This window comes from Rhopalosiphum maidis, chromosome 3 (assembly GCF_003676215.2).
Source record: "Rhopalosiphum maidis isolate BTI-1 chromosome 3, ASM367621v3, whole genome shotgun sequence".
Classification (NCBI taxonomy): domain Eukaryota; kingdom Metazoa; phylum Arthropoda; class Insecta; order Hemiptera; family Aphididae; genus Rhopalosiphum; species Rhopalosiphum maidis.
The window spans coordinates 59,872,272-59,936,453 of NC_040879.1; the positions used below are offsets into that span (position 1 = coordinate 59,872,272).

The 64,182-nt window shown below is 26.3% G+C and overlaps 6 protein-coding genes across 8 annotated transcripts in view; 1 reads left to right on the top strand and 5 right to left on the bottom strand.

Annotated features, from left to right (window-relative positions):
• Positions 1-2,852, bottom strand: part of LOC113558512 (hsp70 nucleotide exchange factor FES1-like) — a 4,783-nt gene extending 1,931 nt beyond the window's left edge. The window contains exons 1-5 of the mRNA XM_026963992.1: positions 2,249-2,852; positions 1,904-2,069; positions 1,604-1,834; positions 1,364-1,522; positions 1,084-1,304 (exon numbers count right to left, since the gene is read on the bottom strand). Coding sequence (XP_026819793.1) covers positions 1,084-1,304; positions 1,364-1,522; positions 1,604-1,834; positions 1,904-2,069; positions 2,249-2,509 — 1,038 coding nt within the window. The 5' untranslated portion in view covers positions 2,510-2,852. The remainder of the gene's footprint in view (positions 1-1,083; positions 1,305-1,363; positions 1,523-1,603; positions 1,835-1,903; positions 2,070-2,248) is intronic.
• Positions 2,853-8,104: 5,252 nt separating this feature from the next.
• Positions 8,105-11,906, bottom strand: LOC113557572. The gene is made up of 6 exons (XM_026963147.1): positions 11,141-11,906; positions 10,901-11,024; positions 10,601-10,831; positions 10,361-10,519; positions 10,081-10,301; positions 8,105-8,152 (listed from the first exon to the last, which is right to left on the bottom strand). Exons 1-6 carry the CDS (start codon positions 11,396-11,398, stop codon positions 8,105-8,107), a joined length of 1,041 nt encoding a protein of 346 aa, XP_026818948.1. The 5' UTR covers positions 11,399-11,906.
• Positions 11,907-24,943: 13,037 nt separating this feature from the next.
• Positions 24,944-28,998, bottom strand: LOC113556874. Its single transcript, XM_026962079.1, has 6 exons — positions 27,961-28,998; positions 27,006-27,171; positions 26,710-26,934; positions 26,473-26,628; positions 26,193-26,413; positions 24,944-25,099 (listed from the first exon to the last, which is right to left on the bottom strand). The coding sequence occupies exons 1-6, from the start codon at positions 28,606-28,608 to the stop codon at positions 25,052-25,054; spliced, it is 1,464 nt and encodes a 487-aa protein (XP_026817880.1). The 5' UTR covers positions 28,609-28,998; the 3' UTR covers positions 24,944-25,051.
• Positions 28,999-30,880: 1,882 nt separating this feature from the next.
• On the top strand, positions 30,881-33,767 carry LOC113557573 (cathepsin B-like cysteine proteinase). Its single transcript, XM_026963148.1, has 7 exons — positions 30,881-30,991; positions 31,986-32,216; positions 32,281-32,481; positions 32,550-32,697; positions 32,763-32,873; positions 32,960-33,170; positions 33,644-33,767. Exons 1-7 carry the CDS (start codon positions 30,887-30,889, stop codon positions 33,765-33,767), a joined length of 1,131 nt encoding a protein of 376 aa, XP_026818949.1. The 5' UTR covers positions 30,881-30,886.
• Positions 33,768-35,253: 1,486 nt separating this feature from the next.
• Positions 35,254-39,722, bottom strand: LOC113559345 (cathepsin B-like). Its single transcript, XM_026965045.1, has 6 exons — positions 39,533-39,722; positions 38,760-38,987; positions 38,487-38,687; positions 36,823-36,970; positions 35,750-35,860; positions 35,254-35,667 (listed from the first exon to the last, which is right to left on the bottom strand). Exons 1-6 carry the CDS (start codon positions 39,650-39,652, stop codon positions 35,456-35,458), a joined length of 1,020 nt encoding a protein of 339 aa, XP_026820846.1. The 5' UTR covers positions 39,653-39,722; the 3' UTR covers positions 35,254-35,455.
• Positions 39,723-44,369: 4,647 nt separating this feature from the next.
• LOC113559198 (cathepsin B-like) lies at positions 44,370-51,462 on the bottom strand. 3 transcript variants are annotated; one of them, XM_026964823.1, is made up of 7 exons: positions 51,189-51,223; positions 50,215-50,293; positions 46,156-46,386; positions 45,843-46,043; positions 45,585-45,732; positions 45,397-45,507; positions 44,370-44,713 (listed from the first exon to the last, which is right to left on the bottom strand). In XM_026964823.1, exons 1-7 carry the CDS (start codon positions 51,206-51,208, stop codon positions 44,502-44,504), a joined length of 1,002 nt encoding a protein of 333 aa, XP_026820624.1. In that variant the 5' UTR covers positions 51,209-51,223; the 3' UTR covers positions 44,370-44,501. The 3 variants fall into 3 exon arrangements, with proteins under 3 accessions (XP_026820624.1, XP_026820626.1, XP_026820625.1); XM_026964825.1 differs by lacking the exon at positions 51,189-51,223 and adding an exon at positions 51,356-51,462 and having other exon boundaries at positions 44,502-44,713; XM_026964824.1 differs by lacking the exon at positions 51,189-51,223 and having other exon boundaries at positions 44,502-44,713; positions 50,215-50,489.
• Positions 51,463-64,182: the final 12,720 nt, after the last annotated feature.

The following is a 64,182-nucleotide window of genomic DNA, read 5'->3' on the forward strand; positions in this document are numbered from 1 at the left end:
CTCAAAAATATTACTTTTTGCTGATAATACTAACAATTATAAGACTATTATTAAATCATTCAATGATACATTAGAAATTTAGAATTTCAATTAGACTTGGATAACATTTTTAATTAATCTTCAGATAATGATTTTGAACTTAATTTAAATTAATGCTCTGTAATGCTTTTTCATATAAAACAAATACAAATCGTAATTCTATTTTTAATTAAAGTAGAATTCATTAATAGATACAACATGTGTCATTAAGTGATATAGTTATTTTCTTTGATACAAAATTAAAATTTAATGAACATAAAAGAAACATTTTAAATAAATCATCCTCGAAACTAGGTTTTCTTAAACACTGTCGCTCAGATTTAATAAACCATTAGCATTGGAAATATAGAAATTTATCTTAATTTTGATTTCAATTAGAAAATGCTTTACTATTATCTAGTTTCCTAGTTCTCTAACATTTACTCAAAATCTCAAATCTATCCAATACTCTATTTATTTTTTTTAAATGAAGAGTAGAAACATAATATTGTAATAGCTATAATGGAATTTTAGGAATTTTCAATATTGCTTTCCTGAAAACTTGTAAAAATATTTAAATTTAAATTGTTTATTCAAACTCTTCAATATGAAATATATTGCTCATTATTAGAAAACATTTTTTTTTAAATTCAATGTTAAAAGCATAGTCAATTATTTATTTTCCTTACAAAACACACATTCTATTTGTTAAATTAATTTACCAAAATATGTTAACTTCATTAAATAATATTCTGCTATATTTTTTTTTACTTTTTTATTTTTGATACAAAACGAACTTGCGATATTATTTCATTTTAAAATGTTATTAATTCTATTACTTTATTATTTATTACAACTGTGCATTTTAATTTCATATTTATATAAATGTATTCATACACTGTATAGAAATAATTAATTCATATAATACCTACAACTATAATATTTAAATATCATTTTTGTTAATGAAATTTCTGAAGTTTTGTTTCAATTATAATTCAAAGATTAATGAAATTTGGGTATAAATATGTATTATATAGTCAAAAAACCATTAACAAAATATCTTACCTGATATACTGGTTGATTAGAATATGCATCTCGTAATGATATCAATGCTTCCATAAAATCCTCTACCGAAGAGCATATTTCTTTGACTCTGACTGGTGACAAATGCATAAATTGATTCAACGTTAATAAAACCATTTCGTGATATAATGATTCAACATTATTTTCCATGTCCATGATTATTGAACAAATAATTTCAACGACTCCATTATCAACATACAGTTCTGTAAATATTATTAATATTCAAAGCTGCATAGCAGTATTAATACCAATCATAACTTACCCAATACATCATTATCCATTTGAGAATTAGTTGAGTAAATGAATATTACCGCTCTAAACTTCAAATTATTAATGGGTGTTTTCAATGAATTAAGAATCAAATCTTTACCTCCGAGTTCAATGAATTTCCAAAACACAGGTATGTTTTGACGAACAAGACCTATAAAATGTAAATATTAAACAATTTATACTATCAAAATACAATTATTAAATTTATCACAACACATTAATTGTGACTCACTGTAAATCGCAGCTAGTGCTTTGACACGCACATCATTATCATTATCGTTTTCCACCATATACATCAATGCTCGAAGTTTAAGACAATTTGTATTTTCCATGAACTTGTTCTGGCAATATGGATTATTCTGAACCAGTTTAGAAATAAATTCGCATGTTTTGATGCGCACAGACGAATGCTCGGAACGAAAGCAAGGTAAAAAGATATAGAAACCGCCAATCTTTACAAAATCTGAAAAATACTTTGTTAGATTCATATGTTCATACGGATAAAAATAAAAATGAAACAGAAAATTGGTACCATTTGCATAATCAATATTGTTAATAAATTTTGTTAAAACATCAAACGCAAATTCGAGTTCCTCCACTTGTTTTTTATTGTCGAACAAAATATTAATGGAATTATTCATTTCCTCGTGCACATTGTCTAACTTATGCGTCATAACATTTAACAAATATTGCTTCCTCTGTAAATATAAACAAAATCAATAAAACCATTCAACTACTAACAGCAACAATATAAACCATACTGAATATTGTATAATAATTTATAAATAGGTTGGAACTCAAATTGGTTAAGTACCTAATGGAACATTTTCAAAACAATTGGAAATATTTTAATCTATTTGAACAGAATAACAAGTACTTTATTGTAATCGTCGTCGTTGTCATTGTCTGAGCCGCTTAAATCGATAAGGGCGTGGTTGGCGTTCAAGCGTAGATGATGTCTGCGATGGATATCTTGGCGACGAAGCATTTTGACTAAATGCTCTTGGGTCGTCACCACCTCGATCATGTCGCTGACCAGCGTGACGCGTCGGCTAGGAGGCGGAGACCTGATTACTTGAAGCGAAGAGAAATCGTCGTTGCACTGCGACAAATTGTCAATGTAGTTCGACTCCGCCATCTGAAACTGTGTTGAAGCTGACGGTGACGGTAGGATGACTAGTGACAACGGGCGTAAGCGCGTGGTTGTAGGTTGTGCGGCCGCGCCGAAATCAATCGTGATTCGTAGACGCGGCTGAGTACCGGACGAAAAATCGATACCGTACGAGAGCCAAAGGCGGCGGTGGCGAATGAAGTTGTGCGCGTCGTTTAAGCGGAGAGAGACGGGTATGCGGCAAGCACGGACCGAAACGCGGGGGGGGCTGATCGGATAATATGGATCGACTCGTAGGTACAACACTGTCGATTGTCGTCGGAATAACAGCTAATAGCTATGTAGACCAGTGTTATAGTGCGCCGCCGACGCCACGATCAACAGGCCGTACTACGCGCGTGCGTTATGACCTCGCCAAACCTCTATCGCAGAATAACCAGAAGGGACACGATTTTAGTCTAACACGGTCTCTTATGGGGCACAAATTTGCTACACCTGTTGGAATATCAGTGTGGCCTGTGGAAAGCTATTTTCCATTATCGGCGCCGTTCCGACGTTTCGTGTGCTTTGTCTGCCGCGTAAATCAGCTCTTTTTTAAATTTTCGTCCTCCAAGTCCCGCCGATAACTTCTTTACCCGCGTTTTTCGGGCCTGCCGACGTTTTACTATCGTCGTGGTGGCTTCGTGGGTACGTGCCGCACGACCCGTGCAATCTACTGTCGACATGTGTGTAAAATCGACGTTCGACTGCAAAGTTACATGGTAAACTATATACATATTTATACTCTAAACCCCCCCCCCACCAAATGTTTCTGGCCACAACCTTGTATCTTACAATACGTTTATTAAATCGTGTGTGTGTACGCGTTGTACGTGAAATTATAATTAGAAACAATTATTACTGTAGACGAATTTTGTTAAAACACACGAATAGAGATTATAATTATGTGTTTCGTTATTTGCGAATTATACGATTCGTTTATGTAAAACGACGTTTAACTCGGAATTCTTAACCGCTTCGAAAAGCCGTAAGTTCTCGAGATTTAACTTTGGTTAACAACTCAAACTGTAGTCGATAGGTGTAACCAGAATTTTTTTAGGGCGGGGGGTGTGTGTATAATAAAATAAAATAAAATATAAATATACTACCGTGGTAAAATAATAAAATAATTGAATGATAATGATTTTTATCACCAATATAGTCGACAACGTGAATACGGCATAACAGAATACATTTTACCACGATCAAATGATTGTATTCCTAGATTATAAACATTATATTTTTAATAAAAATACGGCCAATGGGGGGTCAACACCCTCCACACACCACTGGCAACGCCTCTGCTGTTTAAATTTAAAATGATGCATCTTAGTATCAATTAGTTATCAAAAACCCTGATTTTCTAAAATAAACCCCAGCAAAACAGCAAAATAAATTGACACCAAATTACACTAATCACATAACATTTCGACAGTACCACATGAAATGCAAAAAACACTAATTAGGCAACCAATTCGATCGGTAACATCCTGAGGAAGTATCCAACGACAGAGGCGCCCGTAGAGAGGGCCAGTGGGTGCATAGCACCCACTGAGATTTTTTAATGAATAAAAAATGTCATTGTACACATGGGATTTATAACTTTATTTTATTAAATTTTGGTGTTCATAAAAGTTCTCATTAGTGAATTACCTACTGCACGGAACATAAATAATATTTTTGATCATCGTAGTTCTACTAAAATAAACACAATGTTGTTGCGCTTACGATAATCAGAACCGTGTCGTTAAGATTAGACGCCCAGAGCACAGGGCAAAATTAAAAATATTCGCCCCCTATTTTATTTATCATTATTATGTCAATTCTAACAGTGAACAGTACCTTAATTTTTTTCATAAAATGCCACCTAAAAAGAAAGTACATACATTACATTCACATTTTCTTCAAAATGATGATCAAGAACAGGTAAATGATAACCTTTTTTTCCGTAAAATAATTAACTTCAATAATTATTACAAATATTAAATAACAATTAGGTACTCTTGTAATACATGTAAAGTTGGTAAAAACTTAAAATTTAAATAAATTGTTTAAAATGATTAAAAAATGTTTTTTATAATCAAAACGTCTTTTTTTAAAACGATTTTTCAACTGTTTTAAACATAATTTTATCAAGTTTGAAACAAAGTATGTACAATTATTGTGTACTTAGTAGTAAAAAAAAAAAAATGAATAATGTTTTTAACTATAATCTGTTAGAAACACATTTTAAACATCCCAATCCTGCAATTTAGTCTTATGTATAATACATCATGTCTATTGTAGTATTGTCTGCATATTATGATGTAGCATAATATATGTTTTTTTTATTAATAAATAAAGCAATCTAATGCGTATACCAGTGAAACACAAGAAGTAGCTGATGAACCTGAACTTTTTCATTCAATTTCCTCAGAAAATAATAGTGACCAAATAATTTATGTAAGATTTTAGTAGTGTAGTATTAATATTATAATTTTTGTATAATTTAAATTGGATCATGATAGACTAAAAAAATTGATCAGTGCTAATGAAGTTTTAACCGATGATTTTACTGTTGAAAATATTCCTGGTGCTATTAACAGTTTTTAATTTTGCCATAAATTGCCATAAACTTTTTTTATATTTCTTAATATTTATTATTTACTAATTTATCACATCTTTATCATAATAATTGACATAATTATTTTAACTTTTGACACGGACTATAGCATTTGTCTTTGCTATCGTTTTTTGTTATACCGATAGTACTGTGAATTTAAATTTAAAAACAAGATTTAGTTATCAGTGCTTGAATCGGTAAAAGCAATGAAGGAGACGTCAGATTGTTCTAACGGTTTGTATTACTGTAAAATAAATAGAGCTAATGTAATTTGGACAGTTAGCATTATAGATAGAAAATAATGATATACGACCCACATTGCCAATATTCAAACACTGGTAACCAATAAGGTTTTAGAAGTAGGTAAAAAAATATTGACAAATAAAATGTGTACAATATTACAATATTATACCTCTATAACAATTTCGTTATTTTTCGTTAATTTTTTAAACTCCATGTCATATTTTTTTTCGTCCTTGTGTGAGACGTATCGGATTAGCAGGTGATTCCTGGTGCTATAAAATTATTTTAATTTGCCCATAAATTGTTTACTAATTTATCATATCTTTATCATAATAATTAACATAATTATTTTAATTTCTGACACGGACTAAGATATACTATGTCTGGTACTGGTTATAGTAGATATATCTTAGTCCGTGATTTCTGAATTCTTATCAAGGCTACGAAAAATATACGTGTATAATATGCCTGTATATAATACCAACGTTGTAGTTGCGAATCGAGCTATGTTAAAGGAACTATAAGTTAATCATATTTTAAGTAGGAATAACAAATTAACAAAAAAATAATAATAATAATGACATAGATAAAAATATTAGTTTATTTCTATCATGTTAATGGAGTCATAGACCAATTGCGCGCTTTATATTTAAGGATAAGTATACCAATCGCGCTAATATAACATATACTAAAATGAATGCAAATTAAAACTAATTTATTGATTAATTTATTACTGATTAAAGTGACTGGGTATTTTATAACAGTATCGGGAATCTTATAAAAAGAATTACAATGTAATGTAACTGGTATTTAATTTTGAATAATTGACGATCAAAAAATAACTTGTAAAACGCGAAACAAAATATTTATTTATTTATATTTTATTATTATGTATTAAATATTAATACTCACAAAAAATCGGTTAGTGTTTTCATTTATGATGTAATAATTATACCTAACTAATACTTATTCCTTAGGTTGGTATTGTAAAATGTTATGAGCGGATATGGTCTATCGACCACAAAATGTATATAGAGCGCAACCTGTCTATCAACCCTAAAATATTGCAATTGCCAATTGGTATATAAAAATGTAATTTTTGGCGCAACTTGTAAATTGCCGTTAATGCATTGACGCATTGTATATTAAAATAACTTGTGTTTTTTTTTTATCTCAATATGTATTTTATTTATTAAAATATAAATATTTATGTTAAAATTATAGGAAAAATTAAGTGAAAAAGAATAAAACAAAAATAAAAATATAGAGATTGGATGTTACACTTTTATTTTTTTAAGTTTAAAATAGGTAATAAAATTCATGTGGAGCTTTCAGCCATAAAAATGATTATAGTTATAAAATATATGGCAAATTAGAAATGTTTTAAAAAAAGAATGTAACTAATAAAGATATTATTACAATCATATATTATATATCATCAATTTATGATGGTAAATCTTCATTTTTTTAAATGAAGATACTTATGAAAATCATATTATAAGTAGGTTTATTTAATATCATTATGGATTTTTGATTTATTACCAAATTGTTTTTAAGCAAGAGTTTATGATACAAATGATTTTTTCAATTATATAAAATAGATTAAATTGAATTAAATACTAAATTTTAAATGAATTTCTACTTATCTCTACAATATTTTTGGTATGAATAAATAAATACCTAACTGGAATGAACAAAATTATTTTAAAAATTGTTATTTAATAATAATAGTTATTACATATTATTTTTATTAATTTCTTTTAATATTAAATAAAGTCATAACACCCATACTCCAATAACAAAAGTTCCTTATTTCTTACAACTTAAATACTAGCTGAGAGGTTATTATAAACTAAGTATATCATAAAAATGTATTCATGTGAATAAAAAAGCTTTATTAGACCTTTTAAAACAATTTATAAATGAAAAACACATTTAAATTTGAACTCTTAATCATGATAACAGAGATTATGCTTTATTATACTTTTTTTTAATATTAATATTTTAGTTAAGTTACTTGTGTAAGTACATTTTTGTTATACAAAACTTATTGAAAGTTAAAACAAATTAACAAAATGTATTAATTAAGTTCATTTTGTAGTTTTGTACTAGAATTCAAAATAATTCAGAAGACGTTTTGAAATATACAACAATTATTGTTCATAAGACAATTTAGATATTAAAATATAAATGTTATCAATGTTATGAACAATGCAAAATATTTAAGAATTTTAGTAAATGGCATGAATTTTCTAAGAAAATCTTGTCCTGTTGATATCTAATTTATAAGTCAGATTCATCACAGACAATATTATGAACTATTCATTAATAATATAAAATGTTTTATACATTTTTAATTATGTCATTAGGTTGATAATAAATTTAAAATTATTGAGAAATGGCAACAAATTTTTGGAATAAGTTCAATCTAAATTAAATTTCCTATATTTTAGTTTGTTATTTCTTTGGTTTCCCATAACAAATACATCAATTACACACATACAATAAACATCTTATTATATACACCCATTATATCCAACTGGATTAAATGTAATAATCAACTTTGGTAATAGAATAATTATTTTTAGAATAATATATTATTCTAAAAAAAAATATTAAACAAAGTTAAATTAATAGCGTTATAAACCATAAGTTTAATTTCTTTTAAAAGCAATTACAGATATGAAAAAATTATATTATGATAAAATAAGTAAAATGAAATGTGCCGCTTTATTTTTTCACAATCTTAGTTTTCCCATCAACCACAAAATGTGTTCCTTTTCCTCCTGTAAAATAATTAAAATATATTATAACATTCTAAAAAAATTTTGTATTGAAGTTAGAATAAATTAAAAAATATATATTTTAAAAGAATGAACATTTATGACCATGCATGCAGAATCTAATAACAGTTTTATAAGTGTAATAATAAGTAATTAATTGTAAATCTTAAAGTTTATCAAGAGGATGCCACACTTGTATGTGTTGTTTCCGTCTGACAAATGTAAAACTTAGCACAAACTCTTTTACATAGGAAAGAACCAAGAAGGTTATAATCATAATAACTAGGGTTAGGATTTCTATGCAATAAAAAATTGTAAAATATGCATCATGCATTTTATTTACCAAACTATGCAAAAACAATTTTTTTTTAAATATTAGTTGTTAATATTATTACATGCTATTATTAAATTATGTTTATTTTTAAATTTTCAAATGTGAACAACCGGTGATTAACTCAACGATTTCTATTGGATGAAACTCTTTTCCACATCATACAATGTTGTTGGAGCATATTTAAATGACGTGATTTGTCCCGGATTTAAAGTAATAATAACATCTTTTACTTCCATTTAATATTCACCGTTTATGTTACACTAGAAACTCATCAATTTGTATACCTATATATGCAATTATATGCATTATGTTCAAAATATGTTTAAATATGCAAAACAAAAATTGTACTTCTAAATCAAGAATAAGCCAAATTGTGGACATATCTCTGACAACCAATCAATTTGGACTTAAGTAAAACAATATGCGAAAGCATAAAAATCCTAAACACTAATAAAAATATTATAGTTTTCTTTAAAAACACTGAAAGACTGGAATACTAAAAGGATTTCTTCCATTTTATTTAAATTATTCATAAATTATATTTTTATAATTTTAAAACACTCAAAAATATTACTTTTTGCTAATATAGAAATTTAGAATTTCATTTAGACTTGGATAACATTTTTAATTGATCTTCAGATAATGATTTTGAACTTAATTTAAACTAATGCTCCATAATCCTTTTTTTATAAAAAACAAATACAAATTGTAATTCAATTTTTAATTAAAGTAGGATTAATTTATAGATACAACATGTGTCATTAGGTGATAGTTATTTTCTTTAATACAAAATTAAAATTTAATGAACACAAAAAAAACATTTTAAATAAATCATCCTCGAAACTAGGTTTTCTTAAACACTGTCGCTCAGATTTAATAAACCATTAGCATTGAAAAATATAGAAATTTATCTTAATTTTAATCTCAATCAGAATATAGAATATGCTTTACTATTATCTAGTTTCCTAGTTCTCTAACATTTACTCAAAATCTCAAATCTATCCAATACTCTATTTATTTTTTTTAAATGAAGAGTAGAAACATAATATTGTAATAGCTATAATGGAATTTTAGGAATTTTCAATATTGCTTTCCTGAAAACTTGTAAAAATATTTAAATTTAAATTGTTTATTCAAACTCTTCAATATGAAATATATTGCTCATTATTAGAAAACATTTTTTTTTAAATTCAATGTTAAAAGCATAGTCAATTATTTATTTTCCTTACAAAACACACATTCTATTTGTTAAATTAATTTACCAAAATATGTTAACTTCATTAAATAATATTCTGCTATATTTTTTTTTACTTTTTTATTTTTGATACAAAACGAACTTGCGATATTATTTCATTTTAAAATGTTATTAATTCTATTACTTTATTATTTATTACAACTATGCATTTTAATTTCATATTTATATAAATGTATTCTTATACCGTATACACATATTATTAATTCATATAATACCTACAACTATAGTCATTTTTGTTAATGGTATTTCTGAAGTTTTGTTTCAATTATAACACAAAGATTGATGATAGTTGGCTACAAATATGTATTATTTAGTCAAAAAACTATTAACGAAATATCTTGCCTGATATTTTGATTCATTTGAATATGAATCTCGTAATGATATCAATGCTTCCTTAAAATCCTCTACCGAAGAGCATATTTCTTTGACTCTGGCTGGTGACAAACGGATAAGTTGTTTCAAAGTTAATAAAACCAACTTATTATGAAATGGTTCAACATTTTTTTCCATCCCCATGATTATTGAGCAAATAATTTTAACGACTCCATTATCAAAATACAGTCCTGTAAATATTATTAATATTAAAAGCTGCATAGCACTGTTAATACCAATCATAACTTACCAGCTACTTCATTACCCATATGACAAATAGTTGAGTAAATGAATAATACCGCTTTAAACTTCAATTTAGTAATGGTTGTTTTCAATGAATTAAGAATCAAATCTTTACCTCCATGTGCAATGAATTGCCAAAACACAGGTAAGTTTTTACGAACAAGACCTAAGAAATTTAAATATTAAACAATTGATATTATCAAAATACAATTATTAAATTGATCACAACACATTAATTGTGACTCACTGTAAATCGCAAATAGTGCCTTGGCACGCACTTCATTATCATTATCGTTTTCCACCATATACATCAATGCTTGAAGTTTAAGACAATTTGTATTTTCCATGAACTTGTTCTGGCAATATTGATTATTCTGAACCAGTTTAAAAATAAATTCGCATGTTCTGATGCGCACAGATGGATGCTCGGAACGAAAGCAAGGTAAAAAGATATAGAAACCGCCAAGCTTTACAAAATCTGAAAAATACTTTGTTAGATTCTTATGTTTATACGGATAAGAATAAAAATGAAATAAAAAATTGGTACCATTTGCATAATCAATATTGTCAATAAATTGTTCAATAACATCAAATGCAAATTCGAGTTCCTCCACTTGTTTTTTATTGTCGAACAAAATATTAATGGAATGGTTCATTTTCTCGTGCACACACTAAAAATTGTATAATAATTAATAAATAGGTTGGAACCCAAATTGGTTAAGTACCTAATGGAACATTTCAAAACAATTGGATATATTTTAATCTATTTGAACAGAATAACAAGTACTTGATTGAAATCGCCGTCGTTGTCCTCGTCTGAGCCGCAAAAGTCGATGAGGTCGCCACGATCGGCGTCCGAGCGGTGATGTCTGCGATTGATATCTCGGAGACGAAGCATTTCGACTAAATGGTCTTGGGTCGTTACCACTTCGATCACGTCGCTGACCAGCGTGACGCGTCGGCTAGGAGGCGGAGACCTTATGACTTGGAGCCAAGAGAAATCGTCGTTCAACCGCGACGAACCGCCGATGTAGTTCGACTCCATGTGAAACTTTGTTGAAGCTGTCGGTGACGGTAGGTGAAGCGATGACTAGTGACAACGAGTGTGAGCGCGTGGTTGTAGGTTGTGTGGCCGCGTCGAAATCAATCGCGATTCGTAGACGCGGCTGCGTATCGGACGAAATATCGATACCGAACAAGAGCCAAAGGCGGCCTAACCTAACCTAATGAAGCTGTGCGCGTCGTTTCGGTGGAGAGGGACGGGTACGCGGCAAGGATGTGGTTTGAGTATAATAAAGCGGACCGAAACGCGGGCGGGCTGATCGGATAATACGGATCGACTCGTAGGTACAATACTGTCGATTTTCGTCGGAATAATAGCTAATAGCTATGTAGACCAGTGTTATCGTGCGCCGCCGACGCCGCGATCAACAGGCCGTACTACGCGCGTGCGCTCTAACCTAACCAAACCTCTATCACAGAATAACCAGAAGGGACACGTTTTTAGCCTAACATGGGCTCTTATGGAGCACAGATTTGCTACACCTGTTGGAATATCAGTGTGGCCTGTGGAAAGGTATTTTCCATTATCGGCGCCGTTCCGACGTTTCGTGCGCTTTGTCTGCCGCGTAAATCGGTTTTTTTTTAAATCTTTTATTATATCGAAATTTTTTTTTGAAATAAGATTGAATGAGGTTTAAAAGCCTATTATATTTAAAACTTGTATAATTTAACATATTTATACTTTAAACCACCCCCCCACCAAATGTTTCTGGCTACAGCCTTGTATCTTACGATATGTTTATTAAATCGTGTGTACGTACGCGTTTTACGTGAAATTATAATTATGTAATTCGTTATTTGCGAATTATACGATTCGTTTGTTTGGATTTTTTTAGTGCGGGGGGGGGTTGTAATAAAATAAAATAAAATATAAATACACAACCATGGTAAAATAATAAAATAATTGAATGATAATGATTATTATCACCAGTATAGTTCAACACCCCCACCCACCTCTGGCCATGGCACTGCTGCTTTCTCTAGGTGTTAGTCTTAGGTTCCCATGAATAGGCAGACAGGTTCAAACCCCCCTCCTGCGGCTACAGTGGCGGTGCATCTGATATCACGGCCGCCCAGATTTTATAATTTTTCATTCAATTTTATCACAAAATATTTTTATTTCGAAATTATTTAGAATTATTATAGTATATAATATGATAAATACACGTTTCAATTTACTTCCGTTTATATATTTTTATTTCTATAAATTAATAGAATAAGTAACAAATGATTTTTAATAGTACTCGAATATCACGATGTTTGTTTATATTGTATAATATTCAATACATATACAATGTTACCTATGTACCCATATTGTTCCGTAATCCGAAGCAGTCGGATTGCCTACCCATAGGTTTAGTTGCGTATCAATTCGATTTACATCGTTGATTATTATATTTCCTTTAGTCTTATGAGTTATGACGTAACGTGGTTGTATTTAAGATGTTTAAATTAGTACTACAACAATTAAGTAATTACTCTTTATTATAATACTTTATGTGTAACTTAACTATATAACAGTCTAACACACAGAAATGCTAACAACAGAAATATAGCTAATCAAATATAATAATAATATAAAATAACACAGAGTGATATCTCTATCAGTTATCACACAGATTACTTGTTAGACAGACTTGATTATTTTACGCTTCTTTGAAATTAACTAAATTATCTAAAAAAAAAAGACGGTAAAAACCTAATAAATTGGATTAGGAAAATATAGAATTCGTCTTTGCAATCGTTTTTTGTTATACCGATTGTGAATTTAAATTAAAAATAAGATTTAATTATCAGTGTTCTACTCGTTTTACCTATATTTTATATTATTCTTTCAATTATGTATACCTCTTTTGACTGTTCTAGATCTTTTGACCTGTTGACCATTCCAAATTTTTCCACTAAACACATCAATATAATAATTGTATTAACTTAGAGTTTAAACACATTTCGTTCAAATATATGCTATTTCTAAATCAAAGATTATTGTAATACATTTATAAATAATAAATTTTATAACTAATACATTTTATGTATATTAAAATATAGAATTCGTCTTTGCTATCGTTTTTTGTTATACCGATAGTACTGTGAACTTAAATTTAAAAACAAAATTTAGTTATCAGTACTTGAATCGGTAAAAGTAATGAAGGAGACGTCAAATTGCTCTAACGGTTTGTATTACTGTAAAATCAATAGAGCTAATGTAATTTGGACAATTAGTATCATATACTACGTTTATATATGCAGCAGTTAATACGCATAGAGTGAGTCCAAGACTTAGATGCATTTAATTCGCATTAAACTGATGCCCATTTATTATTTAATTCAATTTGTCAAATAGTACTACTACGTTTATATGCATCAGTTAATGCGCATTAACTCAATGTAAATTGAGTTAGTCCGAGAGTTAGTTGCATATAAATGCATTTTTAATTCACATTAAGCTGATATGCATTTATTATTTAATTCGATTCGTCAAATCAAATTAACTCTTACTCCGGAATTAAACGCTTTAATGCGAATTAATATTTTAACGAGAATTTTAAAATGTCAAATTATAATTATTTTGGTCATGAAATTAAAAGTATAAAGCATAGACTAAAAAACATTCGCAACATTAAATTATAATTTTATTCAACATCTATTCTTGATATTTTAGGTGCTAATAAACCCGCTCTCTAATGCGAATTAACTGCTGCATATAAACGTAGTAATTGATAGAAAATAATGATATACGACCCACATTGCCAATATTCAAATAATGGTAATCAGTAAAGCTTTAGAAGTAGGTAAAAAAATGGTTACAATGTTATACCTCTATAACAATTTCGTTATTTTCCGTTAATTTTTTGAACTCCATATCATATTTTCTTTCGTCCTTGTGTGAGACGTATTGGATTAGCGGTGATTCATGGTGATGTATGCCCGAGGACTGCTATAAACAGTTTTTAATTTTGCCATAAATTGCCATAAACTTTTTTTATATTTCTTAATATTTATTATTTACTAATTTATCACATCTTTATCATAATAATTGACATAATTATTTTAACTTTTGACACGGACTATAGCATTTGTCTTTGCTATCGTTTTTTGTTATACCGATAGTACTGTGAATTTAAATTTAAAAACAAGATTTAGTTATCAGTGCTTGAATCGGTAAAAGCAATGAAGGAGACGTCAGATTGTTCTAACGGTTTGTATTACTGTAAAATAAATAGAGCTAATGTAATTTGGACAGTTAGCATTATAGATAGAAAATAATGATATACGACCCACATTGCCAATATTCAAACACTGGTAACCAATAAGGTTTTAGAAGTAGGTAAAAAAATATTGACAAATAAAATGTGTACAATATTACAATATTATACCTCTATAACAATTTCGTTATTTTTCGTTAATTTTTTGAACTCCATGTCATATTTTTTTTCGTCCTTGTGTGAGACGTATCGGATTAGCGGTGATTCCTGGTGCTATAAAATTATTTTAATTTGCCCATAAATTGTTTACTAATTTATCATATCTTTATCATAATAATTAACATAATTATTTTAATTTCTGACACGGACTAAGATATACTATGTCTGGTACTGGTTATAGTAGATATATCTTAGTCCGTGATTTCTGAATTCTTATCAAGGCTACGAAAAATATACGTGTATAATATGCCTGTATATAATACCAACGTTGTAGTTGCGAATCGAGCTATGTTAAAGGAACTATAAGTTAATCATATTTTAAGTAGGAATAACAAATTAACAAAAAAATAATAATAATAATGACATAGATAAAAATATTAGTTTATTTCTATCATGTTAATGGAGTCATAGACCAATTGCGCGCTTTATATTTAAGGATAAGTATACCAATCGCGCTAATATAACATATACTAAAATGAATGCAAATTAAAACTAATTTATTGATTAATTTATTACTGATTAAAGTGACTGGGTATTTTATAACAGTATCGGGAATCTTATAAAAAGAATTACAATGTAATGTAACTGGTATTTAATTTTGAATAATTGACGATCAAAAAATAACTTGTAAAACGCGAAACAAAATATTTATTTATTTATATTTTATTATTATGTATTAAATATTAATACTCACAAAAAATCGGTTAGTGTTTTCATTTATGATGTAATAATTATACCTAACTAATACTTATTCCTTAGGTTGGTATTGTAAAATGTTATGAGCGGATATGGTCTATCGACCACAAAATGTATATAGAGCGCAACCTGTCTATCAACCCTAAAAGATTGCAATTGCCAATTGGTATATAAAAATGTAATTTTTGGCGCAACTTGTAAATTGCCGTTAATGCATTGACGCATTGTATATTAAAATAACTTGTGTTTTTTTTTTTATCTCAATATGTATTTTATTTATTAAAATATAAATATTTATGTTAAAATTATAGGAAAAATTAAGTGAAAAAGAATTGGATTTATCAATGTTTAAAATACCTAGTGCCCTTGTTTTGGATAGCTGTTTTGAGTTTAAAAATAAGTGCATTATTTAATAAAGAACTCTCGTATTAAATTGTTTTGCTATATTGTTTGTTTGCAAATTTTATTTTAATAAATTTAAAAATCAATTAACAAAATTGTAATTTTTAAAAATGTATATGGGGGGGATTTGATCCATCTATAGCCTTAATAAAATACTAGTAATACTTGTTTTTATGTCTAATATTAGATATTATAATATAGAGGGCTGGTTTAAATACATTTCCCAGGTCGAAAAATTATGCCTATCCGTCCCTGTGTGTCGATTAATATCAAGTATTTCAACCGGAGAAGATGGTAGTACGTTACGGAAACTCATTATTGAATTTATTATAAATTTCCCGGTCTATTCTCTATTCAAAAATTAACATACATATAAAATATAACGTCCATAATTTAACATACTATATTATACTACAGGGTTATTTAAAATTAATATTTTTTTTTCGGATTATTTAATATTTTAATAATTTGATTTTATTATTAATTGTAAGGTTCTTAACTGTATGAGTCGGTGAAGCACACGATTGCAATTTAGTAATTAGTGCGATTGCGCTCGAGCGCCTCGAGCCTATAATGTGCCTTTCCCTTTCCTTTTCTAGACCAATTTTCCAATACATTATCTACAAATACAGTCAGACTTGGTTAACTCAAAATCGAAATTCAGTTAAGTTCAATTGTATACTTTATTAATACATAAACATTTGTCATATCTTTTTTTCATAAACGTATTTTTTTAATATGTTAAAAATATGACAAATGTTTATAATGTCAATACGGCCTACGGGCAATACCTATATTATAGGCACGAGTGCAATTATTGTGGTCTGCTTTTTTCCAGATAAAAAGATAAAACGGGTTCAATCAATCTAATTACTAGATCACAATCGCATTTGGATTTTTGCATACTTTGGTGGGCGGACTGGAGTTGCCCGATTGCGTCTTGAATTCAGGTAGTCGTATTTTATCTCAAATATAAGTATCCCGATTACGTTCAAGCATACATTAGTTCACAAAATAGCTTATAATTAATAAAATAAACAAAACATTTTAAATTTTTTAATCAGTCATAGTAAAAGTATTTATAAAATACATATTTAATTATACATTATTACAGTTATAATACAAATGACTAGGACTGGGATTTTGATGCAAAGGCATCTTTTTTTCTGGTCTTTTGAAATGTTCCACGTTTGTCCGTAAGTATAAAATGTGTTTTATATCGATTCACTCGTATTTTAATAAAAACTTTTATCCTAACTCTTCATCAGTCCTGGTTAAATATTATACGCAATGGTATATGCAATCCACATAGAAACGTATATCAAAATGAATAGCGTTGAAATTCCACTCTCCCCCACCAAAAAAAAAAAAACGAAAGAATACAACGAAAAACTTATACTTTTATATAGATCTGACGAAATTACTAGGTATGAGTTGTGCAGATATTTTAAAAAATAATCATTTTTGTAAATATATTTTGTGATGATTTTAAGTTAATTTTAGTAAGAAAGTAATTTAGTGTAAAATTGTCTAATGTTTTGTTTTTATATTATAACTGTAATAATAATGTTTAATTAAATATGTATTTTATAAAAACTTTTCATATGAATTTTTCTATCGAAACGGGTATCTGGGCAAAACGGGAAAGGTTGATTTTGGGCGAAACAGTCCACGCCCTTTTACATTATACTTATATATAATTTATGGATACTTATCCTTTAATCAACAACCATATAAGTACCTCAGTATTCTTCCCTAGCACAAAAATATAAAGTATAAATTATGAAATATTTTTACTTACTAAAAGCCGGAACAAAGCAGCTAATTGTAACGCCATTAATCCAATTATTTCTATTATAAATAAAACATTATGAATTATTATAAATCAGCAAATATATAATAAAACGTAAAATTGTCAGAAGGGACAGGAGAAGTAGGATAGGGGGGCGTTAACCGACAATATAAGGGGCTCTGGAGGGAACTCCGATAGACGTGATTTACCAGAGTTAGCACGATCACCTTCACGTAAGTCAATATCACTATTCAGTAATTTGGTCTTAGTCTAATTTTCAGGTAATAAAACACTTAGAATCATTTTCAATAAATAAACACTTAGAATTTATTTGCGAAATATTATTTCATTACGATCAGTTGATCGCAGGCCCACAACAGTAAATAGTAAATATAAATAATAATATATAATATTATATAATATTATATATAATATAATATATATATATTATATATTATTATTTTATATAATAATATATAATTTTATTTTATATATAGGAAAAAACGGAGGAATTTCATCATGCTTCAATTAGAATTAGCCATAGAAAGAGAAAAGCATTATTTTTACTATATTGGGGTAGACAAAATATCTAAATGCCTAAAGACATATATAAACATCACTAATCAACAAAAATATAAATAAATGAACCATTTTTAGAATCAGAATTACATGAAATAATTAAAAACCTTATTTTATTCATAACACGACAAAAAGAGCAAATTTTTAAATTACACATTATGTTCAATTTTGGGAGATTTTTTGTGTAGAGAATATAATAGAACCTGATATTCTTTTAGAATATAAAATTATATAAAAACATATGTAAAAAAGGAAAATAGTTAATACATTTTAGAAATAATAATAATATATTCAATTTAGATTAACGACAAATATATCAGACTAGATTCAATTAATTAGTCACTTAAGTGTTTGTGTTATTTTTAATTAGATAAAAAAAAACGAGAAACGAGTATAGAAATTAGAGAAGAAACCAATGATGATGATAGACAATAATATTTTATTATGAGCTATTTATTTATTTTTATATTACTAATCCATTAACTATACATAATATCTATATAAGCATAAGATTAAATTTTTTTTTTAGTATTTATTATTTCATTATTGTATACATTAATTATTCCCAATTCGGAGAAATATAGTGTTTATAATATAAAATACATAGTGCTAGAGTTTGAAAGATTGGTCTTGAGGATATAAATTTTTGTTTGTGAGGAAATTCTACATGCTCTAATGTTCTATATAATACAGGTAACAGACTTACAGATTTCAGTACATAATAAGGGAAAAACTACATTATTTTATATTATACTCATAAATAACTTATGGGTACACTGGGTATGTCCTTTATCAACAACCGTATAAGTAAGTATGAGTACCCTAGCACAAGAATATAAACCATAAAATATTTTTACTTACCAAATAGCCGGAATGAAACAAACAATTGAATCACCGTTGATACAATTATTTCCATTATAAAATAAAACATTATGAGTTATTATAAATTAGCAAATATATAATGAAGCAAATAGGTATTTAATAATTAAAAACAAAATACAAGCAAATTGCCATGACACATGGCTGAGTGTCAACAATTTATAGTAACGAATCACGAATGGCCAGATAATTGTTGAATATAGCTATTTTGATATGTTTATTAAACTATTAATACATAATACATTAAATAATTAATTTGTATTTTTTTATAAAAATTTCAATCGATATGCATCATATTGGTCTATTTTTATAGCCCTATATAATATAAATTATAAAAGTCCCGTTTCAAAACTAAAAGGAGGTCCTTTAGTTTAATTCATTCAGAATTTTAAATATTTCAATATATATTTGATAAATAAATTTAATTTAAATATCACAGTTACCGTACATAAATCACCGATTTCCTCATAAGTTTTCTTATTAAAAATAAAAACAATAATTTGCATTTTTTTTAAGCCCTTGAAAATCAAATTTTGATATTATTGAATATTTAAATGAAAAATAACGATTTGTTCTCAACCTCATACAGTTTTTATTATTTTGTTAAAATAATAATAATAATAATAAAAAAACATTAACCATAGAGACTTGAAACTTTTTGCTACCTAATACTTATCTTATGATTTTCTATGCATCATATAATTTTCATAATATTAATATAAATTTTAAGCTATTGTACAATTGTACCACAAATCTATATTTTTCAACATTCTATATGGCATATCGTGTTTGGTGTCGACTTATTAATTATAATAACAATTAAACAATACCTCTTTAATGATATAATATAAAATACGATGATTCGTTAAGATAAGTTATTAACCAATTGATTAAATTATATAATCAATGTAAAACTTATTGTCAAATATGTATTCTAAAAATGTATATCTTATTTAAAATAAAAATATTTTGTAAACGAGTTTAAGTAACTTATATTTTTACTGAATTATAACTCAACCAGACTTATACTAAAGAGTTTGAAAAATTTTTATATTGAAGATATAAACTTTTTTCGTAGTGAAATGCTACATGTTCAAATGTCTTCTACAATAAAGATACTGTGACGTAGACTTATCACTTATACACATTCTAGAACATGATAAGGAAAAAAGGGGTATAACACGATTGCGCCCGCCCTACTTTTTTACACGCAAAAATCGGACACGATTGTGCTTAAGCCTATAATATAGTTATTGCTTTTATTGACATTATAAATATTTATCAATATTTAAATATTATATTAAAAAAACACTTTTATGAAAAAAAAATATGACAAGTATTTATAATGCAATGTATTAATAATTAATATAGTTGTACTTAAGTACTCAAACTTTTAATTTCAACTTCAAATCCGATTTTATTTTTAAGTAATGTACATTGTTAGAAGGGCATTTCCTATATTATAGGCTTAAACGCAAACATAGTGTTTTTTTTGCAGGTAAAACGGTAAAATGGATTCAATTAGGTACGCTAATTACTAGAGGTAATGAGCTTAATCCATATTTATTGTGTTTTTCACATACAAAAGACAAATCAATTTTAATAGAAACCTTCTCCGTGATATACTCTTTCGTTTAAAATAAAAATAAAAACAAAAAGATTTGATAAATAGTTCTAGAGTTTAGCCTGTACAAATATTTTAATTTCACATTTATATAATTAGAAGGGTAAGCGGTCAGTTTGTACGGCCCATTGTTTAAACTGCATAACGTGAAGTCTTATTTGTAATATTATATACATAAAGTATATATTAATGTATATAGTAATATACCTAAGTGTTATGTGTATATAATGTAAATTATTAAAATGTATAAATTGAATATAAAAAAAGTAAATTTATTAAAAACGTTATAAAATATAGTATATTACTATTAGTCAAAATAATGAGTTTAAACAATACATGGAATTTAAAAATTCAAAATTATTTCTTTATTTTGGTGTTGGACGTTGGTTACATAAAGTTAATATCTTATTATTTTCACCAGAATTAGATTTTTGCTTTTTATGAAGCCTATTGCCATGTTCGTCCAATTGTATTGTCCCCAAAACTGTCCAAAATCTCAAAGAATGTATAAGATACCTACTTAGATTTACCAAATAATATTTAAAATTTTAATTAATTTTAATAAAATTGTACATAATATATACAAATGTATAAAATAATATAAAGTATCCACGTTTTGCAATGTACCTTTTTATCCGTTTAGTGTCCGCGTTTCACACTTTTGATGCTCGACCGTAGAACCAATTAGAAGATTTGTATATCAATTACAGTGCACCAAAAAAATAAAAAAGGATTTTCTCGAAAACTGATTAAAACGTAGTTTCTGGTTTAAGTTTAACGATTATTTTATTAAAGTAGAATAATTATCATAACTAACGTATTTACCATCAAATGTTCGTATTACGAAACATTTAAATATTTAATTAAAATTTTAAAAAGTTCTTCCAATTGTTAACTGTTTACCCTCCTCAATAAGGTTCAACTATATTTGTTTTATTATCAATAAGACAATAAACCATCTTTAAAGCTGGAATCCTTTTTAATGCTTTTAAAAGCGATGAGTGATAACAGACACAAAAATAAATAATAATAATAATAATAATACATAGCTGTCATTGTAAGACCAATATTACCTATAACAATTTGTTACCAGTTATTAAAATAAAATATTATCTACTCCACAAAAATAAATAAATACATTAATTACTCAGAGCTCATGCAATCATTCTTTGTCCGTATTTATATTTTAAATTTTATTTTAATCTTATTCGGAAATCAAATGCTTGTACAATTTTAACTTCAAAGATATAAGCTTAATATTAAATTATATTTAACATTATTAATTCTGACGGAAAATTATAATTGTTTACAATTTCGTTATATTATTCATTAAAACATTTTAAAATAATCTCAAATATTGATAGCTATATACATTTTATAAATGTATCTAAAATACCACTTTACTCAAATATTGTAAATTGAGATAATGATTCAATTCATTCTTGACTTTTGACTTTAAATTTCTAATACTAATATAAAACACTTAATTTATTATGTTTATATAAATTTAAAGCATTACATTTTTACTCAACAATATCAGTCTAGTAATAAATAATAATGCTTTCTTTTTATTCTAACTAACTATTTTGAACTTATCCACCCCAAGTACAAGATTTGTTATCTTTCTGGCGGGGGGGAGGGTGTCAAATATTATATTGTTTATTTACTATTTTATTATAAGCTAATGTTTTATGACAAAATATGTATTATTATTATTTTTATTTAATTATTTGTTTGTGTTCTTGGGTTCACATTGCCGTAACATATATAAAATTAAATTATTTTATGTAATTGGACAATTTCTACTTGACCAACCTACATAATAAATATCTAACACATTCTGATTGAAAAAAATATTTTTTTTCACAAATTCTTTGTTAACTGTTGACAAATCAATGTATGTATATTTATAAATAAAATCTATTAAACAACGCTATTTACAACATTTTGATTTTGTTGAATGTGTACTATCAATAATCACCATGTGTAAAAATTAATAATATATTAAATATACAATTTGATTATTTAATGTTAATAACTAAGGAAATAAGTTTATTCTAATTGATTTTATACCTGTATGTTAAATAAAATAATTATTTTCATTCATTTACTATGAACAATTTTGAATTCATTAAACAATTAATATATGTATATTTTTTTAACTGCGGTTGAAATCTAAATTATGAATAGTTCAATAATTTTTGATATTACAGGGTGCCTATATTTTTTTATGTATAAATTGATTAGACTAATATTTGTATTTTCATTAATTTTAAATAGTTATAATTTAGTATTGACTATACAAATAAGATCTTTGATAGATAGCTGAATCGATGATTATGAATAATAATAAAACACAGTACTAAAATATGCCAATCAATATTGTTATATTTTAAATAAACACCTATATTATTGTATAAAATATGATTTTGAAATTATGTCGGAATGACTAATTTCCATGACTTTTGTTCAAATTAATTTAATATTATAAAATCCCTTTTTATACATCAAATTTAAATTTTGTAATTATAACATAAACAGTGCTTTAATTTAAAAACTGGTGGTCAATAAAAATTTTGATAAATATAATAATATTAAAGTACATTTTTAAAATTAAATTTACCTTAACAGTATGCGGAATTGGACAGTGATCCTCACACAAACAAAAAAAAGAACAATTCTTAAGAATTATTTTCAAAACTTAAAATTGGAATATGTTACAGACTAAATGCATAGATTAGAGATACACATAAAACAAAAATAAAAATATAGAGATTGGATGTTACACTTTTATTTTTTTAAGTTTAAAATAGGTAATAAAATTCATGTGGAGCTTTCAGTCATAAAAATGATTATAGTTATAAAATATATGGCAAATTAGAAATGTTTTAAAAAAAGAATGTAACTAATAAAGATATTATTACAATCATATATTATATATCATCAATTTATGATGGTAAATCTTCATTTTTTTAAATGAAGATACTTATGAAAATCATATTATAAGTAGGTTTATTTAATATCATTATGGATTTTTGATTTATTACCAAATTGTTTTTAAGCAAGAGTTTATGATACAAATGATTTTTTCAATTATATAAAATAGATTAAATTGAATTAAATACTAAATTTTAAATGAATTTCTACTTATCTCTACAATATTTTTGGTATGAATAAATAAATACCTAACTGGAATGAACAAAATTATTTTAAAAATTGTTATTTAATAATAATAGTTATTACATATTATTTTTATTAATTTCTTTTAATATTAAATAAAGTCATAACACCCATACTCCAATAACAAAAGTTCCTTATTTCTTACAACTTAAATACTAGCTGAGAGGTTATTATAAACTAAGTATATCATAAAAATGTATTTATGTGAATAAAAAAGCTTTATTAGACCTTTTAAAACAATTTATAAATGAAAAACACATTTAAATTTGAACTTTTAATCATGATAACAGAGATTATGCTTTATTATACTTTTTTTTAATATTAATATTTTAGTTAAGTTACTTGTGTAAGTACATTTTTGTTATACAAAACTTATTGAAAGTTAAAACAAATTAACAAAATGTATTAAGTTCATTTTGTAGTTTTGTACTAGAATTCAAAATAATTCAGAAGACGTTTTGAAATATACAACAATTATTGTTCATAAGACAATTTAGATATTAAAATATAAATGTTATCAATGTTATGAACAATGCAAAATATTTAAGAATTTTAGTAAATGGCATGAATTTTCTAAGAAAATCTTGTCCTGTTGATATCTAATTTATAAGTCAGATTCATCACAGACAATATTATGAACTATTCATTAATAATATAAAATGTTTTATACATTTTTAATTATGTCATTAGGTTGATAATAAATTTAAAATTATTGAGAAATGGCAACAAATTTTTGGAATAAGTTCAATCTAAATTAAATTTCCTATATTTTAGTTTGTTATTTCTTTGGTTTCCCATAACAAATATATCAATTACACACATACAATAAACATCTTATTATATACACCCATTATATCCAACTGGATTAAATGTAATAATCAACTTTGGTAATAGAATAATTATTTTTAGAATAATATATTATTCTAAAAAAAAATATTAAACAAAGTTAAATTAATAGCGTTATAAACCATAAGTTTAATTTCTTTTAAAAGCAATTACAGATATGAAAAAATTATATTATGATAAAATAAGTAAAATGAAATGTGCCGCTTTATCTTTTTACAATGTTAGAGTTTCCATCAACCACAAAATTTGATCCTTTTCATCCTGTAAAATAATTAAAACATATAATATTCAAAAAAAATTTTGTATTGAATTCAAAATATTTATATATATTTAATAATAAATTATTAACTATATATATATATGTATATTAAGAGGACGCCACACTTGCATATGTTGTCTTCGTCTTGCAAATGTAAAACTTAGCATAAACTGTTTTACATTGGAAAGAACTGAGAAGGTTACAATCATAATAACTAGGGCTAGGTTTTTTATGTAATGTAGTTGAAGCATATTTAAATGCTGTAATTTATCCCAGATTTAAAGTACGAGTACCTAACATTAACATTGTTTTCTTCTGTTTTATAATCACTGTTTATAATATGTTACACATTTTTAGAAATGTTTTGAATCATCCTTAAAACTAGGTTTTTTTAAACACTGTCGCTCAGATTTAATAATATAGAATATGTTTTACTATTATCTAGTTTCCTAGTTCTCTAACATTTACTAAAGACTGCGAAACTATTTAATACTCACTATTTATTATTTTTGAAAGAAGAGTAAAAACATAATATTGTACTAGTTATAATGGAATTTTAGGAATTTTCAACATTACTTTCCTAAAAACTTATAAAAAATATCTAAATTTAAATTGTTTATTCAAACTATTCAACTATGAAATAGATTGCTCTTTATTAGAAAACATTTCTTTTTAAATTCAATGCTAAAAGCATAGTCAATTATTTATTTTTCTTACAAAACACACATTCTATTTGTTAAATTAATTTACCAAAATATGTTAACTTCATTAAATAATATTCTGCTATATTTTTTTTTACTTTTTTATTTTTAATACAAAACGAACTTGCGATATTATTTCATTTTAAAATGTTATTAATTCTATTACTTTATTATTTATTACAACTATGCATTTTAATTTCATATTTATATAAATGTATTCTTATACCGTATACACATATTATTAATTCATATTGTACCTACAACTATAATATTTCAATATAATTTTTGTTAATGGTATTTCTGAAGTTTTGTTTCAATCATAACACAAAGATTGTTGATATTTGGTTACAAATATGTATTTTTTAGTCAAAAAACTATTAACGAAATATCTTGCCTGATATTTTGATTCATTTGAATATGAATCTCGTAATGATATCAATGCTTGCTTGAAATCCTCCACCGAAGAGCATATTTCTTTGACTTTGACTGGTGACAAACGGATAAGTTGATTCAATGTTGATAAAAACAACTCATGATGAAACGATTCAACATTTTTTTCCATGCCCATGATTATTGAACTAATAATTTCAACGACTCCATTATCAACATACAGTTCTGTAAATATTATTTATATTAAAAGCTGCATAGCAGTATTAATACTAATTATAACTTACCCGCTACATCATTACCCATATGACAAGTTGAGCAAATGATGAATACTGCTTTAATCTTCAATTTATCAATGGGTGATTTCAATGAATTGAGAATCAAATCTTTACCTCCAAGTTCAATGAATTGCCAAAACACAGGTATGTTTTGACGAACAAGACCTATAAAATGTAAATATTAAACAATTTATACTATCAAAATACAATGATTAGATCGATCACAACATATTAATTGTGACTCACTAGAAATCGCAGCTAGTGCCTTGACACGCACTTCATCATCGTTATCATTTTCCACCATAGATATCAAAGCTTTAAGATAATTTGTATTTTCCATGAACTTTTCCTGGCAGTATGGATTATTTTGAACCAAAGTAGAAATCAATTCGCATGTTTTGATGCGTACAGACGGATGTTCGGAACGGATGCAAGGTAAAAATATATGGAAACCGCCAAGCTTTTCAAAATCTGAAAAATACTTTGTTAGATTCATATGTTTATACGGATAAAAAAAAAAAAATGAAATAGAACATTGGTACCATTAGCATAATCAATATTGTCAACATATTCTGCAATAACATCAAACGCGAATTCGTGTTCCTCCACTTGTTTGTTATTGTCGAACAAAATGTTAATGGAATTGTTCATTTCCTCGTGCACATTGACTGACATGGTCGACAAAACATTTGACAGAAATTTCTTTCTCTATAAACATAAAAAAAAAAAACAATAAAACCATTCAACTATTAACAGCATAATTATTAACCATACTGACAATTGTATAATAATTTATAAATAGGTTGGAACCCCAATTAGATAAGTACCTAATGGAAAATTTTTAAACCTAACCTAAATGATACTGTTTAATATCTGAAGATAGTTGCATTTGCATAAGCAATAAAATAACAGAAAAAATATTGGGATAAATGAATTGCATTAAATTTGTAATAAGTAAATGTCCACTTATCGACATCTTATAACAAGCAATTTTATAATCATTCAACCAGATTGTAAACAATTGTAAAGCACAAAAATTAAATAATAACATTAAGGAAAAAAAATGCTTAACCTGTAATGGGTAACTGCTAGATAATGAGTTACGTAGTCTTTAGTCAGTAAAATTTAGATGAAAATTTTTTTTTTTAGAACCCACAATTGCAGTAATATGATTTTTAATACAACTTGATTAGTATAATACATTTAAATCTGGGACCCAACAATAACTCATATACGGGCTCATACAGTTAATCTCAGTATTCTGCAACTATTAGAATTAAAAATAAAAGCAGTAAATACTAAAAAATATCATAATCCTGGGCTAAGATGAATATCAATAGAAAGATAAATGCAGTGTACACAGTTTTCTGTAGTAAACAGTGATTTTTAGGTCATCGGTCATCATTGTAAGTCGGATATAATAACATTGGGTACCCGTTATCGTCGTCACGAGAGATACACTAGGTACCCAAGTGGAAAGTAGACAGATATACTCACTTCTTCAGTAAAACTACGCGCATCAATCTCTTGATGGATAGACATCGGCATTCCGTCAGACAAGTCAGTGGCATACTTGAATATGTCCTTATAGTTGCGCACCCGGTTCGGGTCGCAGATGCCGGACGCCACTCCAGTGCCAGTGACAACGGCAGCGGCAGCAGCGTCGTTGTCGTCGTCGTCATCGTCGTCGTCGTCAAAGATTTCGATAACATCTTCGTTTATATCGTTTATATTATGGGGCTGCATGTTGCGTCGGCTGTTTTCTAAACAGCGCTGCAAGTGGCGTTCGTGCTGAATATTATCCATTAAGTTTTGTGTGTGGTTGTTCATTATGTTCATGAGGCCGTGGTTGGGCCGATTAGCGCGTACTCTGTTTAAGATTTCTTCATCGTTTATGGTGTCGCGTTCGGCCAAGATGTCTTCTGTATTGGTCAGGTCGATGAGGGCGACATTGCCGGAGGTCGAGCGATTATTACTGCGTTGGTTATCGCTGAGACGAGGGATGTGGACGTAGTCCTCGATCGACAACAGCTCGACCACGCTGCCGTCCGGCAAGAGGCGTCGGTGAGGCGGCGGCGGCACGATGACTTGGGGCCCCGAGTCATCGTCGCTGGACGACGACGAACCGCCGATGTGGTCCTCCATGTGTTCACTTGGTTGAAGCTGACGGTGAAGCGACTAGTGACGACGTGCGTGAGCGCGTGACGATCGGCGAGTGACAGCGGTGGTGGTGGTCCGCGTCGGACGTACCGCTGCCGTCGGTGTGTACACCGCGCGTGCCTGTGGGTTGTGCGGCCGCGCCGAAATCAATCGCGATTCGCCGACGCGGCTGAGTATCGGACGAAAAATCGATACCGAACGAGAGCCAAAGGCAGCGGTGGCGAACGAAGCTGTGCGCGCCGTTTCGGCGGAGAGGGTCGCGAACAGCACGCGGTTTGAGCAAAACAGAACGCACCGAAACGCGGGCACGCTGATCGGCGTATGCGGATTGACTCGTACGACACTATCGGTTGTCGTCGAAATAATAGCTGTGCAGTGTTAATGTGTTATCGTGCGCCGCCGCCGCCGCCGCGATCAACAGGCCGGATTACGAGCGCGCGCTCTTTTTCCCGTTATCAACAACAACTACTACGACGTTTGTCGCCCGATAATACTTAGATTGTCGTTGTCGCGTAGAAGCTTAATTAATAAATATAATATATTATTTTTATTATGATGTCGTTGATTTCACGACAAATCAACGTCGATCGTTCGACGACACAGTAAATTTTAATTATTTCAATATTAAATTGAAAATGTGGTTGTCGAAAACTGCTTATCAGCAGCTGCTGCTATACTTCGGCGGCTGCCCGTTTTCGTTTTCGTTTTCGGCGAAGTGGATACTTTTACGTTATCCTTGCGTCCTTGATTTTCGTTTTCTGTCATTCGCGAGTTCGCGACTGCGTACATAAACATTAATATTTACATTAACCGATATTGATCGATGCGTTTTCGTTATTATTCTCAGCCAAGTTAATGGTATTAATTCTTGTCACGGTATCGCTGTATAGTATTTGGTTACCTACCATAAAAATGCCATTGCAATTTTTTTGAAATAAATGTTAGTTCCTCTACTACTAAATTTCATCGATGTAATAAAAAAAACGGAATCCAAATTTTAATTCACGATTATTATTCTAAAATATATATTATAATATTTTATATATTTATTTAATAGTAGTATAGTGGATCGTTTATAAACAAATTGTTCTTTCGAAACGAGTATACAGTGCAAACTAATCGGAACGACTTCGCAAACTAGTACCTATTACCAAAACCAAACTGTTCCATATGTATAATATGATGCACCGAATATTTCAATATATCGAATTGGATTTTGTTCAGTATTCTGTGTTAATCTACACGCTTAGACTCCTCTTTCCAACAGTTGTTCCTTTTTTCTACATATTTTAAACTGCATAATAATGCACAACATACCGAATATCGGATGCTTATTTAAACATGTATATATATTTTTAACTCGTTTATGCTTCTAATAATATTGCAGTAGGTATGTGTAAAGATGTATGTTTATTAAAATGATTAGGAATTTTTGAAATATAGAATTATAGTTGTCTATAATAATATTCACTTATCAATAACTATAATAACTGATACCAGTGATAAGTTGTTTGTTAAATTAATATATATATATTAATTAACTATAAGTTCTTCATTGGTCAGCGATCAGCCAGTATAATTAATGAAATATTAAAATATACATAATATATAATTAATTAAAGGCATTTATATCCGAGCTCTAAGTGATAAATAATGTGTGAATAATAATATACACAATATTAGCATAAAAGTATTTAATTTTCAGTACAATTAAATAATGGAATTGAAGACCGCGATTCAAACTTTCTACATTTTATTTAATATAGACAATTATAAAAATAAAATTATTATATATAAAAGTCAATAACTAACAACAAATTTAAGTTAATGACTACAATACCGTATGAATAAGTCGTTTAACTTCTTCGAAGATTAATACGTGAATAGAAATTATTATATACACATTATTAACATAAAAGTATTCAATTATTTAATTGTTCTGAAAATTAAATAAGTTTTTTACTGACGATGAAATTATTAAAATGAATAAGAAGAATGATACATATAACTTCTAAAACTGTTTAATTTAATTGTGAATACTTTGTACTACTTATGCTACGAGAGTCTATTAAGAAATACTTGAAATAAGTATTTAATCAGAATGTCCTGGGATGTGTATATAAACGTCAAAAGATGAAAAACGAAACTTATATTCTACTATTGTTGTACATACGAGTACAAACGACTAAAATAAACTGTGTATTCGATTCTGTTCTAAAGTAAACTTAAAGCAATATGATTGCAACAATGACTAAGGGTATTGATGTTATTATCTGTGATATTGCTCAGTGTTTATGCGACGGAACAAGCATACTTTTCGCAAAAAGATTTCATTAGCCAAATCAATGAAGAAGCAACTACATGGAAGGCAATTCGTAGATTGTTTGTGTAATTTTCGACAAATACATATTTTTATGTAGAATTAAATACTTCATAATAGTCTTAGTTTAATATCGAATAAAGTTGTACGAGAATAAAAGTATATAAATATTTAATAATTTTATTAGAATTAGAATTTGTGTCTTTATACACGATAAGCAGAGGATAAAATACTTCGGTTTTCAATTTCGAGAGTAAATTTGAATAGCAAATCGGTTCTAATGTTGAAAGTTTAAAATTAAAAACACCCAGTAATATTGTTTATAATCAAGAAAAACATAAAAAAAAAAAATTAAGTAAAAACTAAATTCCCCATAAGTATTTTACACTAAAACACAAAATCTAAAAAATATATAAAGGCAATTATTTTTTCTAAACAGTTTTAGTTCACTTATATTTAAACGATAAACAACAATGTTAATTATTTTGTAATAATTAAAAATCGTTATTCGTACTTGTACTTTTATTATATTATTATGAAATCTATTACTTAAACACAATGATATTTCTTATTTATTTTAAAATAATATACTAATATGCTATTAACTAATTTTACTATTTTTTGGTATTTATTTAGGTTGATAAAATGTTTTAAATATTTATATGTATACTAAACTTACTATAATAACTAAATACTAATAAATAATAATACTATAAAAAATGCAATTTTTTCGGAAAAAAATATATCAACCTATTGTTGTATTACCGAATTACTATAATTAAATAGATGACATTATAGCCATAGATATCCAAATAACATATCATAAAATATACTTAGTAGTTAGTAATATAAGCTGACATACCATATGCGCTTAGAATAGTATTTTTTTGTATACAATTACATATATATATATGATTGAATTCAAATTTAACACACCCATCATAGTTACTCACTCAACGTCTATAATTTAAAACAGAGCGGTATCCACTCGCCTGACTTTTTAATAATTGTTCATACTTATTAAAACATTATACAATTTTAGGCAGGCGTGAACTTCGATCCAAATATGCTAAAGGAACATTTTTTAAAACTTTTGGGATCTAAAGGAGAAGAAATTCCAAACAAAATTAATCATAAAATGTACAAGGTCGATGACAAAGCTTACGACAAATTATCCAGGAGAATTCCAAGGCAATTCGACGCTAGTGAAAAATGGCGAAATTGTAAGACAATTGGAGAAGTTCGTGACAAAGAAAATTGTGGATGGTGTTGGGTAAATTATCAATTGATCTGTGTAAAAGTTTTGAACATAAATTTTAAACAGATTATTTTATTAGGCAATGGCAACGAGCTCGGCGTTTGCCGACCGTTTGTGTGTGGCTACAAACGGAGATTTCAATAATTTTTTATCCGACGTAGAAATCACTTTCTGTTGTCATACGTGTGGTTTCGGATGTTATGGTGGTTATCCGATAAGGGCTTGGAAACATATTAAGACACACGGTTTAGTAACCGGAGGAAATTACAAATCCGAAGAGGTAGACGACTTGTTCGGAGAATAGTATTTATATTAATATTTTGTTAACTGTTCGCACGTTGTTTGTAGGGTTGTGAACCATACCGAGTGCCGCCTTGTCCTTACGACGAAGAAGGAAATAATACGTGTGCAGATCAACCAATGGAATCAAATCATAGATGCACAACAACGTGTTACAGAGATCAGGACCTCGATTACGACCAAGATCACAGATATAGTATGATTTATTTTGAAAATTGATTGCTCGTGGTCAAATGTGATGGATTTATTTAAGGTTTATAGCACGTAACTACTACCACCTAACTTACGGCAGCATTCAAAAAGACGTAATGACTTACGGGCCAATTGAAGCATCGTTTGATGTATACGACGATTTTCCCAGTGACGAGTCAGGTAAAATATAAAAAATCAGTATTCATCATTATCTACAACATTTTGCGTGTGAATTTACTTTCATACATTTGACGGGGTTTTTTTAGGCGCTTACGAGAGATCGGAAAATGCCTCATATTTAGTTGGACATGCTGTAAAATTGATTGGTTGTGGTGAAGAATACGGAGTACCATATTGGTTGATGATGAACTCATGGAACGAAGATTTAGGCGACCAAGGCTTATTCAAAATTCGACGGGGCACAAACGAATGTGGAGTCGATAATTCGACAATTGCTGGAGTACCAACTAATAAATTGTACTATTTATGGGAAAATACTACCATTTTTTTTTTACATTTAAATAAAATAAAATTTTCTTATAACGTTTTGTTCTTTTCAATTTCTCACCGGATATGATATTTTACAGCAGTATAATTTTTTATAAAATATTTTACTGTACATCTCATTCCTTTTATTTACCGAGTTACCTATTCTAGATATCCTCTTAGAAAATATTAAAAATTATATATCTACTTTTTATTGTTCCGAGAAAGAGGATATGTTAATAATGCAAAATATTGGTCAATGATTTTTAGGTACTTGAAAATCCATCAACCAACATTACTAAGTATATTTTATGATACATTTTTATCTTTTATTTCTATTGAAGTAATTTTAACGACAAAAATGTACAGTTTCAAAAAGTTCATAATTTACTTAGAAATAAAAATGTCAATAAAAGGCTATCCGGAGCCCTGGATAATTATCTTACCTTTAAATTTTATAACAGGTCAGTTCACTCTAATGTCAAAACTAACAGCACAATGCACGATATTGAAAATTGTGAACGAAAATTTGGTATGTCGCACGTATGTAAGACGGAGATAACACATGCGGGTTCTATGTCCTCTTAGTTTAGTACTTAATGTTTGGATTATGAATTTATGAATATTAATTAAAACGAGTAGGTATATCATATTTGAGTTTAAATTAAAGTAAGTTATACATAATACGTCAAAATGTGCTTTTTCTATTACTGTAGTTTATAATATATTTTATTTTAATATTTTAAATATACTTGGTTACCATACCTACCATATTCTTACGCATAAGAATTGGATACCTCTATTTGATAACTTCATTTTCAAATTGATTGGTAAGTTTTTCTTGAAATTCAGCAGTTAAAAATTAATAAAAGTAATTTAAATTTCGCCGACTTATGTTTTTTAATATTGTATTTTTTTTTGTTACAGTCAAATCTGTTATTCTACCTAATTTACACTTTTTAACTTTTATTTCTATTGAAGTAATTTTAACGACAAAAAAATTAATAACATCACATATCATTGTAATATAAATTTAATTATAGTTCCATCCTAAATTTAATAAAATAATAAAAAATTTATAAAAACAAATATAAGTATTTTAACATTGATAATGAATTAAATTTTCGATATTACAATTATAAAATGAGTTTCACATTAACATCCTATTTATAATGTATAATATATCAAGTATCTATATATTTATTGAATAAAATCTATATCATAATTGCACATGTGAGTTTATTATTTAAAAGTTCGAGGAAGAATTAAAATAGTATTAGTCTTAAGATACATAATTTTACTGTAAAAAAATAATAATTTAACAATTCCAATCTTTACCGTAATACACATGTTAGAGTGCAAAAAATAAAGAGTGTAAAATAAAAAAAATTGTTTAATTGTTTAACATATTACCTATACATAAAAAATTGTATTTAAAATCTAAATTATAAATGCCGTTTAAAAAAAAATCAATTTGTATAACATAATATGAACTATTCTTAAGTTTAGTTTATTTGTATTACATCAAAAACACTTTGTTATAACTCCGTATGAAAAAGAGCTAAGTAAAAATAATTCTTGTAATCACTTTAAATTTAGTAGATTACATTTAGTATATTACAAATACGGTTTTTAAAACGTAGTATTATAGCTACAATTATTATTTATAACAATACTTTTAGTATTTTTAAACAATCGATTTTGCACTTACACCTTGTCAGGGAGCAACTTTTCTTTTCTCTTTTATTTTTAATCGTAAAGAATATTTTTTACAATTTTCACAGTGAATTTAGATATAACACTTCCATAGTATTATATTGCAATAATCATCATATTTTTACGTTAATTATTTCATAAGAAATTACCAGTTTAAGTCGAACTACTCAAAATGTTGTTGCAGTCACCCCACTTCACCTTACTTGAAATTCTGTCAGCCAATATTACCAAGTATAATTTATGATACAAGTGCTCGTGTGTTTATTTGTGTGTGTGTGTGTGTGTATATGTTTAGATCGAGAAAGAATTTAAATATGATTAGTCAGAAGGAACATCAATTTACTGAAAAAAATAACGATTTAACAACTCCATCTTTACTATAATACATATTATAATATGTTAGAGTACAGAAAGACGTCTTAGACAACATGGACTTGACAAGATATGAAAAGATGTCAAATTAGTAGGTAACCGCTGAAGGTAAAAATTACAAATAAATGTTTTTATTAAAAAAAAAAAAAAAAAAAATGATAGCTTTTTCCTATAAATAGCACAATTTATTAGTTGGTGACTGGTACTCCAGCAGTTGTCGAATTATCGACTCCGCATTCGTTTGTGCCCCGTCGAATTTTGAATAAGCCTTGGTCGCCCCAATCTTCGTTCCACGAGTTCATCATCAACCAATATGGTACTCCGTATTCTTCACCCCAACCAATCAATTTTACAGCATGTCCTCCTAAATATGAGGCATTTTCCGATTTCACGTAAATGCCTAAAAACCGTCAAATTTATGAAAGTAAATTCACACACAAATTGTTGTAGATAATGATGAATACTGATTTTTTATATTTTACCTGACTTGTAACTGGGAAAATCGTCGTATACATCAAACGATGCTTCAATTGGTCCATAATTTATGACGTCTTTTTGGATACTTGAATAGCTAAGGTAGTAATGGTCTCTCGCTAAAATCATAATTTCAACAATTACGGGCGTATTTAACTTTATGTCATAAACTTCAAAGGTGAGTATTAATTAGTTCAAAAGTTGAAGTTAAGTTTATTTTTTTATTTAATAAGTTAATTAGTTAAATTTACCGTAGAAATATCTTAGCTTTTATCAGTTGATTTAAAATTAAGCCATACAGTTGAATTTGTTTTTAGGCATTTTTGGTTTTTATTGTTTTACACACAAAATCAATGTTTTAAACAAAAATTATTCAATACTACGATAATTTTAAAATAACTACAATTTCTGCTCAAGTATAATTGAAGAAATTAAAAAGAACATCATCTTAATTTTTGTAAACAACTTATCGACAAAGCTGGGCAAGTTAATTAATTATTTTAATTCTTTGAATTAAGTTAATACATAAGTTAAGTTTAAAGTTAAAAGTTACTTTTCTTATTTATTTAACTCGTTAAAAATTATTTGCTAAGAAGTAACTTATTTTATTTAAAAAAAGTTACTTTTCTTTTTTCATGTAAAATTTATTGCATGAATGGTTACAAAAAGCAATACGAACAAAATGTTATGAATAACTTATAATTATCGACGACATGTTGAATTGATTGCTAAATAATTAATATGTTAAAATCATTATAGGTTTTCTCGTTTAGTTAGAAGTTACTTAAAAGAAATGTAACTCATTGAGTAACTTAGTTAAAAATAACCTAACTTTAATTATTTAATTCGTTAAAGCCCATCCTTGCTTATTAGATTTTAAAAAATAGATTTATTTTTTTTAAATTAAATAGAGTTAATATACTTTTCAATATTAATATTAAACTTAGGAAGTTAAATTCATTATTTGCTTACTATTAAATTCTAACTCAACGAATTTGTGTTCACTTAACATAATTTCAGTTAGTTATTATTTATTTTCATTACCTACCCACCTTTGATAAATTATAAAAATAAATTATACTGTATCTGTGATCTTCATTAAAATCGAGATCTTGATCTCCATAACACTTTCTCTTGCATTTGTGATTTGATTCCATTGGTTGACCTGCACACGTATTATTTCCTTCTTCGTCATAAGGACAAGGCGGCACTCTGTATGGTTCACATCCCTAAAAACGGCTGTATGTTACTTGCGTCCCAAAAATAGGTATATTTTTCAAGTAATAAATTTGACTGGTAACTTGCATCCTGTTTCAAAGACGCAAGTCGTCTGTATAATTATTATTGGTATTATCTGCGAAAATTTATTGTATAGACTGTATAGTGTCACTAAAATCGATAGTTCATCAAGTATACTGTATAATAAATTAATTAACCTCACTATTTATAAGATTGGGACAGTTCGGTTTGTAGATACAATTTATCTATACCAATCGTGGTATATCATGATAATTAATTAGATACATTATGGTATATTATATTTATAATCATTAAAGCATAAATAAAACAACAAAACATTACAAAAAAAACATTTAAATTTAGAATAGGTACTTAAAAACAAATCGAAAGTTTAAAAAAACACGAAATTTTACCATTAAATTTTATAATAAACGTTTCATTTATACTATAATTGAAATGAACTACAATTATTATTATCATGATAAAATTTAAAACATTTTATGTATTTATATGAATGACATGATAACAATATGATTTTATGAAACTTTTATATTATAAATTAAAATAAATATCAATATATTTTTTTATTGACATACTGATATCGATCATATTTTCTGGACGCGGTTTGGTTATAAAAAAAGGTATACTGGGACGCAAATAGGCTATGATCCTTTTTGAATTTTTTTTGCGGAATGTAAGTCACCCACTGATAATAATTTCGGATGCAAGTAGTATGCACCGCTAAAACAACTGATGAGCGGTTAACTAAAATATATAATATACGGAGTGTCCCACAGAGATCTGACAAATGAAATAACTTTTGTTCTAATCAATATTTAAAAAAAAAATTCTTTTAAATATAATTCATAGTCACTTGCGCTACATTTTTAGTATACATTTTTTATTTTTTATTTTTTATTACTGAAAATAAAAAACTAAAAATTTGATAAAAAAATTTCCAAAATATTCAAAAAGAGCCAATTTGTGAATCTAATCAAAAAAAAATTTAGATGGTAAAAACATTTATTTAAGTCCAGTGGCTGATTTTTTACAATTTTTTTAAATATAAATATTTTTGTTAAGTAAATTACGATCTAGTTTATGTAAAACAATAAAAAAAATAGTTAGATTTTAACATGCACCTATTTAAAAATGTTTATTTAAAATATTTTTAAAAAAAATTATATTTTTTGAAATTATGATGTTTCTAACATAAAATAGAACGTAATTTACCTAACAAGAATATTGATATTTAAAAAAATTGTAAAAAATTAGCCACTCAACTTAAATAAATGTTTTTACCATCTAAATTTTTTTTAAAATCAGATTTACAAATTGTAATAAAAAAATACTTAAAGTGTAATTCAAGTACCTAATATGACTTATATTTAAAAGAAATTTTATAAAAATATTGATTAGAACAAAAGTAATTTCATTATTTCATTTGACAGATCTCCGTGGGACATCCTATACATAAAAACACGTTTACGAAATAGTCATACATACCTCTCCAGATTTATATTCTCCTCCGGTTACTAGACCGTGTTTTTTAAAACGTTTCCAAGCTCTTATCGGATAGCCACCGTGACATCCGTTACCGCATAAATGACAGCAGAAAGTGATTTCTTCGGCGGATAACAATTGATTGAAATCTCCATTTGTAGCTATACACAAACGGTCAGCAAATGCTGAGCTCGTTGCCAATGCCTAATAAAATAACTCATTTAATATAACCCTATAACTTAAACACGAGCTCGTAAAAATTTTTATTTAATATACCCAACATGATCCACAGTTTCCTTGGTCTCTGACTTCTCCGATTGTTTTGCAACGTATCCATTGTTTTCTCGCATCAAATTTTATGGGAATTTCCACATACGAGTTGTAAGCGTCATCCTCGGTCTTGTACATATTATAATTAACTTTGTTTGGAATTTGTACTCCTTTAGATCCCAAAAGTCTTAAGATGTGTTCTTTTGGTGTACTTGGGTCAAAATTAACACCGGCCTAATTTATTAAATGTGTTCAAGCAATTCAATTTGACTCATTAAAGATTGATTTTAAGAATATTATATGAGTCTAAGTGGAAATATGTCTAATAATAACTATATTTTAAATATTTCCTAAATTTTAATCATTTCTTATAATTTTATATTTATTTTTTTTTTTATATTTCTTACTTCTTATAGTTACTATACATCTAAATAAATGACTTCGAGCAGTATAAAAATAATATTTTACATAGTATATAATCGAGCTTACAAGCTTAGGATTAATTCTATAATTTAATATTTTGTGCGCAAACGATTTCCGAGTTTCATATAGAAAATTTTAAAATTTACCTAAACTATTTGCAATCCTAATTTTATTTACACTACCCAGTTGTTTTAAAATATAAAATTACTAAATATATTTCAAAAAATGTATTTAATTTATTAATATAGTTTATGTTATATTTTTATTACTTACTATATAGTATATAATACACCTATACAAATTACAATAATTAAGTATGACATGTTTCTACGAAATAAACATGTTTTTTTAATTACCTTCCATGTTGTTGCCTTTTTGTTGATTTTGTTAATAAAATCTTTTTCCAAAAAATATGCTTGTTTCGTCACATAGATACTGATTAAAATAATAAATACTAAAGGTATTATCCGAACCATTATTAAAATTGTATTTTCTAAATTTATAACAAAAATAAAATAAAGTATTCACTGTATTGCAGTCTGTGAGTACAACAATAATACAACAAGTTTCATTATTCAAATATTGTACTACATTTATATACATTTCATACTCTCGACATTATGTTATTAAGTATTTCTCAGAAAAAACTTTTATAAAATTGTCAAGTGTTTGTATACTAAATAATATAAATAATCTATTCAATTGAGAATTCCATAGCCATTCTATAATACACTGAAAATATTAAAAATATTAAATTCCTATGAGTAAATCCCACTTGAAAATTTACGTTTAAGTACAACTATTTTTTTTTATCTAGTTTATATTAAGTTTTGATAGCGTCTCGGTTACTTGTCTCAATGTTATTATCAATTGAAAAGTTATATAAAAACCAGAAGTTAACACTTCGCATTGGAGGACTATTTAAGTACTTACCGATAGTAATAATATTTTACAAAAATAAAACATTTTAAATGCATTTTTGTATACTCACGGAGTGCTTTATTTACAGTATTTATTACCTATATTTTATTATATAAGCAAATTTATTATTAGTATTATGTTTTTCGAATGATTCAATCAATATAAGGCCTAGGGTAGGTCAATTGGAACATAAGTCCTAGGTCACGCGCGAATTTTTGGTTCCACGCTTATATCGTGAAAACTGGGTAGCTAAGTATAAAAATTTGTTTGCTAGGAGAAAATTCCTGAGACAAGATTTCAGCTAAATTATTCTTATAGATGTCTATAAATATATACAATGCAAAATAATAATATATATTTAATATACGTAGGAAGTCACAGACGTCAGAGTATACTTTTATAAGCATTTAAAGTTTGCATTTTTACAAAATTTTTAAAAATCACGAAAATTTGCAAATTACTTTTCAGTTGAAAATATATTAAGTGTAAAATTTTAACAGCTTAGAATTGAAAATTTATTAAAAAGTTATGTAGTTCATAATTAAACCAAAAACTTTAAAAATATATAAATATAATTTTTTTTTTTAGTCATTTTAAGTTTAAATTGGGACAAAATTATATATTTGAATTGTGAATAACAATACTCATTATTTTTTTTATAATTTAATAAAAAATAAATAATATGATTCACGGGACATAAAAATGTTACGTATTTTATATAAACAATTAAATATATTTCAAATATTTTCTACAAAAATTAATTTAACCTACTTTAGTATACTAGTACGTAATAAAATAAATTACTTTACTAAAAAGCAATATTAAAAAGTATATTATAAAATATACTAATATTAACTTAACTTCTTAAAATAAAAATTTAATTTGTAACTTTAATTTTAATTAAAAATCAATTTACTTAAAATAGTAGTCAAATATTAATAGAAATCCAAATGTAACTAGTCAGTTAAAAAATTTAAATTAATTAAAATTTTTAAATTAATTTTAACCTTTTAATTATTTAATGTCAACCTTGATTTTTACATTTTACTATTCGATATAAAAAAATACTTCATATGTAAACAATACAATATTAAATAAGAATATATTTTCTTACTCTATAACTACTAATTAACTAGAGCACATAGAACATAATATACTTAGAAACGGATACAATTTAAAATATCATTATTATAATATTCACTAATAATATTTTATTTCTATGTTTAACATAGCTCAACCGTAGCATTAACCATCAAAATACTATGCGAGTATACCTATATATAGGTATCTAATAATATTTATAGGTACTATATGTATATTGTAAACTGTACATTAATTTATTGAATAGTCGGTAACTTCTATATGAATGCACTTTATTTTATGAAGTGTTATGTTATGACTCATTTTTATTATAAATTATAAAAAAAATAAAAAGTAAATAACAAGTAACAATTTAAAATTTAATAAAATCGGTAAATAATTTATATGATTATTATTTATTACACATATGTGTACACATTACAAATATTATCTTTTTATAGACTTAGTTAAAATGCTAAAACCCAAAAAGTAGGCTAAAAAGTTATTTGTATATATTATATATTATTTGTATTGATATTTAGTATTTATTTTTTTAGTTAGATTTTGTCATCACTATGATGACATAATATTTATGATAACAACGGATTGAGCCTTTTATTTAAAATAATTTAGTATTATAAGAATGAAGCTTCATAACATTTTAACCATTAACCAATACCACTACTCAAAATGATGTAGTTAGGTGATTCTTTGGTAATACAATACTTATACTCCTACTTAGTTATACATAGGTATGCAAACAATAATGAATAAATAATAATTCATACATGTTAATACAAATTAATTAAGTAGAAAAATTATTAATTTATATAATGTCAAGGAAAAGTTGGTCCTAAATAAATCTTGTCAAATGCCTATGTATGTACTTATAAACTATAACCACTTGGTAAATCATATTAAACAAATTACCTTACCAAGGATGAACTTCACCTTTAATATTTAAAACATATAAATAGTAAATAATACATTATAATCAGTGTTTGGTAACAAATAGTTGAATGCTAAAGTGTATTGTTTTATTATAAAATACAACATTTTTAATAGTTAATAAAACAAAAAGAATATATATAAAATTACAACTGTATAATATTAATAAAAAAAATATTAAAAAAAAAAACAAATAACAATGTTTATAATCCTTTTTTTAACGTAATCATTTTCATACAGATATGGTACAGTAAACCTTAAAAATTATTATAACTACATGACATTACAACTTGTTTGAATTAAGATTCTGACATCGACAACACAAGAGCATCTTAAATGTTTTATCATTCAAACGATTTCTCCTCGGTGTCATGATCTGTGATCCACTACTAAATAAACGCTCTACTGGCGCAGAAGAGGGAAGTGTTGTATTGTATTAAAAAAAATTTTTTTACGATTGAATATGAATTAAGACCAGTAAAATCTTTATTTTTTTAATTTAAATATTCTAAAGCTTAAACATTAATACCATTACAATTACTTTGAATATCTGTTTCCACATCTAAACAATTCTCTAGGACTTGAAAAAATTCTTGGTCACTGCTATCACTATCTACATTTTCATTTGTATTCAAAGCAGCATCTTTATCAGTTGTAATTGAATTACACTCGTCAATAAATATTTGTTTGCAATAGGATTTGTAGCTATCAGGATAATTTAAACTTTGGATGGCTTATAGCTGATAAAATGAATGATTTGCTTTTAACTTTCTTTAAATCTAATATGTAATCAAATCTTTTTTCTAAACTGCTTATAATATTGAAAAATAATATACGCATACACAAATGTAATTTGAAAACTCCTTTATGTCACGAAGTACAAGGGATTATTCATCTGATTTCAAATGCTTATATCTTTTTAGTTATTAGGTTTAGAGTAGCATAATATGATACCTATTTTAAATAAAAAAATATTATTTTAAATTTATGTAATGGTATCAATAAATATTCTACGTGGTTTCACTTGGTCACACAAATAACATCTAGTCGGAACTCTTAATTAATTTTATACATATCATTAATAATTGACTGCTCTAATTTTTAATTTCTCTTTGGTTGATGATAATAGTGATATATATATATATTTAACATATCCTCAAAATTAGTAAGATCAGATAACCCAAGAAGCCAGGTGCAAAGGATCTGACAATTATATCTGGTGATTGATTTTGAATAGTTTTAAACACTTTTTGAGAATTCATTGAGTCGAAGGCTACATATACAAACCCTCTTACTTCAAACTATAAAAGATAAATATGTCATTTTTAAATTTTTTTTTAATTGATATTAAACGAATAAGTAACTAAGTAAATAAAATAACGTTGATAAAAAGACAAATATTTTATAACAAATTACTATGTTATTATTGACGTAAAATATTACGTCCGGTAAGAAATCAATAAGAACACTATTAAATAGTAAAATAATTTTTTTTATAATAAATCCTATTATTATGTTAATATATGAAGATTAAAATAGCCTTCTATTAAATAGAACGACCTTAAAAATAGTGAAACAGACAATGTTTGTATTTGTATAAACACCTGTGAATAAAACTCATCAAATAATTGATTATATAATTGTTTTAATTTATTTTTGTACTTAACAAAATTGAATAAATATTCAGCTTTCCTTGAAACTCAATATAATATTTAAGCAAAAAATAAATGAAATAATATTAGCGTTTTAAAATCAATAAATATCTCGCTTAGCTCAGAATCCCAAGTATAAAACTTTAGTTCTAACACACGTTAGAATCATATAAAACAAAATTGGCAATAATAAATTCATTATTTAGTCATAATATTAATTGTTTAAAACTATCTATGTAATATTTTTAACTATGGTAAGTTTTGGAGCACATATATACCATTAAACAACGATGACAATTTTCTTAAAATAATCTGACGATCGTGAATTAAATTTTAATATTTTAATAATTTGCTATGAAATATATATTTACAATAGGTAATTGATATAAAAAGCAATTCTGTGTGCCACCTCGTCTATTATAAATGCAATTTTAACTTTGACGATTTTATTATTAATAATAAAAGCATTAAACATTTTTTTTAACAAAATACCACGCGAATAAAAAAAGTATTTTTAATTTTTTAAAAAAAAAACAAATTATTTTTTTAAAAAATTGATACGCAAAGTATATATATTATTAATTCGGTAAAAATAAATAAAATTTATTTAAAAATTATAGTGAACAATAATAAAAAAAAATAATATTTTTTCAGCAACTAAAAACTTTAATTCAATATTTTTAAATCTTAAATTATATACTACATTTAATTTTATTCGTTTCACTCAGTAAGTCACTGGTACACCGCCAGTTGTCGAATTATCAACTCCGCATTCGTTTGTACCTCGTCGAATTTTGAAAGTACCATGATCACCCCAATCTTCATTCCAAGAGTTGACCATCAACCAATATGGTACTCCGTATTCTTCACCCCAACCAATCAACTTCACAGCATGTCCTCCTAAATATGTAGCATTTTCCGATTTCTCGTAAACACCTGAAATCCATAAAAATAAAATTAAACTGTTTAGAAACGATGATTCTTTTATTTGTAAGTGTCCGTTTTTAAGGAGTCCTATATAGACAATTTATTAGTACGTACAAATGTATATTTGGTGTGAATAATAATAATAATGATAATAGTATGTGTATAGTATTTAATGATAATCATGCGATTGAAGTGTAAATGTGCTGGTAGAAAGCTCGACGCTTACCTATAATATCATCATTCTATATTCGACAATAATTATTATATTTTTCTTATAATAAAATTGTATTTGTCTTTCAATAGGTCGAAAACGGACAAAGCAAATGTATAATACGATAATAAATCTAAAACCCTATTCGATTTCTTTATGAAGTTCATGTACTCACTCTCTTTTTTTTATTGTCGTGTATTCATAATCACTGTATGACAATTCTTCAATTTTTAAATTTTAAAAACAAGTTTATTGAAAGATTAGAGTTGAAATTTGATAAAATTGGACGATTAATCTCAATAAGTAAATTCATACCAGCAATTTGGATTCAAGTGTGTTTTTAGACTTCTTATTGAACTATTGGTTTTATTGGAAATATATAGTTAAATATTAACTTGTTTTTGTAAAAGGTACTCATTATAAAATTTCCTCAAAAAAAAAAAACTTAAAAATTTGTAAAATGAATAGTCATCAATTTTACCTGATTTGTAACTGGGAAAGTCGTCATACACTTCAAACGACGCTTCAATCGGTCCATAAGTCATAACATCTTTTTGAATACTCTCGTACGTGAGGTAATAATAGTCTCTCGCTATAATCATGATTAAATAAAATTCAAAACGTGGTGTAAGCGTAGTTACACCTGAGCAACTGTTAAATAAATCATACTGTATCTGTGGTCTTCATCAAATTCAATTTCTTGATCTCCGTAACACATTCTCGTGCATCTATGATTTTTTTCCATTGGCTGGCCCCTACACGAGCTATTTCCATATTCGTCACGAATGCACGGCGCGACTCGGTACGGCATGCAGCCCTTACAGATAATGAATAATAAAATTTATTAATAGTGCACGTTCGTTGATTATGCTAAAAATTGTATATAAAAACTTTCTCCAATGGGATTGGCAGTCTATCCAATCATACCTCTTCCGATTTATAATCTCCTCCTGTCACGATACCATGTCGCCTGAAATAACTCCAAGCTTTGATTGGGTAACCTCCGTGACAACCAAAACCACACAAATGGCAGCAAAAAGTTAATTCTTCTGCGGATAACAGTTGATTGAATTCTCCGTCTGTGGCTATACACATACGATCGCTAAACGCTGAACTCGTTGCAAACGCCTAATGAAAGTATACGTATAATAATTTCGTATATATATTTATTTAATATAACACTATTAGTTAAGACCCTATAGGCCTATGATGACCCTAATTTATTATTATTCAAACGTACCCAACACGATCCACAATTTCCTTGATCACGAATTTGTCCGATCGTAATACAACGTCTCCATTCTCTTCTTGCGTCAAATTTTTTTGGAATTCTGCCAAACAGGTTTACATAAGCTTCGTCTTTTGATTTGTACATTTTAAGGTCAAGTTTATGTGCGGTTTGTACTCCTTTTGACCCCAAAAGTTTGATGATTTTTTCAATCGGTGTATTTGGATCAAAGTTAACACCGGCCTAATTGAATTATTTTAATTTAAAATAAGTTAATATATTTATCATCATTTATAAATTATAATAGATAATATTTCATAGAGATTTAAAAATTATAATTTATAATTTAATTTATTCATTTAGCGTGTGTCTGGGAATCATAGAATAAATTATGATATGTTTCCGTATGTAATCGCTTACTTGGTAAAAAAATATCGTGTTTCATAAAAAAAAACTTGTGATTTCTATTTAATTTGAAAATAATCAAATTTTGTTATGAATACCTCGTTTAATGTGATAGGTATATAATAATATTATAATATCATAACAGTAGTACGAATATTTACCAATACTTTTTATTCATTAAGATTGATGGAAAAAATATCTTATATTAGTGCCGTACCCAGGATTTATTTTCGGGAGGGGGGCTTAAACATTCAAACTTAACTCAATAGGAAAATAGGAAATAATTTAAAAACATACATATATACACATATATATTTAAAATAAAAGATTTCGGGGTGGGCTTAAGCCAAACCCCCCCTGAATACGGCACTGCAATATATAATTTAAATTAATTCAGTAATAAATTAGTTTATTAAGTACTTTTATGAGAAAAATAAATTAACTTGAGTTAGATTAATTAAATCAACATTACGATCTTTATATTAATATCTTAAATTTAATAAAAAAATTTTATTAATCTAGAGAAAAATATTATAATTTAATTTACAAGTATATAAAAAAAAAAGTTTATTTTAGATTCTGAGACAAAAGTTATTGGTTTTACAATAATGAATGATTTTTTGATTTTTTCATAACCTTTTAAAACCGACGTTTGTTTCATTTTATGCTATTTATAGAAATTTAAAAATTTCAACTATTTTTCATTTAATGCCTAAAGTTAAAAATATTTATGTAAAAATTTGATATAATACAGTACCTCAAAAATATTTTTACAATAATTTACTATACACTATTGAAAATACATAAAATTATACACAATTTTTTTTATAAGCGTTTAAGTGCAAATTTTGATATTTAAACGAAAAACAGACACGAATTTTTCTACAAGGGTGATAGTTATTTTGTTTTAATACGAACAATTTTAATTACAATGACTTGAATCTTTTCACAATAATTACAAACGTACCTAGAAAATAATAATATAAAACATAATATACATTTAACATTATTTTCTATAAATACAACTATGTTTCTAAAGTATCTTAGTATTAAGGCTAATTGTATGTTACTAATTTTTCATATTCTCTGTTTAGACACGGATATATTCAGAGTTAAATTATAAGTTAGTTACAACTTACAATAATATTATACTATTTGATATAGTATAATAAAAATTAGTAGGTATGTAATAGCTTGAGGATATGCGATATTGTTTGGCAAAAGTTAGTTCGCACTATCGTTTTGTTAATATATAAATGTAAATTAGTAATTACTAATCCATTGGTTTATAAATAAATGTTTATTTGTTTATCCTCTATATAGCCTCAAAAACTACTGAACCGTTTTCAATGATGGCTATATCGATAGATTCCTTGACACTAAGAGACTTGATCTCGCAAAGATCGAATACTTTTCGTTTATTTAATTGGTTTCAGAAAGTAATACTGTTATAATTAATTGTCATATTATAGCATAAAAACATTTTAGTTTACTTATGAATACATTTACAATAATTTCTTTTATGACTTTCAATCATGATTTACTTTACTTATATTTTGGACATATTTTTATTAAATACGAATATCTACCAATCTTAATAACGATATTTGATTGGCGCTGGCTTTAAAGCATTCATTGAATTTGTATTCAGTTTTTCATGTTTATATTATCATAAGTAAATATTTCCAGAGTTAAGAAGTGGAAAATTAGAATATTAATCATTTTAATTGTTTCTATATTATTTGTTTAAACTGAAATAAATTGAAAAACTATATAAAAATATAGATTAATTTTAACACGAGTGAAATCTATTAGGTAATACAGTAACTAATATATTAACATAAATTAATTATGAAAGATCTCTAGAAACAGAGCTGTGTCCTCTTAAAATGGTTTTCATATGTAATAATAAACCATCGACTTCAAATTGAATACATCCATTGCGTACTCTATAATCAGATACACTCGATACTCAAACTTTTACTATACAAAAAAGTGACTTTCCCGGATTTTGTTTTAATCAGATATCTTTAAGGTTAAAAGTAATTTTGTGTTTTAGCATTTAATTTTTTTTAAATAATTATTAAATAAGAATTTTGTGAATATTTGCTTTTATAATTTTACTTTATCATAATTTAAATTTTTAGATGAACACATAGTTTTGTTACCCTAGCACCGACAAAATATTAATTTAAATTTCAAAATTGTTCAGTATTACATATTTTATTTTATAAAATTTTACTCAAAAAAAAAAAAAAAACACGGTTGGGAAAATAGTCTATTTATGTGTTTGTGAGGGTATACGCACAAAATTTTTTTTGTGTTATAGAAAAAATTGTAAAAATAAAGTACATACCTAATACTGAATAATTTTGAAATTAAAATTCATATTTAGCAGTGCTATCCTGTAAAAGAACTCAAATAAATGCATTATATTTGTATCTATTAAATTATCAAATCAAAAAATATATATTTTTATTTAAATCATATTTGATTAATCTTTAATCTTAATGTCGCATGACAATCATATTTTATGAATAACACAACTAATATTGCATAAATGTAATTTGTATTAATCGTTTTATTTTTAAATGAACCAAAAAAAGCTAAGTTGTAATGGACACGTTGTCTAGTAAATGATTACATTACCTAGATAAATATAAATAACTAATTAGATCGAAAGACAACAAAAAAATTGATTTTTTTGATTGGTTAATCTCCTTGCAAATTGAATAAGACGTCAAGTCTTAATACTTGTGCTACCTCTTGTTATTACGTGTTCCTATAATCATATGAAATCTAACGAATAACACACGCCTACCTACGTACCCAGAAAGGTTTTTCTCAATAATGCTCTTTTATTTTGTTTTGATTTGATTATCTATAAATCCATAGTAGGAAATATTGAAATATTAGAAAGGGTATAGGACAGAATAATTTGATTTTAATGGTTTGCGTATTTTTATTTTGAGCCGCTTGAATACTAACTGATACTTTCGAAAAGGTATTAAAATACTAATATTAGTATCCGGATAAAAACGTATTAGAAATACTTTTATAAAAATGTATTTTACAAATACTTACAATTACAAAGTATTTAAATACAAATATTTTTTTTTTAATTTTATACTATATAATATACATGTGTATTGTATATCAGTACAGATACCTAACCTATTACGCTTCTACTTGCCATATATTTTAACGATTTCACAAATTATATAACACCTCTAACTATTTAAAGGTAAATACATTTTTATATACTTAATTTATTCACATATATACTTCAACTAATATTGATAAAATTATTAGATTTTCATTTTTCTTAAAAAATTCCAACACCCTTGTATAAAATACGATATATCATTTTTTTTAAATTTTAAATGTTTTTGTCGAATTGTTTTGAAAAATAACCAATCAAATAGACTTGGTGGTATTTAAATACTTTACAAGAATGCTTGAGCGTTAATTCGTTATTATATAATATAACACCAAGCGTTATATTATCGTATAATTTGTATGTGTAATTATATGCGTAAAAGAAATAAACCATTATATCTGATTTATCAAAGCGTTAATAAAAATTATTTACTCATCTGTTTAATAAGATGTTAATTAATTTTAAAAAATGTGTCTTTATTATTTAAAATGTACGTCATATCTCACCTTCCATGTCGTCGCTCTTTCGTTGATCTCTTCGATGAAATCTTCTTCCAGAAAATACGCCTGTTCCGTTACACATACGCTGAGAAAAATAACAGACAACAAAACTAATACCCTAGTCATCGTACCTATTGTATTTTCTCGAAACAGGTTAAATTTTTTTTTAGAGCAAATTTTTGATACGATAGTTTGAAACGCTCAACGCTTAAGTCGTCTGTTCATACAGACCGAACGTTGAACGATTAATGTTTTACATCGTGTAAAGTATGAATTAGTATAAGTGTATACAATGTAGGTACATAATATTTTAATCCTGCTATTTGGATACATCGAATATAGAGATATGCGATACACCTATTGTATTGCTGTCGTAAAAATGTTTCAAGGCAAAAACTCTTGAACAACAGAATTAAGTGTGTTACACTGGTTCGTACTTATGAATTATATAATTAAATTGTTTACAGAATAGAACATTATTTATGGGTTAAAAAACTCAAATTTCATAATTTCAATAATTTTTTTTATTTTTATTGCATGTTGTGTTGTAAAAGAGTACTATTGGCACTTGACATTTAATTCTAAAACGTTGATAACATTTTTAGATTTATATAAAACAATATAAATATTAATATTATCAATAGTATATTATGCTAATAGTAAAAATATCTTTCAAAAATTTAGATTTTATTTTTTACAGTTTTAGAAAAGCATTAACTCGTATTCATAAATGTATATTTACCTTTTTAAATAAGGAAGTATTTATTTAAAAAAATAGTTAACACAATAATTTCCTTCTTAATTTTTCAGAAAAACGATTGTGAAACCTGGGAATGTGGTGTTTCTATTTAATCACCTCACTTTCTATACTAAAATACTTTTCAAATTTAAGTGGAAAATACGTGAATGTTTATAATAATGATAACTTAATTCTATTTATTATAACAACAATTCTAGTATACAGACCTATAGTTACGAACATTAGTGTATTGGCGATCATCTCGAGTAGGTACGACTCAAACATTATATATATATATTATTGTCGGCAAAGTAATACTTAAATCAATACCTACGTTTGATATTAAACTGACGACTGACGTGTCGTGATACAGCACACACGCAGTGTATAGTGTCATGATTAACTTACCTATACATTTCTTGGTGAGATCGAAGTTCTAGGTCTAGGTCATTTTATGCGGTCGAACATTAAAAATGCGAAACAAATACACTTTGTACAGTTGTAAATTTAGATTTAAGATCGCGGGCTCTTTTACTATTATGTATATAATTTAAATATCGCGGTACCGCTCCATCCATAACCATTCAGGCCCCCACTATTTATTATATTTAAACAAACATAATATAGTATCTATAAAATATATTATGTATTATTTAGAATGTAATATGAACAAATCTGAAGTAGTGGAAAATTAATGTTGACTTTATGTTATAAAGTCTGATAAGATTTAAGCATTATTTAGTATATAAGTATTTCTCACATTCCAAATATAAAGAACAATTTTAGTTATAACTCTATAAAATGTAATGGATATGTATATCATAAAATAAATTTTTAATATTACTTATTAAGATTTGATTTATAAACACTTTTATTTAAACTTTGCACTTTATATCATTTTTAAAATATAATTTTTTATTTCTCGTGTGTTTATGTGTATTTAAATATATTATTAAATACCAAATAATATTTAAATATAATTGAAATTGATAACATTTTCAAAATAATTTGTCGCGACGTTAGACTTATTTATATTATATACAGGTATTATATACTTTGTATATTAAATAGTATAAATTGTCACTTATTGTCAGCATTATGAAATAATGAAATATGCATTTAAAAATGTCCACGTTTTGCATTTTACACAATAGGCTGTACAAAAAATATTAATATTAAATATTGATCATTTACCTATTTGGATATTGTCTGAAAATTACGCTGTATCCCATGTAAAAATAATTGCATGTTTGGTCTGTTCAAAAATAATATTACAAATTAGTACAAGTAAGTAATATTTCACTATATGGCGTGAAATATCATAATATTATAACCATGATCGTGCTTATTCAAAAAAAAACATTAGCGCTGCGAACCATAGTTGAGTTAGTCTTATACCATTTGTTCGTGAGATGATTACAAAAAAAATAATAAATTACAACACATGTTTGGTTACTTCTCTTCCTTCGCCACTCAATGTTGTTTTAAATCATATCCCTATAATCTCTGTTCAGAAGGCCAGTGGCTGTCTCACAAATAATATATTTTTAATAAAATGAACGGGTATGGTGTGATTTTAATATTTTATCTATTTGCATTCACTAGTGAAACAAATTTTTGATTTCACTATCGCAGTGAGGAGTGTTTATAATACAAACATATTATGAATGTTTAAGATAATATTATATATATAAAAAAAAAAAATAATAATAAGTCATTTAAATAATATTATATGTGTTACCAGTATGTTAATTTTTTATAGGACGTCGATATGACGTACATCAGTAGATAATCGGTATATTATCTAAAAACAACAAAACGTTTGTCATTTACTCGTTTGATTTATTAAATAACATAGTTATGTTAACCTACGTATAATATTGTTAACAAGGGTCCGATGCCAATCTTTCGTAATAGGTACCTACTATAAAATTTGAAAATTAATAATAATAAATCTTTTATTTTTAACTAAAATTAGCTCAGAACCTAATAACAATTTAAAAATAAATTATAGAATCAAAAGACAACCCTACTCAAAAAATCCAAAGCTTGTGACATAGTGTAGAAGGCGTTCATTTTCATCATACAAAATAATATAGTTAACTAAATAAAACAGAAAAATGTTATTACATGATATTAAATTAAAAAAAATACATCAATATTAATATTATTTTGAGTTGGTTGCTTTGTAAATAAAGCGTAAAACTGTGTTTTTCAAAAACATATTGTAATGTTTGAGATGTTAAAGAACGAAATGTATTGCGATCTGTAGAATATTTTCTCTATTAATTAAAATAAACAAAGTTTGTTAGTTTTACAGGTCATTATCATTATTCTTGTACAGTATATTTTTAGGACCAAATTATATTATAACTTGGTGCCTTATGCGTATTCGATAAAGACCGTTTTTAAGAAGTTTGGCATAACATTTTCTAAATGCGTGATAAGTGATAATTTTAGCGTGTATGACTATATTATAAAATAAATAACAGGACACTAACACAAGCGCACGACTCACGTATTCATTCTTTAATCGATAAGTATTGTTTTTCATTCATAAAAGACATGTACTAATTGCCCATCACGCCAACAATGCTAATAATGTGATGAGAAATTTAAAAACATGTCGACATTTGTTATTAGCAATTTACTTGAAATCCGACATTTTTAAAAAATCCTTCAAATTGATTGTCAAATTTTTATTAAAATTCACTAAGAATTTAAACGTTTTTAAATTTTATTATCACATTACTTTTGTTATTAATCAATGAACAAAAATAGATATATTATTCCCAAAATAACAGTTAGTAGATACCGAATTTCCTTGTACATTTATCCAGTGTTAATACTATAGTAATTGTGGAGAATTTAATTTAAACTTTGTTTTGAAAGTTGAAATTATTTTTGATTAAAATTATTTTGTGTAAAAACGTATTTTGTTTATCGTATCTACTTAAATATCTGATTTCATTTTATTTTAGACAACAATTTTCAACTGTAAGAAATATAATACTTCGTCTTGTTTGCTGACCACTTTGAAACAATTTCCATTGTCTATGTCAACTGTTTTTTAATATTTTAACCAATTTGATACTCTATCGACATATTGATTATAAGCTGTAACAATTTGATTTTTTAATTACTTTAACTTAGTATAAAAAAAAAAAAGATTTCGTGTTGTTTAAAAATCTGAAGAGATAAATTCCAATAATTGTACTGGTTACTATTTTAGTTATAAAATAAAAACTGGGAATAGTTTTAGTCTATACAGATTCACAGAGAATGCTGACCCCGTTTTTCTTTAATAATGTTATGATTCAAAATCTGATTTTTAGAATTTTTAAATATTTAATACTAAAAATGTAAGAACCATATTTTCAAATTCAGAAGTAGTTTCCGTGTTATCAAATTGTTATCAATATTTATATGTATATAAAATATATTACTTAATATTTATTTATTTATATTCGGGGAAAAAAGTCCGATAAAATAGAAAGAATAAGAATGTTAAGAATGTTTACTTTTTAATTTTTTTTTAAATTATAGTACTAACTACTAGGTATGTAAGTTATATTAAGCTATTAGTATTTTACAATAGTTTGTAATAATTTTCCGAATAAACACTTTTAAGAACATGATGTTTAAACAAATAGGTACTAAATTTGCTTATATTTTAATTTTATATATAATAATGCACGTTATACAGACCGGACATACAAGTAAATGAGGTAAATTATACCATTAGTACGTAAAATTTACTAAGTCAATAGCTACTCATTCGAATTTTTATTTACATACATAAACATTTTAACACTTAAATATCTGGTTTACAAATATTTAGAGTAAAACAGAATGGTTCTCCTTTGGAAAATAGAAGTTTCTATATTGCCACAGTGCATGTACTGAGTGCATTCAACAAACAATTTCAAACATCCGAAAACTGTATAGTTTTTAAGCACTTACACTATTTTAAATAATTAGATTTTGAACAACTATATTACTACAGAATTAGTGAAGTGAGCATTCTTTGTGAATCACCATGTACAATACTATTACATAATAGAAGGGCGTGGTGACACGTTTTGCAGTATGTGTCGATATTATGTTCATGACATATTTATTTATGAACTTATAGTGCCCCGAGTAAAAAAAACATACAAAAAGCACCGCAATAGCCAAATACCATATGCATATATATATAATATATATTGTACTCAACGGATCTAGCTTATTTATTACTACGTATAGTATACTAGTTATTTACAAACACGCGGCGAATTTATTATAAATACGATACGGTAAAAAAATAACTTGAATTGCAAAGAGTTTGATATATTATTTTATTTAACTATATATTATTATTATTATTATATATTCTTACAACATATAGTAAGTCTTGTAAAGTATTCGAATAAAAGTATTTGTCTACTTTTTTTGTATTTGAATATTATTCTAAATACATTTAAAAAAATATATTCGAATACGTATTCTGAATATCTATTTTTAGTATTTTTATAGCCCATAGACCTTATACTAGTTGACTTTATGTGCGAACGTCTATGATGGTATTACTGTATTAGCACAAAACTCCAATAAATAGACAATAATGATAGTAATTTGTTATTGCCAGTGCAGATATTATCCGTATTTTGAGCAAGATTAGTATTAATAATTAATAGTATTCTCAAAGTATTCGAATAATTTTTTGAGTATTCCAGAATGTATTCTAAATATATTTTTTGAAAATTATTCAAATATGTATTCCAAATACAGAATAAAAGTATTCTTTACAAGGCTGCATAAAGTCGACACCACATACTGTAGTAGATATATTATAATATCATAAAATCATCGGTAGCGTGCAGGTGGGTCATGCGTTTATAAATTTATATAATCAAATGTGAAGTGCCTTAGGTATAAAATCAATTTTAACACTTATAACTTATAGTAGTTACACAAATAACTTATATTTTACGATATATATATATATATATATATATTAGATATATATTATCAAATATTCATATGTGCTATACGTGACTTACTTTAAAATTAATGAAACATTAAGGCAACAAAAATACTATCTGTGTACTGTATATACGTGTGTGAGTTTTCAAAATAACATTTCATTTTAACGTAACAACTAAAAAACATATTATTAAACGTGGAGCCATACAAATATAAAGAAAACCCGCAAAGTTAAAATGGAGCTATACCATTCAAACTACTACTAGAAATCGTTACTTGATCATTTTTTTCACACAATGACTACAATATAATGAACCATACATTTTCTTCCGATTGTCACAATAAAATTATATAGGAACCTACTAATTAGTAATTAGTAAACTCTACTTATTTTCTTACTTATTTAAAACACAAGTTGGTCAGAGGTCACAAATTTGTAATGATATTGTTATTTGTTACGGACAGAGCGTGAAATCGATTTTAAATAATATCGATAGAAATAGTTTAAAATATTCAAATAAATTGAAAGTATTATAAAACTAATTTTAAAATCGAAATTTTAATAATATTAAACATGTATGTATAAATCTAAAAACGATTAAAATCGAATATTTATATCAAAGTAATTATTGTTTTTCAGCGATGTATGCAGAAAAATCAACTTAGAATTAAAAAGAAATTTAATTCAAATTTTAAATTCAATAATAACCAATAGTCCTATAATATTTTTCATCAGTATAGACAGTACTGACAAATAGTAATGACAAATATTTCATTTTAAAAGATTGAAAAAACAAGAAAGCGATATTTTAAATTGAACAAAATGTATATATATATATAAGATCTAATTAAAAATAAGAAAATTAAAATATATATATGTTTACATTGATTTCAAGTAACACAATGAATAACTCACAAAAATGTTAGTTCATTATACAGAATTTAAGGGCTTAAAAGCATGTTTCTTAGGTTTTTTTAAAACTTTTTAAATTCCAGCCCTAGCGGCTAACAAGACTAAATACGTATACAACTAAATTAACAAAACAATCGTGTACCCAATAAGTAACCAAATTTAGCAATAAGTCTAAGTTAGTAAGTATTAGTAGGCCAATGACAATATTATAATGTATATCAATATAGAAAATTAGATTAAGCTATGCTAATTAGGTATATAAGAAAATATAAGAGAAGACGAAAAGAGGTTCTTTAGCGATGACCGATCTATGCGATCTCTGTATAGAACACTACGATTTAATAAAGTGCTTTCATTTTAAATTATTGTTTGTGTTTCATTTTTATTCATGTGTACGTCGAATAAGTAATAATTGGCGTGTACGGCACGTATCATTGGCATCGAGAGGAGCAAAAAATAATAATATGTCCACGTGCAAACAGTATGTGCGCATAAAATATGTGTTATTGTCATACGCTTTGAATCCATTATAACAGTATAATATGTTGTGCATTTATTATGTATATTTAATAGTTAACGGACAGCGGTATGTGCTGTAATCGTAATGCGAGGCGATTCAATAAAAACGTGCTTGATTCGTAATCTGAATAACACAATAATACATTCAGTAGAACAACGAATCACTCTAGAAACGTTAATATTAAAATATTATAATTAGGGTTGACATTCATATGTAATGCAAAATGTGTAAAATAAATGTTTTATTTTCAAAGATATTCAAAAATATGCGAACAAATATTTTAAATTATATCAATCATTAAATAGCTTTTAAATAAAATATATCGATTGTTATAATAACACAATAAAAAATTTTTGGCAGTTTTGCAAACTTCACCAGACGATTCTTCGTCAAATTGTCTTAACTTGGTACTTTTACTTCGAATTTCTGGAATTTTTCTAAATCGTTTACCTGAGTATTCTACACGGCATACATACTATAATGTTTCTTAAATTAACTTGATACGAACAGTCATTTAGTTAACGAAATATTGTTCTTTTCAACTCAGTATAAGCCAAATCGGGATATAATTATGACAACTAGTATACAAGGACTGAAGAAAGAAAATATGCTAGTATATATAAATCACAATTATAATTATAATATACAGAGACGTAATCGTCGACAACGCGATTTGAACTTATATTGTTAATTTATCAGGTATATTAACGTTTCTATAAAATAGCGTAGGTAACTACTGTTTATAAATGCATTAATTACTTTCGAATATGTATTGCCACGAATAAAATAAACAGTTTAAAATTATATGAAAACCACAAACATATCATGTTACTAAAATAGGTCATAAATTCATAATCAATACGCTACATATAATGTGATGTGTATCGCAGGTACCTAAATTAGTATTAACATCTCGACATGGTTATAATATTTATAGGAGCTGATTCAAAGGAAAAACGATGAAATCAGTTTTATTTGAACTCAAAATAAAATAAAAAATGGACTAGCGAGTAATTTTTTTCTTAAACATTGCATTTGTTATTTAATTATAGCATATAATTAATAGTAGTAGCTGATCCTACAAAGCGTTTTCCGAGATATATTTAATGTTGTAGATCTTTTTAAGCCCTGTTAAATGCAAACTGCACAGATTTTGAATACAGTTAATGATTGTTTTAACCAAATAAAAAATACTAGTCGAAAATTATATCCGATTAAAATAACTATTTTAATTTTTGAAACCAATGACAAAAATATAAAAATACAAATTCTAATGGTTTTTCTTAAGACAAATACATTTAGTTTTTATACATGGAATGAAAAGTAAAAAGTAAATTAAAAAAAAGTAGCCTAATTTTATAAAAATCGGTAGAAAATTGTAAATTTACATAAAGGTCACCCGTTTAAAGACTTTGAATTACTTTGTAATTATACATGATTATGGTTCTTAACTGATCCTGCACGGTATTGTCTGTGAAAAATGTATTAAAAAATGCCGATGAACTTACCCTAGTTTTTGATAAAATTATGTCTAATTAGAAAAACTATTATTTCTGAACTAAAATAATACTAAACGTAATGTATAACATAATATATGGGAGGAACACATGTTTAAAATTGAATTATAAAGATATTTTTCAAAGTCTACGTAAATTTATTTGATAGATTTAAGTTTCAGGTTAATAACATTTACATATATTTTGGATTGTAAAAATAATTTTTATACATTTTAATAATATTATGCAGCTGAGTAAATGATTTCAGACAATAGGAAAATAATTGTTTACATATTTTAATATTATACTATTACACAAACGAGTGGGTAATATTGTAATATTTTGTGCACAAACAAGTTACGGATTTTAAATAAAGAATTTTAAAATATACTCAAACTAGTCGTAGACACAAAATCAATGAAAAGGTAACGACATAGAAGATAGATAATTAACATTTATTCTCGTTAAAATATGCCATACTTAATTGTAAAAGTGTGCAGTGACATTGAGTCATAATATTATTTTTTGTATATTGTATAATGTATATACATGATTTTAAATAAATTTAATAATTTTATATTTTAAAACAATACAATTAAGAAGTGCATTTTAATTATCTTGATAGGTTTTATGGAAAATCGCATACAAATTCTCGTTTTTCGGTATTTTTTTTTCATTACCATAGAAAATATAAAAACCATTTTTTACTTCTCCAAAAGGCAACTACAGACACAAAAATAAAAAAATAAATAAGCACAAGTCAACAAAAAACATGCATCATTGTAAAATCAATACATTCTTTTTTTCTCCGCTTAGAATCTAAAATACATTGTATACGTTTATATTCGTGGTACTTTTAAAATCATCTGAGAAGGTCGATTATATTATGACCGATGTATGTAAATAATAATTTTAAAGACAAAACTCCTAATAAATATAAGCCTAAACCAAATATGAACAAGAATCGATACTAGAAAAACCATAAAAAAAAAAACAAATAACTGAGAGAAATAAAATCAACCAGCCTACCACGGATACGTGAGCAGGGGTGGATTTACGCATAAGCAACCTAGGCACGTGCCTAGGGCGCAACATCTTTCGGGGGCGCCACGATTTTTTAGTATATTTCTACTTTTATTTATATAATGTAATAATGTAACAATGCCTAGGGGTGGAAAAATGGTAAGTCCATCCCTGTACGTGAGGTATCACTCTCGAGCAGACTTAACACCATAATTAACAGATTAAGAATTGGTCACATCTTATACACTCACGAACATCTAATGATTAAAAATGAATAAGGAAAATGCACCTCGTGCAACACCACAGCAGTTAAACACATGTTAACCGAATGCCTCCTGACGAAAGACTCCCCAGGGATAGACTGATGCTCCCTTACACAGATACAGCCTATGCGAAATACTAAGACCCGACCCAGAGACAATATAGATTTTTCTTAACTCCCGACGATCCTGATTCAGAAAATATGACATATACAGTACGTAGATTATATCATATATAATTAAAATAACATAAACCTTCCATGAATCATACTTAAAATATTATGTATAAATTTTTAAAATGTAATATATTTCAGAGACGCCAATAACCTTAGCAGTTGAAGCGTATATATAAATTTTAAAAAATAATTATAATTTTAAAGTATAATTGTAAACATAGTAAAATACCTATTATCGTTATCGGGATTTAATTTTTTTTTTTTTAGAGAGAAAGGGTCAACAGTTTTCTATTAAACATTAATATACTTTATAAATATTGTAATTTTTGTAGATAACTTTACATCCAAAAACAAATAAAAATAATTTATAATTCACATGGCTCGTTTATTACTCGCAACTACATGCTGAACAAAAGATACTATCAGCTCTCGTCTGCTATAATCTTTATAATCTTGTGTTAAATTATTTAAAATTGTTAACATACGTTCTTGTAAGCAAAAAAGATATTCATACATTTGGTATTTATTTAAATACTATTTATGTCGTAAATTGTCATATTATACTATTATTATTTATTATGCGTCACAATTTATGACCATTTACCTGAAACACTAAGCAAAGTAAACTGTATAAAAATTATTTTTGGAGTGGAGTGACAAGGGAACTACCTTGTTCTTTCTAACGTTCTTTAAGATTACAATATTAAAACTGGGCAAGTAAAAGATTCTTTTTAACATCTTATAATATATTTAACTTAATTTAAGTTTAAATGCATTAATAAGAAAGAGTAAAAAATTTATTTAATTTAGTTAACTTTGTTAAGTTAAAATTTAATAAGCGATTTTATATATTCTACAAGGTGATTCTTTAATCGAACAACGCTAATTTTTTTAAGATATAAAAATACATTTTGAAAATATTTTTCTCACATAATTTCCAGTTGACATATTTTTTAATATTATTTATCATTATAATTACATATAACGATAATATACATTTTAAAGCGGAATATTTTCAGAATATTTCGATACATAAAAATCGAAATTAGGACAAGTAGTTTACAAGTTATAGGTATTTAAAGTTTAGGTGAGCGTATTGGAGAAATAGAGGGAACTCCGCAAAATATTAGTCTACAATTCAGCTCACCTAAACTTTAAATACGTATAAAACTCATGAACTACTCGTCCAAATTTCGATTTTCAAAATACTTCGAAACAATTCTGCTTCAGAATATGAAATAAAAAATGTATGTTCCAATTCAAAAAAGTAAGAAGCATAAAAAAATTAAAACAATAAAATATATTATTAAAAAATATAATGTTTTATGTTGTTTTCTTTTAATTGGAAATTATGTAAGAAAAATACATTCTAAACGTTTACTTTAAAACTACTTTCATCGCTAGATTCTGTTAATATTTTAAGCAGTAAAAAATAGTAATTTTGTTCAAAGTAAATACCTATTATATGACTACATTATTTAACTACTGATCAAATCATTATAAGTAGTTTTTCGATTCTGAAAGTAATAGAGAAAATATAAAAAAGTCACACTAATTTTTGTCTTAATGATTCATTGTTATTATAACACTATTAACACTATAGGAATGCTAACAAAGTATTCATATGAAATATACCTACTATATATGTCTATAATTCTATATGTATACTTCACCATTGGATTTCTCCATATTCACTAGTAAAAAACTATTATCAGTCAGCAATTGAAAAATAAAATTTAAAAATAATTCCTACTTGAGTCATCATAAAATAAAATAATATTATTTAAATATCACAAAATAACACGCAAATTATGTTACTTTTAGACCGTATTTTAATAGGTTATGAACTTTGAACATTTCTATAATACAGAAATATGATTGTATACAGTTGGAAGTTGATGTAATTTTAGTTTATTACTCAATTAAAAAGTTCTAATTTATTAGTTAATATTTTGTTTAATGAAAAAAATTCTAAAACCCTCGTCTTTTGCCCTAGGGTTTTAATAATGTATATTATACTTTTTTAGGGTATCTTTCGTTTCCGCCATACCTATTTATTTAACAGTAGTAATTTTAGTGTTATTTTAATATATAAAAAGGCTAATCTATTTTATAAATTGTAATAATTTTATTAAATTTTAAATTAATTATTTCTAAAAGTTATACAATTTGTTGAATTAAATTGTTAAATATTGTACCAACAATGCTAGTTATTCATTTCAATTGTTTTCTTAAAACAGATTAAATAAAAGATCAAATAATTGAAATAAGACCCATCGATTCCATTACACTTGTATAAATGTATAATTACACAATATACATATCCCGATAAAACAATTTTTTTTCATAATTATATTTAAAAAATAGTATAAATGTTTTTACTTGACTTTAGTATATAAATGAAAATATATATTATTATTTAACCTTATAATATAAAAACTAAAATTTTTTTCCGCTATTTTTGTATGATTCCTGCAAATTCCCACGCGTTCTCAGAAACTTCTCATCCTTAAGCGTGCCTAAAAATCAATAATGTTAAACCAAAAAAAAAAAAAAAGCTAAAAACCAAAAACAAATCGATTTTTATTATATAGTACATTTTTTAAGCATTGCGTTTGTTTATTTTTATAACTAATTTTCCAAGTATAATTCGGAAAAATGTTAATTTTTTTTTCAGATTACTCGTTTTTGTTATATTATACATGGGAATATGTAAATAAAATATCTTATTAGTTCGTATGCACGATAACGGCCAAAAATATTATTCATGACAAATTCAAAAATACTTACCGACTGGTTTTCACAACAATTATTTGTCTTACGATGACTATTTGCCTCAGAAGTAAATATTATTATATAAAATACTTATATATTATACAAAATAGGTTATCGACCATACACAAAAACAAACCTAATTAATATAATTTTTCTAAAAAAATGTAAATATGTACTATTATTTAAATTATTTTAAAAGTTCAGTGTAAAATCAGATTTAAATAGTTTATGCACGCACAATTTATTAAAAATTTGTTGTATATTTCACGCCACGGTGTACATGTAAAACATAATTGTGTGTTGATTATTGCTATTGATTTCACATTAAGCGATAATGAAAATAATAATTACTAGATGATAATTGTTCTTATATAGTAAAATTCATAATGATTAGCAGTAGTGGAATTGCTGAGCAATGCAACTGTTTACACTCTTGAGAGAGGGTGGATTTCACTGATGTCACACGAAAGCTTAGTATTATATTTATTATAATTATTAATTTTTGTGAACTACCCGTGTAAACAGGAATATAATCAAAAACAGAGAGAATATTGTTTTTTGCATATCAAATAAAGGGCTTTATGGTAATATTTTAGCTGACTGTATATGCACTTAAAGTTGCTCTGTACACCACTGATAGTTATAGTGGTTAATACAAAAGCAGTTTATTTAACAATAAATTCAGTACTGCACTACTTCTTATATTTTAACATATAAAATTATGATAAAATAACTGATAGTTTTCTTAAGACTACTTCTTATATGCTCTTGCTAAAAAAAAATAGTGAGTAAATCACTGTAATCTGTGTGTTAAATTTGAAGATAATAATAAATCATTGCATACGAAAGACGATTCTTAGCAAAGAATTATAGTTACTATTACTAAATTATATTTTATGATACTATATAGTATATATTCACATTTAAACTATTATGGTTTATTTTACTATTTATAATACGATTAAATAAATTAATTTTTGTAGAAAACATTGCATTAATTATATTACTATTATACTAATAATTATAATACTACATAATATTATTTATTTCATATATAATATTATTATTCTTAACTCTAGAGTCAATACCGACTTACCCCATAGA

What these genes read in the sequence shown, in the direction of transcription:
- LOC113557572 (XM_026963147.1), bottom strand. Translation starts at nt 11,398, where the DNA reads ATGGAGTCGAACTACATCGGCGGTTCGTCGCGGTTGAACGACGATTTC. An exon ending in TATGGGTAATGAAGTAGCTG is followed by an intron (nt 10,302 to 10,360) that starts GTAAGTTATGAT and finishes TAATATTTACAG; the next exon opens with GACTGTATTTTGATAATGGA. An exon ending in CAAATGAATCAAAATATCAG is followed by an intron (nt 8,153 to 10,080) that starts GCAAGATATTTC and finishes ATTATTTTACAG; the next exon opens with GAGGAAAAGGAACACATTTT.
- LOC113556874 (XM_026962079.1), bottom strand. Translation starts at nt 28,608, where the DNA reads ATGGAGGACCACATCGGCGGTTCGTCGTCGTCCAGCGACGATGACTCG. An exon ending in CAATATTGATTATGCTAATG is followed by an intron (nt 26,935 to 27,005) that starts GTACCAATGTTC and finishes AGTATTTTTCAG; the next exon opens with ATTTTGAAAAGCTTGGCGGT. An exon ending in GGCACTAGCTGCGATTTCTA is followed by an intron (nt 26,629 to 26,709) that starts GTGAGTCACAAT and finishes TACATTTTATAG; the next exon opens with GTCTTGTTCGTCAAAACATA.
- LOC113557573 (XM_026963148.1), top strand. Translation starts at nt 30,887, where the DNA reads ATGTTATTATCTGTGATATTGCTCAGTGTTTATGCGACGGAACAAGCA. An exon ending in AAAATTGTGGATGGTGTTGG is followed by an intron (nt 32,217 to 32,280) that starts GTAAATTATCAA and finishes TTATTTTATTAG; the next exon opens with GCAATGGCAACGAGCTCGGC. An exon ending in GAAATTACAAATCCGAAGAG is followed by an intron (nt 32,482 to 32,549) that starts GTAGACGACTTG and finishes CGTTGTTTGTAG; the next exon opens with GGTTGTGAACCATACCGAGT.
- LOC113559345 (XM_026965045.1), bottom strand. Translation starts at nt 39,652, where the DNA reads ATGGTTCGGATAATACCTTTAGTATTTATTATTTTAATCAGTATCTAT. An exon ending in GAAACTGTGGATCATGTTGG is followed by an intron (nt 38,688 to 38,759) that starts GTATATTAAATA and finishes TTATTTTATTAG; the next exon opens with GCATTGGCAACGAGCTCAGC. An exon ending in GAGAATATAAATCTGGAGAG is followed by an intron (nt 36,971 to 38,486) that starts GTATGTATGACT and finishes AGCCGTTTTTAG; the next exon opens with GGATGTGAACCATACAGAGT.
- LOC113559198 (XM_026964824.1), bottom strand. Translation starts at nt 50,334, where the DNA reads ATGACTAGGGTATTAGTTTTGTTGTCTGTTATTTTTCTCAGCGTATGT. An exon ending in GAAATTGTGGATCGTGTTGG is followed by an intron (nt 46,044 to 46,155) that starts GTACGTTTGAAT and finishes TACTTTCATTAG; the next exon opens with GCGTTTGCAACGAGTTCAGC. An exon ending in TGATGAAGACCACAGATACA is followed by an intron (nt 45,508 to 45,584) that starts GTATGATTTATT and finishes TCATGATTATAG; the next exon opens with CGAGAGACTATTATTACCTC.